This window comes from Populus trichocarpa, chromosome 6 (genome assembly GCF_000002775.5).
Source record: "Populus trichocarpa isolate Nisqually-1 chromosome 6, P.trichocarpa_v4.1, whole genome shotgun sequence".
Taxonomy (NCBI): Eukaryota; Viridiplantae; Streptophyta; class Magnoliopsida; order Malpighiales; family Salicaceae; genus Populus; species Populus trichocarpa.
In genome coordinates this window covers 20,089,679-20,151,059 of record NC_037290.2, presented here as the reverse complement: position 1 = coordinate 20,151,059, position 61,381 = coordinate 20,089,679, and the positions used below count along the sequence as shown (strand labels likewise).

At 32.5% G+C, this 61,381-nt stretch overlaps 5 protein-coding genes across 8 annotated transcripts; 3 read left to right on the top strand and 2 right to left on the bottom strand.

Annotated features, from left to right (window-relative positions):
* The first annotated feature begins 6,508 nt into the window (after positions 1-6,508).
* Positions 6,509-10,851, top strand: LOC7479519 (E3 ubiquitin-protein ligase SINAT2). 2 transcript variants are annotated; one of them, XM_002308321.4, is made up of 4 exons: positions 6,509-6,677; positions 8,012-8,310; positions 9,155-9,541; positions 10,119-10,851. In XM_002308321.4, the coding sequence occupies exons 2-4, from the start codon at positions 8,095-8,097 to the stop codon at positions 10,437-10,439; spliced, it is 924 nt and encodes a 307-aa protein (XP_002308357.1). In that variant the 5' UTR covers positions 6,509-6,677; positions 8,012-8,094; the 3' UTR covers positions 10,440-10,851. The 2 variants fall into 2 exon arrangements, with proteins under 2 accessions (XP_002308357.1, XP_024460200.1); XM_024604432.2 differs by lacking the exon at positions 6,509-6,677 and adding an exon at positions 7,392-7,855.
* Positions 10,852-11,725: 874 nt separating this feature from the next.
* Positions 11,726-14,928, top strand: LOC7455635 (probable protein kinase At2g41970). The gene is made up of 8 exons (XM_024602433.2): positions 11,726-12,028; positions 12,413-12,541; positions 12,772-13,028; positions 13,115-13,241; positions 13,319-13,592; positions 13,938-14,070; positions 14,156-14,242; positions 14,472-14,928. The coding sequence occupies exons 2-8, from the start codon at positions 12,448-12,450 to the stop codon at positions 14,595-14,597; spliced, it is 1,098 nt and encodes a 365-aa protein (XP_024458201.1). The 5' UTR covers positions 11,726-12,028; positions 12,413-12,447; the 3' UTR covers positions 14,598-14,928.
* A 10,026-nt stretch (positions 14,929-24,954) lies between these two features.
* Positions 24,955-28,327, top strand: LOC7455636 (protein trichome birefringence). 2 transcript variants are annotated; one of them, XM_052453967.1, is made up of 6 exons: positions 24,955-25,825; positions 25,862-26,168; positions 26,523-26,715; positions 26,819-27,012; positions 27,101-27,259; positions 27,570-28,327. In XM_052453967.1, the coding sequence occupies exons 1-6, from the start codon at positions 25,162-25,164 to the stop codon at positions 27,925-27,927; spliced, it is 1,875 nt and encodes a 624-aa protein (XP_052309927.1). In that variant the 5' UTR covers positions 24,955-25,161; the 3' UTR covers positions 27,928-28,327. The 2 variants fall into 2 exon arrangements, with proteins under 2 accessions (XP_052309927.1, XP_024460201.2); XM_024604433.2 differs by having other exon boundaries at positions 24,956-26,168.
* Positions 28,328-33,815: 5,488 nt separating this feature from the next.
* On the bottom strand, positions 33,816-35,987 carry LOC7455637 (F-box/kelch-repeat protein At1g30090). 2 transcript variants are annotated; one of them, XM_002309260.4, is made up of 2 exons: positions 35,821-35,987; positions 33,816-35,161 (listed from the first exon to the last, which is right to left on the bottom strand). In XM_002309260.4, the coding sequence occupies exon 2, from the start codon at positions 35,151-35,153 to the stop codon at positions 33,936-33,938; it is 1,218 nt and encodes a 405-aa protein (XP_002309296.3). In that variant the 5' UTR covers positions 35,154-35,161; positions 35,821-35,987; the 3' UTR covers positions 33,816-33,935. The 2 variants fall into 2 exon arrangements, with proteins under 2 accessions (XP_002309296.3, XP_024460017.1); XM_024604249.2 differs by having other exon boundaries at positions 33,816-35,191; positions 35,821-35,977.
* A 12,125-nt stretch (positions 35,988-48,112) lies between these two features.
* Positions 48,113-49,917, bottom strand: LOC7455638 (homeobox-leucine zipper protein HAT14). The gene is made up of 4 exons (XM_024603252.2): positions 49,406-49,917; positions 48,990-49,288; positions 48,759-48,838; positions 48,113-48,653 (listed from the first exon to the last, which is right to left on the bottom strand). Exons 1-4 carry the CDS (start codon positions 49,692-49,694, stop codon positions 48,341-48,343), a joined length of 981 nt encoding a protein of 326 aa, XP_024459020.1. The 5' UTR covers positions 49,695-49,917; the 3' UTR covers positions 48,113-48,340.
* Positions 49,918-61,381: the final 11,464 nt, after the last annotated feature.

The window sequence follows — 61,381 nt, the reverse complement described above, 5'->3', positions numbered from 1 at the left end:
CTTCCGGAAGAAACAAACTATCCATGAAATCAAATTTTTAGTTTAGTTATGTTTCAAATAAGGATTAGCTTGAAGATAGGAAATTATACTAAGTCATTTTAAGTCAAGAATAAAATGATGGTCTATTGAGTTAAAATGTGAAGTAGCTGAGGATTTGATATCGTTCATGTTGGTACAAGAGAGACTGCAAGACCCACCCAGTAGTAGAGGATCGTTTTACATACCTAGACATTAAGTAGGTGCTCGGCACCTTAAAACTAGAGCATTATTTAACTATGCTTGTAATTATTCTTTAAATGTATAACAATCTTATTTGATAAATGATAAATTATTGAAGAAAATAATTACTAAATAAGACTAGTGCTTTTAATTAATATGTGATTGAGAAACTAGCTATCTTGGTTAATGAGACTTGTGCCCCGATAAATAGGCAAATGAAGAAATTGGTTCCCTGGTTAGCGGAATTAATGCCCTAGTTAATGGACAGATAAAGATATTAATTTTCTAGTTAGTGAGAATAGTGCCCTAGTTAATGGGTAGAGGAAGATTTTGGTTCCCTAGTAAATGGGATAATTTCCTGATTAATGGAAAATTGGAGAATTAGTACTTGGGATTACTGGGACTAGTGTCCTGGTTAACGAACAATTTGAGAGATTTGTAATTTAGAAATGGAACAACTACCAGTTTGGCAAGAGAAGATATTGTGTTCTTAAATCATACAAATTGTATGAATTGGAAATAATTACATATAAAAGTAATAATAATAAATATTCTTTGTATCTAAACTAATTATGCTAAGTATTATATAAATTTTAGGTATTTCATAACGTCATGACGAGTAGTAGGTATCATATTTGTAATTTTGTGAAATCAATGCATATTTTGTTATGTAATATAATTTTGTAACTAAGTAGTGTATGAATCTAAATTAAGTATGAATGATGTATCTCAATTAAATTCTTTGAAACCATATGATTGTAATTATATAGACTAAGTTTTAGGTTCGATTAGCATTAATATGAATATGTGTTGTTTTTATTTTGTAACTAAGTTAATCATTCCGTTACTTAAAATATTTTGGAATAATATAATAATTGATTTGCTTGAGGAAATACAGAAGGAAAAGAAAACGTTGTCCTTGAGTTGATGGTAATATATGATGAGAATATGTTGAAGTTTTATTTGCACATTGTGAAAATTGATTGAGTCGATAACTTGGTATAAATAAAATATAAAGGAAACTTAGTCAGAATTTGATAGAAAAAAAAAATTATGTACTTTAAATGATAATATTATATGTTTCTATAAATATGATAAAATAAGATTTTGGGTTATTACATTGTTATTGTTGTTGTAGTTTTAAAAATCGACTTGGTGGTTGACCCGGGACCAGGCCCGGGTCACAAGTTAGGTTGACTATTGACCCCGGTCAACATAAGAATAAAAATAATTATTATTATAGCTTTAAAACTCGATTAGAGGGTCGACCTAGGACAATGCCTGATTCACAAGTCGAAAGGGTCAACTCGGGTTGACCCGAGTCAATATAATAATAAAAGTGGTTATTATCATAGTTTTTAAACCCAATTTGGAGTCAACCCAAGGCAAGACCTAGGTTATGGGTCGGGAGGATCAACCCTAGTTGACCCATGTCAATGTATGGATAAAAGTGGTATTATCATAGTTGCAAAACTCGAATCGGAGGTCAACACGAGATAAGGCCCTAGTCACGGATTGGGAGGGTCAACCTGCGTTGATTTGGATCAAAATAAAGATAAAAATGGTTATTATCATAGTTTTAAAACATTACTTAGAGGTCGACTCGTTGCAAGGCTTGGGTCACAGGTCGAGAAGGTTAAACCGAGTTGACTCAATTCAACATATGGATAAAAATGATTATTATTATAGTTTTAAAACCTGACTTGAGGATCGACCTAGGCAAGGCTAGGTCACGAGTCGAAAAGGTCAACCCGAGTTAACCTAGATTAAAAAAAAAATCAAAGTAACATCATTTTGACAAAAAATATTTAAAAAACTCAATGGATTTTTTATCCATGATTTATCTTGAGTCAACCGAGTCGCATGTCGACCCATGTTTTTTACTGTGCCAGGTGAAATCAATCATTCCTCTATTTTTTCTTAAACTTGGATTAATTCAGGCCCCGAATATGCCGGGTCCTGTTCAACGTCTACCAAATATAAAATAAGACAAATTATCCAATCCAGTCCAAAGTATACCAAACATAAGACAAGACAATTACTTATCTAGTCTTATTCAATCAAATTAATATTGTCTAGCATACCAAACACTACCTAAAAGAGTGTTATAATAGGGGCGCCATGTTTTCAACTAAAGAATATGGAATAACCTATTTACATTTTTATTTTTATTTTTTTAGGAGAGAGAAAGAGAGTAGGACATAAGAAGTTAACTTCGTAAAGAAAACTTAATCAGTAAGAGGTTTTATCTTTTAATTTCCCAATAAGTTTCTTAACTAGTTATTTGACTCGCGTTTCGTTGTAGGTGAAATACATTTGTTTTCAATGCATCAACATTTTGTACGTGTTTTTTAACATAAAAAATCTTAATTATAAGAGTTCATGTATGCATTTAACTAAATAAATTGATAACTATTTATATAATCGGGAAAAATTATGAAACTCAATTCATAACTATTCGAAGTTAAACAAGTCAAACCAATGATCTGGATCGTGGACTTAATTAGGCTAAACAATTTTTTTTTCAATAATTTTTTTTGTCTAAAATACACACTAATAAAATTGAGAACCAACCAAATATCGATGCAACTAAATAAAAATACCAAATCAAAACAAATTACATTGCTCAATAAAAAATCAATAAAATATTAAATGATAAAATTAAAAAAAAATAAGTAAGCAAAAAAATCCGATTATGATGGGTAAGATTTGAGGAATAAAAAAAAGAAAAAAAAGGAATGAAAAAGGCCTAGGCTCCCAGGCTTGGAGTAGCTCACGCGTTTGAACCTTTTTTTCTTAAAGGGTGGACGAGTTCGCCCCTTAAATTTTTGAAAAACAAATAGTAAGCAATGTGTCGCCTGTCTTGTCCAAATTTTAACAACCTCTGGCCACTATAAAATTGAGTTGTGATGTTTCAAATAAGAAAAATCATTTGCAACCATATTTCGACCCATGAAAAGACCTTAAACACCTTGTAAAACATATCTATAGTTGCAAACAATCCAAAAACGTACCCAAAAATCCATAATCAATCTAAAACTAAAATTGTTTGGGCTTAGATCTACCATATAAGACAAGTTTAAGGGGGGAAAAACACGTAGGATAAACTCTCACTATAGAAAGAAACCGTTAACACCAAAATAACCCTTTTTGGCCTTAATCAGTGTAAACAATGACTTTCTCTTTTCACTCCTGGAATCCAGCCACTTTTCCTCTCCTTTCCCAAAAACAAAACAAAAAATAAAATAAAGTTGGAGTAGAAGAAATTGATAAATAATCCATTTAGTAAGAAAAATAAATATATCATAAATACAAGTTCTTAATTAAACTCTATTGCCTCATCATAATTCTTGGACATGGTACATTAAATATAAACGTATATAAAAAAATGTTTTATTGATACGATGCTAATATGAATTTGTGACATATCTATGAAATCCTATACATGAATCATACACAAATGAATAGAAAATTACTTTGATAATTGTTATGCAAATATATCATTAAAATAGAGAAATAAAAAAAAGACTCAATTTTCATTGTGTTTTCGTATGAGCATGTCAAATCTTAATTTATTTAGGAACTAAATTCTAAACTTATATGGAAAGCTATTTATCTAAATTAAATTTGTTTTATATTACATCTATCTAGGTCAAATATATTTATTAAATCCAAGTAAAGACTCATACTGTTATTTATTAATTGAAACAAATTTATAAATATTTTTTCATCATTAAAAATAAAAAAACAACAAAAATATTAAGAAACAAAAAACCCCCCATAATATGCATAAATGTATGTAATCTAATTTAAATTTTCAATGCATGTTTAATTTAAATGCTTGATTGCTCTCAGATTTTAAGAGAAATACTACAAATTATATAACATATAATTTAATAACTTTATTAAGAAATGACCTCCTTGAAAATTAATAAGGACAATTTTATTTTTATTTATTTTTATATCAAACGTAAATAAAAATATTCAATATAAATCTCAAATTAAAACTTGTAATACGAGTTTTTGACTGGTTTAGGTAAAAATAAATAAGTTACTAAGAAACCTACATGGATTATTTCTATGATCTTGATTATCTATAATTAGTATGTGAAATATAATATAAGTCGGTCGTTAAATTGTAGCCAAGATTTCTTACGGTGCCAAACCAAGAGGTGGTCCAGCAATCTTGTCGAGAAAAGGCTGTAAGCATCCTCCGAATATAGCATTGGTTGGTCCATGTTTCGAATATTGTCCACTGCAAAAATTTATTCTGGTTTTAATGTTAAAGATATTCTCCAATAATTTTTTTGCTAATTATATTAACGTTTTTCTTAATAAAATCTTAATGGGATCATCCCCACTTAAATTGTTGCATTTATTTTTAATTTTTTTTAATCAAAGTTTAAGTAGATTTCTTACATCTAAAAATATTATTTTGATGTATTTTCAAGTAAAAAACATTTTGAAAAACAATTGCTACCATACTCCTAAACACCCCAGTGTTTTGGTTACGGTTTGATTTTGCGATAAAGGTTATTTGTTAAAGTGTTTCTTACTTGGAAATGTATCGAGATAATATTTTTTTTATTTTTAAAATTCATTCTTGATATTAGCACATTAAAACAATTCAAAAACACTAAAAATAATTCGAAAAAAAAAATATAAAAACAAATTCAATTTCTTATTAAATATTTTAAAAATACAAAAACAAATACACTCTTCCCGAATATATTATCAGAGCATCAACGCTTATATCTGTTGATGTTATGGTTATGATTATTTGCGATTTCTTCATTTTCACTTGCAAGTAGGACTCCATGTCCTGATGTATTAAAAGTCAAATGCCAAGGTCGAATGAAAAATCACAAGTCGAGACAGCAACATTACAATGAACATTCAATCTTTCTAACCAACTATTGTAAAAATGTCGACACTTCACTCCATCGAGGGAAGGAAAAATAAAATAAATCAAAAGGTAATTTTTATAGTATTTTTTTGATTTTTTCTTATATTAAAATCCTTTTCTTCATTTTAAATTCTAAAGAAAATAGACTAAGATGTAAAGTAAATTGATGATTAAGGTAGTGTTGTTTTTAAAGTACAATCATGTTTAATTTTTTATATTTTTTTGATCTACTAATAAAAAAATAAAATTTAAAAATAAAGAATTATTATTTTAATATATTTAAAAAAATATTATAAAAAGTAAACATAAATAGTTATAAAAGAAGAAAGTTGGAATACATTCGAGAGTACAGAATCAGGCTGTTCCTCCTGTCGAGAGTAAACGTCAACTCCAACTGATCATAAAAAAGGTAAAGGGATCATTAAAAATTTCAAACCTTGCGTGCGCGTATAGTCGTTGGTCCACCACCACTGACTTTTACCATAGGATTAATAATGATGAAAAAAAAACTTGACTTCAAATCAGTCCCCAAGCTTTTAGTTTCCAGCAAATCAGTCTCTACCTTTACTTTTAGTCACATTTATTATCATATCAATAGTCGATATCGTCGTCGTTATCTAGTGGCTTCAAGTTGGGTAGCGGCTTCGAGTTGGGATAGTTGCAAGTCCATAGCTATTAAGAGTTGGAATAGTCGATATCGTCGTCGTCGTCGTCGTCATCTAGTGGCTTCGAGTTGGGATAGTTACAAGTCCATAGTTATTAAGAGTTGGACTAGACTCGTGTTCAAGTTCATATAAATATATTTGAAGGTCAACTAAGTTATAAAATGCGTGAGATTGTTTGAAAATATTTAAAAATCAAGTAATTTGAGAACTTAAGAATTAATTTGATATATAAGTGAATTTATTATAAATGAAAATAATTTAATGATGCTATTATATTATTCAAACAAATTTAGAGCACAATGGTTAATTGAATAAATTTAAAGAACACAAGGACTAATTGATAAAATAAAAAACGTAAGGATAGATTTAGGGTTTCTCCTTGAAAATATAATCCTTTCCAAAGAGAACTTGAAATATAATATATAACTGTATTATTAAAAATGTGAATAAATAGATTATATTGTATTAATTTTTATTATTTTATAGAAACAAATTGACGGGGAATTCAAACATGTTAAACCGAGCAAAGGTTCCAGTGTTCGCAAGATTTTGAAGATTAGTGTCTGATCTGTTAGTAGCTGTATAATTTGGGGACTGATCTATAGTTACCCAAAAAACAAAACCAATATATATATATAGAGAGAGAGAGAGAGAGAGAGAGAGAGAGAGAGAGAGAGACTTGTATAATTATTATTTCTTAACTAGATCAATTATTTTTATTTTTATTTTTATCTAGAGAAAGAACAATAGCTCAATTATTTTCAAAACTCACTAAAAACAAGAAAATATGGTGAAGTCACCAATATAAATAGAGAAAACCGAGACCATTTATGCTTTACACCGATGCGAACAAGGCTCCTCCTTTTCTCCTCGTTTTCCAAATCCGGGTAATCCGGAGTCCTCGTGTGTCAATTTTTTTTGTTTAAATTTATTTACTTTTTTGCTTTCTGTCTCCAATTCATGGTCTCAATGTTTTGTCTGAATTTGATTACATATGTAAAGACACAACAAAAAGCTTAGAAATTCTCAACTGGGTATCTCTTGTTATATTTGATGTGTTTTTGCTTTTGCGATTTGTCTTTGGGTTATTTGTTGGAAACCTGAAATGGGGTTTGCTTGTTTGTTTTCATTGTTGCTTGTGTTTGATTGGGTTGCTTTGATGGTTTTTAAGCCAAATGGGAAGATTAGATTTTTTTGGGTTGATATTTGGATTGAATATGTATGTTTAATATGGAAAGCGGGTTTCTTTCCTTTTCATATTTTTATTTCATCTCATGGTTCCTTTGAGGATAATAATATTAAAGGTAATTCCTGGCAGAACCTGATTTGAGTTTTGTTAAAAGGGATTGATTAATTTTGAATTGGGTTTTATTTTTATTTGTTATTTCCGTCTCTTGTTTCGATTCCTTGCTCGCTGGTGTGTATAAAATGGGCATTTTTAGGCAGAATTCAGGTTTATACTTGATTGAGAATTAGAAATGAGGCTCATTTCTCACGCCCTTTTCTCTGGTCAATTTTTAATTGCTTTGATGGATACAAGTGTGGGTGGGTGGGTGTTGGGTGTTTGGGTGGGTGGGAGGGGGGGCGTCTTGCGAAACGATGATTATTATTATTTTCTCATTTTCACGTATATTACTTAAAATGGAGATTCATTCACATTGATGATTGTGGAGGAATTGGTGTAGATGCATTCTATTTTGGGCAATTTATTGAGTTTCGCCCTTCCCTTTTCTTCTGGCTGCCAAAGATGCCTTATGGTTGGCAAGCCACTTCCTAATAGCATAGCGGGGCAACAAGTTTGAAAGGTGTTCTATGTCTTATTTGTGCTTTTATATAATTTTTATTTTGCGACAAGAAAGGTCTCTTGCTTTCTCTAATCATGTGTGATTTTGAAGGGGCGGGGTGAAAATAAAATGATGTGTTAAGCTGAAATCTATCGTAACATACTTCAATAAGACAGTCATGAATTCACACACACTGAGTTTAGTTCATGGCCAGTGGCCTCTGCATACAAAAGGCAACTGCAGATTCCCTGAAAACCCCAAATCCACCAAAATTCCTTCCAGTATGTTTACAGTTTAAAACTTATAACACAACAACTTCTTTCTATTAAAGTGTTATGTTCAGTTGCTGCACTGGATGTCAGTCGAATCTAGACAATTTGCATTTGGTATATTGTGCATAAGATATAGCTTCCCTATTAATGAGTTTTTTTTTACAGGCCAATGGAGTGTGAATCCTTTTGAGAGGCGATAGTGGTGCTATTTTTAGTTATTGGAAAATATTATCAAGTTTGGAATAGCAATGGCTCCTGGAGGAAGTGCTTTTAAAGAAGTTCTTGAATTTCATTCCACAGTTGCGGATTGTGACGTTGCAAATTCAAAATCAGAAAATAACATTACACCAACAAAAGGTACTGTTGTTCTGGGTGGAAAGCATGGGGTTTATTCAAACAATGGTGTGCACGAGCTCCTTGAGTGTCCTGTCTGTACAAATTTAATGTACCCTCCAATTCACCAGGTTTGTTCTTAATTATCATGGATTGTTCTCCTTTAGTCTGGTTTCTTCCTTGAAGCAACATGCAAACTCCCCCTCTCTCTTTTAAGTAGAATTTTGTTTCTGACCAATCACATACCACTTGAGACTTCTTCCCAAAAATATAATTAAAGCAGAGCAACTCAGGATCTCAATAGTTGAAATTAATATCACCTTGTCAAGGTTATAATGAAGGAAACTGCCTATGATATCTCATACAGTTAAGAGAGATTAATTGTAGCTTGCCATACTAAGGTATTTATCACGTCAATGACTGGCAAGTACTCATTTTAGTGAACCTGGAGATGTGGAGTACTTCTAGGGGAATTGCTTAAATTGGAAGTTAATCAATTCTGCTATCCTGTTTATGGATTATTTAATGAAGTAAAGTGTATTCAATAAAGTTACTGATTGGTAGATATGGTCACGATTAGCTTAATAAAATATATTATTAGCACAGGTTGTAAAATACTATAATGCCTGTGGTAGGGGCATAGAAAAGGAATTGAGAACAGAGTTTGAATTCATTAGGGGGAAAGGGTGGCATTATTGATGCCAGATGTAGACTTATGTATGGAGCTTAACAAATTACTCTCTTGCATTTGGTTCATTGAATATTTAGGACAGAAATGCCTCATGAGTAGTTTACTATATAACTTGCTGCTGCTTTACATGGTCAATTAGGTTTGGAGATTCAGTTTATTGTTTCAAATCTGTAACTTAAAAGTCTTTTCCCTCTTTCATATTTTTTTTATCTTCTCAAATTGCTAAATATTGTAATTAATTTTCTTAACCCCCCCTCCTTGTGGGCTGGACTTGGTTGTTACAGTGCCCAAATGGACACACTTTATGTTCGAACTGCAAGCTTAGAGTACATAACTGTTGCCCTACTTGCCGCTATGATCTTGGAAATATACGCTGTTTGGCTTTGGAGAAAGTTGCAGAATCATTGGAGCTGCCCTGCAAATTCCAGAGCTTAGGATGCCTTGATATTTTCCCATACTACAGCAAGCTCAAGCATGAGCAACACTGTCGATTCCGTCCATATAGCTGTCCTTATGCTGGGTCTGAGTGCTCTGTAACCGGTGACATCCCTGCTCTTGTTTCCCATCTCAAGGATGATCACAAGGTTGACATGCATGATGGGTGTACCTTTAATCATCGTTATGTTAAGTCAAATCCACATGAAGTTGAAAATGCCACATGGATGCTTACAGTAAGTTCCTCGTATGATGTATGATAAAGTTGGATTGTTCAACTCATTCTTTTTGGGGTTTTTCTTGTGTATGTGTGTGCGTCCGTGCATGCATGGATGCAGTCTGCTAGACTTATTTTTATGTGTAAGATGTTGCCATACTTTTTAATTTTCCCTTCTTTTTTGAGTGTTTTCTTCTCGGGGTTGGGATTTGATGTTGACTCGATCTTTATTAGAAAAATGCCTTGCAGGAAAGTGAAAAGCAATATTTGAAACAGATTTTGACGTAATTCATGCATGCTTCCTGCTGGGCTGTTTTGGAATATTTGTCAACTCTTTCTTATGGTTCTTGTTTTTTTAGCTCCTGCTGTTAGAATTATGGTGCTGTGGATGCTATTAGAAATGTAAATGCACTGGTGTACATGCTGCTTTGATGTCCATTTGACATAGTTGCATCACAACCTTTTGTTACAATAAATTTTTCTTAGAAAGGTGTTTTTGGAATCTCATTAATCATGCTTTATTTACTAGTTAGTTGTTACTTGTGTTGCTGGGCAGTGTTGATCACTTTTCATCTGAATTGCGTGATCCTCTGCAGGTTTTTAACTGTTTTGGAAGACAGTTCTGCTTACATTTTGAGGCTTTCCAGCTGGGCATGGCACCTGTCTATATGGCCTTCTTAAGGTTTATGGGTGATGATAACGAAGCTAAGAAATTCAGTTACAGCTTAGAAGTTGGTGGGAATGGTCGAAAACTGGTATGGCAAGGAATTCCCAGGAGCATCCGTGACAGTCACAGGAAAGTCCGTGACAGCCAGGATGGGCTTATTATTCAAAGGAATTTGGCTCTCTACTTCTCTGGTGGGGATAGGCAAGAGCTGAAATTGAGGGTTACTGGTCGTGTATGGAAAGAAGAATGAGATGGAAAGTTGATGCTAAGGCTATTGTACAGTTAACTAAATTCACGAGGATGCTAGGGTTTCTCAATGTGCCAAAGATGTAGCTTTAGTTATTCTGATTGGGGTTTTTCAGTTGTCTTGGTGTTTATGATTGAGACTGGTCTTTGGCATCTATTTGATCAGCTCACTGTTCTATGGAACAGATTCCTGTTGACAGTGTAAGAACTGGATATTCGGTGTTAAACCGGTGGCTGAGGGATCTGGGCAGCACATGCATGTGCAGTTAACACATTCTGGATATCACCGAACCTACTGTAATCTGTTTTGTTATGTTATTGTACCACATGCCCACATTAAGACAAGAAGAGGGAAAGATCAACTCTGTCTCCTTGTATCTCTTACAGATATCAATTGATGATACTTTATTTGGAAACCTGCAAGGTTGACCACCACCTATCTTCTTTGTCCTTAGCATTCATATCCTTTCAGGTGTCCCTCCAGTAAAATGAAGAGTGGAGGTCAATTCGACATCACTGTCTGAAGGGAACAATAAAATCAGCTTATGACAGTATTTGGTTTCTAGAAAATTAGTAGTATGAATAAAAATATTAGCAAGTTATATAGCATGAAAAAAAAAATAACAATCCCCTCGCTTACCAAAGCAAATATCTGGGTCAAACCCAACTCAATTCTTATCCTTACCCGTTATTTATTTTGGCTAAACCCAAATTAATGATTTGACCAGTTAATTTCAGACAAATTATCAACCCAACTCAAGAAGTTGATTCAATAGCTTGTACAATCTAGCTCGAACTAGGTTTCATTTTAAACCGATTTAGAAATTAATCTAGTTAAATTCAAGTTAATTCGAGAAACTGTGAACCAGGTATAATAATTATGGTTCATCACCGAGCTGTTCAAGGGCTGAAAGAATTGATAAGATAATGGTTGAATGTATTGATAAACAAAATGTCAAATGCAAAAGAAAACGGGGTTGAAGAACAATTATCTCATGCAGCTAGAAAGAAAAAGAGAACACACATGCTATCTTTTCTGCTCCAATTCGTTTGAAGCAGGATTTGGTTGTGCAATCATGTTCCAAAAAAGAGAGAGAGAGAGAGAGGTCAAATGCAGTCAAATCATTGACCTTTGACCTTAACCAAGGGCATCCACCATGCAAACCATGAAGTCTAACCGTGGCCCACTAATGTGAGGTCACCCATGAAGACGGTGATCATCATATATATAATATATCGATGATCAGGTGAAGATGGACCGTAAGATTAGCATAAGATAAAACTAAGAAAGAAAGAGGACATGGGACATGCAGATGAATGCAAAACGTGAAGGCAAGTCCGTAGGATGGAGTAGGTTAGTTATAGCGGTTAAACTCTTTTCTAAACCGAATTTCCCGCGCCACAAAAAGGACCTGGGTGCCTCTCTGTCCCAAAAACAGAGAGCCATTGCAGAACAACATCAGCAACCATCTCCTTTCTCTCTTTAGTTTCCACAATTTTTCTCTATCCTCAGCTCTCTCTCTCTTTGTCTCTACCAGTCTGTCTATCAATTTCTACTCCTTTTTGACAGGGTCATTTATCACAGGATTTAGGGTATGTTCATTTTTATTGATGGTTGACCGATCAATGATGACCATTTAATGCTGTTCTTTTGAGTTTCTTTTCTTTCTTTTCCTTTTTCTTTTGTTTTGAGATTAATTAGATTCTGAGGTTTTAACATTGAGAAACATGTACATCAACAATTTAATCATGAATTAAACTTTGACAACATCATTGGTGTTCCCCAATGTGCATAAATTGATATGATTTGATGGAATCAAGAATTTCAACAGGTGTTATTTATTTGAAAGATATATCTAGTTTCAATCCCAGATAGTTTTTGGGTTTTTGATTCGATAAAAAGTACCTTCGTTCGTTTTTGTTGTGTTGATAACATATTTCTATATGGTTTGTTTTTTTTTTTTCCTGGGATTGCAGGATATTGTTTGTATTAGATTTATCCAAGAATTCATATGTTCTGTTGTGGAGATAAAGAGGAGGAACCCCATGGCCCGCCTGCTAATCAATACACAGCCCCGCCTAGAGGAGGGAATCCATATGGTGGTGGTAATTCATTCTATTCCTAGTTTCCAATCTTGGATTTTAATTTTCTCGTGTTCTTGGCCTCCATTGTTGACATAATTTCATGCCATTTTGGCAATTTCTCCTGTCCGATGAATGATGATAATTTTAAGGGAAATAGAATAGCAGCCAAGAAGAATAAACATTTAATGTTTTCTGGTGAATGACCTGGGTTTCTTAAGTTTCTGATGTGATAATTCCTACTGTGTTTATAGGCAGCGGGAGAGGAGAGCCGAGAAGCGCCAATCCGGCCAGAAATGGAGCTCCACAGAAGGTATTACCTATTGAAATTCCAGCAATACCATTGGATGAGTTAAATAGGATGACAGGAAACTTTGGTACAAAGGCTTTGATCGGAGAAGGTTCTTATGGCCGAGTTTTCTATGCCAAGTTAAGTGATGGCATGCGTGCTGCAATTAAGAAGCTAGACACCAGCAGCTCACAGGAACCAGATTCTGATTTTGCAGCACAGGTTAGTTATTGGGAGCGTTCCTTTTGGTAAATTCTATTTTTTGGTCACAAAGTTTTGATTCGATGTTTGAATATGGGGTCATACAGCTGTCTGTAGTTTCAAGACTCAAGCATGAACACTTTGTGGAGTTGACGGGGTATTGTTTGGACGCAAACAACCGAATCTTGGTTTATCAGTTTGCTGTAATGGGTTCTTTACATGATGTACTACATGGTAAATCCAGTTATGATGTTTCTTAGTTTCATTTGTGTCTTGGAATTTGTTCATATTTAGTTAATTTTATACTGCAGGGAGGAAAGGTGTACAAGGGGCTGAACCAGGTCCAGTTCTGAACTGGAACCAGAGAGTTAAAATTGCATATGGGGCAGCAAAAGGCCTCGAGTATCTGCACGAAAAGGTTCAGCCTCCTATAGTTCATCGCGATGTCAGATCAAGCAATGTCCTACTCTTTGACGACTTCATGTCCAGAATTGCCGATTTTAACTTGTCAAATGCCCATTCTGACACTGCTGCTCGACTGCATTCAACCAGGGTCTTGGGAACATTTGGCTACCATGCTCCAGAGTAAGCCTCATATCTTCTCTAATACTAGCCTGTTGTCTGAAATTGCAGTCTTGGCTTACTCTAATCGTCGACATTCATTCTCTCATCTATTAAGAAAGCATTGAGTATCTAAATGTAGTAAAGTGAAGTATATATTCTGTGTCCTAAACCAAAATGGAGCAGCTTTTCCTGCATACCTTTCGCCTTAGAGATGCTAAGAACATGCGTGAACTTTTTTAGCCTTCCTAGCAGCTAGTAGTAACTCTTAATTATGCAATAACATTTCTGCCATCTTCCTTATTGTCTTGCATTACAAATTCTAAGATTTTATTGCATTCTCTTTTCTAATCCATGGTTTGTTTTCAGGTACGCCATGACTGGACAGATAACTCAGAAAAGTGATGTTTACAGTTTTGGAGTTGTTCTTCTAGAGTTGTTGACAGGAAGAAAGCCAGTAGACCATACAATGCCTAAAGGGCAACAGAGTCTTGTTACTTGGGTATGTTTCAGTTTATACTTGGGCCTCCCTTTCCTCTGCAATTCTCCATTTGTGCGTTTACCCAGAAGAGATGTAATTGCTGCAGGCAACACCAAGATTGAGTGAGGATAAAGTGAAGCAATGTGTGGATCCGAAGCTAAACAATGATTACCCTCCAAAGGCAGTTGCCAAGGTGCTTTACTATTATCCCTTGTTTTTCCTCAACACAAATTATCAAGCATTCGGTTAGTCTCTGCTATTGATTCTGATGGAAAGGAAATAGCTTCAAGTACATGTTGGGATTAGGCAATTTGAAGTTTTGGTGAATGCTTGAAAGCACTTGTTTTTTTCCCCCTGTATCTTGTCCTCATTTTCCCCCTGTATCTTGTCCTCATTTCTGTGTTTTTCAATTGGTATATCAGTTAGCAGCAGTTGCAGCACTTTGTGTTCAATATGAAGCAGACTTTAGGCCAAACATGACTATTGTTGTGAAGGCTCTTCAGCCACTTCTCAACTCAAAACCAGCAGGGCCAGACGCTCATGCATGAGTCACAACTTGATCTAAAATCAGCATCAGCAGGACCAGACTTATGTAATATGTAAACTTTCCCTCAGTCCTTCCAAAATGGCTTTGATATAGACATTGTCAACGTGAAATAACATTGTTAGTACTTTTCAAGGGTTCTATTTTTCGTTTTACTTTGACAAACAAGGAAGGGAGATTTCCATCATGTATCAGTATGTTGCTGTAGTGTTCAACTATTTGTTATTGGTTCCCACATTGTGGAATATCTTGGGAATAACATCTTTTTATTGGAAGGATATAAAAGTGTCACATAAACCTTTTTTTTTATATTATGGATAAAATTTTTGATGTGACATTATTATTTCTAAGAGTTAAATTATGTTAAAGAGAGCCTATTCTATCAACTCGAGATCTCTGTCAATTGTATATTTACATGTGGATTGAGAGATGCAAGTGAAAGGATTCAAATCAAGAATATTCTTTCTTTTTAATTGATTCTTTACCACTTGATTATTATTAGATAAGCTAAAACTTTGAATAGATCATTTGGTCTAGAGGCAAAAGCCTATATTTTTCTTTTTTTTGTGCAGCTTGTTGTGTACTACTACTATATCAAGTCCCACCTTCTTAAGGAGGTAAAAATGAAAGAGAAAAAAAAAGATAAAACTTCGGGAATCCCTGTGAACTTACAGCCACTTGGCCAAAGCGATGCTAGTTTATCTTGAGTTGTGACTCCGTATAATATATTACAAGTAAATTTGATTAGCGTTACTTTTTTAAAATTAAAAAAATTATTAAGAACATATGTAACTCCCGAATAAAATTCTTGTATTTTGATTACATAAACAAAAAAAGGGACAAACAATTAAATAAATAATAACTTGGGAAATTTGTGTAAAAAAAAATTTTGTAAAAAAAAAATTTGTGAATTTTCAAATATATTGCTAGAAATTTTGGGACTGTTACAATATAAATATATTTTTTTGACAGTATCATTAAATCGAATGATCTTGAAATCTGTTAACCAGGTTTCTTGCCTAGCTCGAGTTTTGAATTAAACCGTGTGTAAGTTGATCCAAAATGAATCATTCAGTTTAATGGGTCCAGAGACAATTTGAATGACCGGTAAAAACATGACATAACTTTTTAAAAAAATTTAACACAACAATTTTTTTTTAATATTGAGAAGATGTGAGGGAAGATTGATCTTAGTCACCTTGCGACCTGAGTCAAAGACTCCAATGAGTTTAATAACTTTATTATTTTTATAAATTATTTTTATTTAATTTTATGATAAAATTAGATGCTTAAAAAATCGAGTACCAACCCTTAAAATATGTTTATTTGAGATCGTGATAACCTTATATAAAGTAGAAAAAAATAAACCATGGATTTCATTTCCCAACTAATCCAATATTGAAGAAGAGTGAAATAAAAAAAAACAATTAGAAAAATTAAAGGACAAAAAACTAAAAAAAAAACATATCAGGTTTGATGGGTAAACCCGTGAATCAAGTAATCCGGGTCAACACGTCAAACCCGCAAATCAGATAATAGACTCTATTGGGATTAATAACTTGTTTATATATATATAAACTATTGTTTATTTAAATATATGATCGCAAAATCGAGCGTCAAACCAATATTGAGATTTTTTTAAATTATGATAACCTCATAGAAAGCAAAACAAAAAAAAAAAGCTAAATGAAGGCCAATTACTTTTATTTTGTTAAGAAAAAGGCAGAATCAAGATAGATGGGACCAATATGAAAAACATGGAGAAACTAAATAACCATTTTGAATTTGACAAAGAAATTAACTTTGGTCCTCTTAGCTTGTAACAAACCCATTTTCCACCCCTTTATTTTTTTTAAAATTCACTTTTTATCCAAAACTTCATTTCTTTTATTTTTCGATCCTTTGTTTGAAGTAAAAGAGAGAAAGTCATTGAATTTTAGTGGTAGAGAAAGAAAATATTGGTTGAGAACGATTCCAATCACTAAAATAGTCGATCTTACAGGTTTCATTTGATAAGAAGAGTTACATTAAGATGTTCTTTCACTTTAAATTGCTTGAAAAAGCAAATTTGGCATCGGGTAGTTTTTGGGTTTTGGGTTATTTTTTTGTTTTTGAACCTTTTTATTTTGTTATTTGAAGGCATACATGGATTTATTTAGGTTTATAATGTGTTTTTTAGCTGTTTTTGGGTTAAAAAAATGACTTAAAATGGATTTTTTTTGGAGTAAAACACCTCCGCCTTAACTTTCTCGTGACCTTTAGTTACTAGAATCTAGGTGAAGCAAGCGACGCATTATCTGCTATTTGTATTATAAAAAAAAAATCATGACAGTGTTGCACCATAAAAGAGAAAAAAAATTTTAGCAGGCCTAGATGCATAAGTTACCCTAGGCATGTGTGTTGATCTATTTTTTTTTTTCATTTTCTATATTATTTTTTCTCTAGTTTGATCCTTCACAATTAGGTCATTATTGGTTTTTTTTACTGAATTTTTTTCAATTTCATCTTTTAATATTTTATTGATTTTTAATTGGTTAACATAATTTGTTTGTTTTATATTTATATATTTATCGCAATCTCAAACAAACGTCCTGATGTTTAGTTAGTTCTTGATTTTTGCAAGCATTTATAATTTTGTCATATAATTAGATAAACATTATAAAAAGCATGTTGAACTCGATTGAGTCCATGGTCTGGGTCACGGGTTTGGATAGTTAACTTTAATTGATTAGGAATCAGACTTCATAATTTTTTTCAATTTGTTTTCTGTGGAGTTATCAAAGTTTTAACCAAATGTCCCAACATTGAATCGGTGCTTAATTTTACGGGCACCTATTTCTTTTTTATAATATGATTACATAAAAAATTGTCTAACAAAAAATTAAAAACCCAATAAAATCCACGATTCGATTCGCGGGTTTGACGGGTTAAGACGTGAAACCTAGATCGATCCAATTGTTCATACTCTTAATATATATATTTTTAAAATATATGTCATCTTGAAATTTATATTTAAACCGAGACCACTTTACTTCTAGTCATCTGGCTTATTTTTGAACTCACCAACTTAACTGTGTCATGTCGGGATAACTCTAAAAAGATTTCATTTGAAACACGAGCTAAGTAAGGAGATAGGTAAAGAGATTTCAGTACTGATCCATTGGCCATCAAAAAACATTTCATGACCTGGATAGCTTTTTTTAGTGCAAAAAAAAAATTAAAAAATATATATTAAAAATTGTTATATAAATATAATGGAAAATTAATGATACACACCAAGTAATTAGTAATATTTTATTAGTTATTTTTATGAATTTACTTTGAAATATATATATATATACACAGAGAGGAAAGACTAAGAAGATGTGAGGACATATCCATTGAAATCATATCAAAAGAAAATTTAGTTAACCGTACAAAATAACTTTTAAAAAAAAAATATCCCATCCATTAAACAAAGAAATAAATAAAAAATAGTGAATATGAGTTTGGAACCAAACACTAAGCACGCACCGCCGAATATTTTACTGATTTGGATATTCCGATGTCGTTTCCTCGTTTTGAAAGCTGTAATCCGCAAATCGGGCTGTTAGATGACGTTGAGAGATGCTCCTAATACATTGTGTTGATGCCTTCTTATACAAATTATGAGATCAAGATGAAAAGAAAAGGCAGCTTCCTCACTAGGTATGTTTATTTTAATATTTGATTAAGTAATTCTCTGACGATCTGCAACTTTAATAATAAGGTCTAAATGATATTAGTATTTAATATTGGTCGTGTGATTAATATGCATAAGTTAGTACTTAATATTCTTTTGCATTAATGTCAATAATAATAATAATAATAAATGATCCTTAGCTTTCTAGTATTTTGAGTTGATCGCTTTCTATTATTATTATTATTTGAAAAAAAAAATCTTACTTAATACCCTCCCTGTTTTTAATGTATTGTTTACATTGCATTGATTTTTTTATTTAAATTTTAATTAATACCCTCTCTCTAATATTTTTTATTAACCTTTTTTAAATATTTGTTATTGATTTTAATTATTTATATTTTTATAATATTTCCAAGAGATTATTTTATTTTATCTTTTATATTTGATATAAATAGAATTTATTTGCATGATGTATTTATAAAAATAAAAATGATTTATTCTTGATAAGAAAAAAATAACCTTTAATATAAAAACACATAAATTTAAAACAGAATTTGGGGTGAGAATGATTTTTTTTATATATAGAAAAAAATTATTTTCCCTTTAAATACTTAATTAGCTTTAATAATTCTTTCACATTTAAGCGAGATATATATATAATTTATTTTCTTAAGTGTATATAATGTTTTTCAATTAAAAAATTATGATATAGTAAAATGTATATGTAATATTGACATATTTTTTACTATGTTAGAAATTAAATTTAATCGTACCCGCATCATATGTCAAATAATCATTTCAACTCAATAGCTTAAGCTGTTAGGTAAGGTCTCAAGATATAATTTATATTATTCTCTGATATATTCCCTCAAGTGAAAGTTATTTAGACTTAAAACTTGTATAGGTTCACACTATCTTGTGCTTAATTTTTATGAAATAAATAAGAAAGATGAGATTCAAACTCGTCACCGCTTGACATCAAACTGTTAGGTAACATCTCAAGATATGATTTATATTATTTTTTAATATCATAAACATGTTTACGGAAATAACATATTTGCATTTCTAAATTAAAATGTTGTGGATATTTTAATACTGGTTTGATTTAAACTTGAAAGGGCCATGTTCCTGAAAACGTTAAAAGAAAGAAAGAAAGAAAGAAAGGGAAATGTATGGGCACCTTAGCACCCGGCCCGATTATGCTGATGCATGCTCGTGACATTGTTCTCCACTACCAAGGAAGAACACAGGACTAAGAAACGTCGAACTCTTCAATAAAGAAAATTAAAGGAGATCAGCAACTATTTTAAGCACCGACAGCTTAGTAGGCCCCTCTTTATATATATATATATATATATATATATATATATATATAAAAAAAAAAAGAGGATGACGCGTTTAAATGAATGCTGATGCATACAAGTCCAGCCAAGTCCACGCTAATATGTACGGATCTTCTCTCCATCTTATAAATTAATACATTCATTAAGTTGTTAATATATTCAAATTTGGTAGACTCCCCTTGTTGATCTTATACTTGATAGATTAATATTATAGCCTAGTCCGGTAAGTATATATATATAAAGTAATGGTCACTATTCAGCCGTGTTGTTTTTATATTTTAAAAGTGTGTTTGAAAAAGTTTGAAATTTTTTATTTTTTTACTTTAAATTAATATTTATTTTGGTATTTCTAGATCATTTTCATGCACTGACGTAAAAAATAATTCTTAAAAAATAAAAATAAAAACATTATTTTAATACATTTCTGAGTGAAAAACACTTTGAAAAACAATCGCAACCATACTCTTAAACACACTTTCATCAATTGTGTTTCAAAATGAGTTTTTAAATTTTTTTAATTTTTTTGTTTAAAATTAATTTTGTATATTTTTATATCAATTTAATAGGTTGATGTTAAAAATAATTTTAAAAAATAAAAAAATATTATTTTAATATATTTTTCAATAAAAATACATTTTAAAAAACAATAAAAACATTCTCGAATACCTTTATTTTAAAGCAAAAACACCTAGAGGAAGGAAAAACTCGAAAATGAAATCGTTTTCAATTTTAATAGACTTCTCCTCTTCAACTACTCCATTCTTGTAAGCATTAAATTGAAGAGTAGCTGCATCATGTGATGTTTATTCAACCACTAGTTTCAATCTTCTTAATTATATGTTGGTTGATTTATGGATATTTGTATTCCAATCCCTTCCGTTCAAACTAATTGGGTTGAAGACCCATTCCGAGTAAAGAAAGATCTTTTGCGAAAAAAATAAGGACAATTCTATTAAATTAATTTAAATGGAAAGAAATATTAAATTAATTATATATTTTTTTAATAATCTTAATATAAAGATATCAAGACACGGTTTTTTTCTTTTTTAAAAAAAAAACTCATGCACTGTCGTACTGAAAACAGCTAAGCATGTCTATCCATATAAACTGTTGCCACGAGCATATCTAACTGGAGATCGCGTTAACAAGAATTCGCATCAGTTTTCAACAGAGATTCCTTTTCAATCATTCCAAGCTTTTTTTTCCTTCTTCTTTCTTTTGGCCTTGAGGGAACGTTTGGGAACGCGGCTACAACTGTATTTCCAAAAAAATTTAATTTTTTTTATTAAAATTTAATATGGTTTGTACGTTTTGAATTGTTTTGATGTGCTGATATCAAAAATAATTTTTTAAAAATAAAAAAACATCAATGACATACATTTTGACACGAAAAGTTATTTGAAAAGCACCTACAACCACACTGCTAAACACGCTCTTAGAATACTACTAGATGGCTAGAAGATAAAGAAATGGAAATGCCAGTATATCTACCTTATTTGTTTTTGTATTTTAAAAATATAATAATTTAATTATTTTTAATAATTTTTAGATTATTTTGATATGCTGATGTCAAATTTTTTTTTAAAAATAAAAAATATTATTTTAATATATTTCCGAATAAAAACACTTTAAAAAGCAATCACAACTACACTTTTAAACCCCTATAACAAATCTGATGAGCTTACAATGACCATGATGGTTAAAACCATCTATAATCCATGCTTTTTAAATGTTCTATCACCCTTCCTGTTATAAGGGATAAAAAATAAATATTTTCCGAGGCAATACCGTTAGGAAATTGTTTGAAATATATTGTAATGATATTTGAGATAAAATTAAAAATAGAGTAATTTAGGGTTAAGAGAGTGTTAAAGCAGAGTTCAAATTAAAGGTGGATTACACCCAATCCCTTCTTTACAACGTTTTCTTCTTCTCTTAGATGCTCCCTTCTCTCTCTCTCTCTCTCTCATCTATTAGTTTGGTGCTTTATTCTCTCCTTCTTTTTCTAGCAAATATGGTGATTTGAAGGGGAAAAAATGTGGCGAAGAAATAACCATGCAGAGAAAAAAAATATTTAGTGTTTTTTTCTTGGAAAATTACAAAAATGCCATTATCATCACCAATCCACCCAAATCCCCAGCATTATTTTCAAATCACCACGTGTACAAATCCAAAAGCCTACACGTAATTTTCGAATGGCCATTTCTACGATGTCAAATCACAATATGTACAAACCTAAAATCTCACTTATAATTTTTAAATTGCCGTTTTTATAGTGAAAGAGCATTTCCTTTTAGTTTTTTTTTTGTGTAATTTTATTGAATCTACTTAAAATAATTATACACAGTTTCACATAAAATATATATAAAAAAAGAAATGAATTTATTCATTCTTAGATAAAAAAAAAATATCCTTAGATGTTGGCCGATCAATGAATTTACTTCATAACCTACCAACTTGAGGAAATACAATAGTAAATATATTTTTTTGATATAAAAACAAAAAAGATGAAATTTCTATTCCTTCTTCTTCTTTTTTTCTTTTTTTTTCCTTTCTTAAATCTATTTTTTTTATTTATATGGGTGTCCGGAACAGCTTGTATGCAACTCGATTAATTCCACGGGCTCTGAAGTTAACGACCATGTAAGCTTTCAATGACCATCATATTAACAACCACAAGATTCGAACCTGAAATTACAGGAAAAACAAATCCTTTAATTCTAAAATCTTACCACTAGATGATTTAAATCACTCTTTATCATGTAACTTAATGTAAGAAATAGTTTCAGATTTCATAGCAACTATTCAAAACGACACATATGGCATGACTAGAAACAGGGTACGCTACATAGCAGCAGTACCAAAACGACAATGACATGAGATACATCTAGTGGCGGTGCGCGCTGGCTCCAGCACAATTATAGTTACAGTTGGATTCTCCGCTTGGTGGGTCCATCCAATCACATAACGCCACAGCCACACAGCCGCTCACCGACGACTCCCTAGTAAAATTATCGAGTTGGCACTGCTTAAATATTGACCGTTGATTTTGAATCTCACGTACGGACTTTTGGGTACTTCAGAAAAAGGACACAGGTCGCATACGGTCCCACACGGAAAAGTGTTTCTAATGTGAAGGGGTAAGAAAGGGAGATAAAACTGAATGATGTGAAGTGGAATTACAAGGGTATCCCTAATTCAGGAGGTGGGATTCATATCTGCCACTCCCCTGTTATTGATAAGCTGCTCCTAAATTCCTAGGAGATTTAAAATTTTTCTTGCTAGGTTATTTTTTTTTTATGTAAATCATGTTTTTAAAAATTTTATTTTTTTAAATAATTTTTTTATATTTTTAAATCATTTTAATGTGTTGATATCAAAAAATAATTTTTTAAAAATAAAAAAACTTCATTTTAATATAATTTTAAGCAAAAATTATTTTAAATTACCACCACTACCACAATTCCAAATAGACACTTAGAGTGTGTTTGGCAGTGTGGTAGCGATTGCTTTTCAAATAGCTTTTCGTGCCGAAATACATGCCAATAATATTTTTTTATTTTTAAAAATTATTTTTGACATCAGCACATCAAAACGATCCAAAAAGTACAAACCGCACTCAATTTTAGCAAAAAACAAATTTCAAAATTTGATGAAACGCAATTACAAACGCAATACCAAACGGTCTCTTACTAGTTCGGTGAAACTTAAAAAAAAACATTTGGTATAAATATTTTTTTTATAATATTTACAGATTAAATTATTTTTTAACAACTAAAAAAAGAAATTTTTTTCTAGAGGGTCAAATTTAAATTTTAATAGTTGTAAGTCTAAAATTCTAAATTGTTAAAGGAAGAATAAGGGATTTTTTATTATTTTTTCCGGAAGCCCGGCTCTGCCAATCTCCTTTAGCTGCGCCCCTAATTACGAATTTGGATTGATGGTATTTTAGATTGAAAAACCAAATTTAAAGATTATTTAGTTTTTATAAATCCAGGGAATTATGGAAGTATGAGATATTGTCGGCATGGAAATGCGATAAACAATAAATGCACCTAATTTAATATACAAAAACGGTTAAAATGATTTGGAAAGAAATATGCAGTATCCCCAGCCCATTAATAATTTTTTTTTTGGACATGTTTGTTTTTTGAAAAATAATTTTTGAAAAATAATTTTTAAATTTTTTTTATATTTATTTGTCATTAAAAAAATTGGTCAATGGAAAACACTTTCCAGTCAAAGAAAAATTTAGCTTGGTTTCCAGGAAAGTGTTTTTCTGGAAAATTTGACGGAACACTTTCCGGAAGTTGTGAAAAATTTAGAAATGTCATATTATTTACTGATTATATTAAATTTGGTCCTCAAACTTTTAATTGTTAAATATATTTTGTTTTAAATATTTATTTTTCAATTTCATCTCTTAAAATTTAATTTTTATATTAACTTTGATTCTCATTTTTATAATTTTTATTTTCTTTTCCCTTATTATTTTTTTATTAAAATTTTTTATCTATCAAATTTGATCCTTATTCTTTTGATTGTTACTTATTTTATTTAAAATAATTTATGAAATGTTAATTATTATTATTTTAATTTCTTCATATATTTTTTTTAATTTTTAGATTTGATCTTTATTATTTTGATTATTATTTATTTTATTTGAGATAATTTATGAAATGTTTTTTTCAATTTCATTCTCATTCAACTTTTTAATTTGTAAGATTTGTTACTTATTATTTTAATAAACTTGAGAAAAATAAAATATTAATAAGTTATTTTCCAACTCACTTTTCATGATATAACCAAACACTTGAAAATGTTTTCTAACTTATTTTTCATTACACTACCAAACATCAGAAAATAATTCACTTTTCCGGAATTCACTTTAAAAAAAAAACTACTTTTCCAGCAAACAAACCAGGCTTTAGATAATTGCGAAATGTTTTAATGAAGTATATATATATATATATATCATTACCATATTTTTCAAATACTATTTAATAAGCATGACATCTTTACCCTGTCATAAAAAAATAAAAATTAATAGTATAGATGTGTTTGTAATTATAATAAAGTAGTGGTAACGGTTCAAAATATTTTTAAATATTAAAATAAAATATTTTTAATTATTTAAAAATTATTTTTGATATTAACACATCAAAATAAACATATATATATATATATATATATATAAATTTATTTTATAAAAAAAAATAAAAATAAATTGTGAGTATTATTCCTCAAAACAATGTCTATCACAGTAAAAAATCTTTCCTTTCCTTTTCTTAACTACATAGTTTTTGACGAATGACAACTATCGTCTCTTCCTCGTCCACCCATAGTAAAACAAACTTCATCTCTCTAGACGCTGTCGTATAGAAGACTGTCTCTCCACTACTCTCTCCCTCTCTCTTTCTAAGACACCATCAACTTTCACTTTAGGCTTCTAACACCACACAACTCTCTCTTTCTCACTCTTAAACAACAGTACCATTTCCTCCTCCCTCCCTCTCTTTTTTCAGAGATAGAAACCAGAGAAGAAGGTAAAGTGTTCAGTTTCCATGGCTGACACAACAGCCAGCAAACACCTCTCTTCCATCAGTGGAGGTAACATCATTACAGATATGAAGAACCTATCTTCTCTCCTTAAAACAAGGAGAACTGTGACTTTCGCTTATGGCTTCATGTTTGCTTTTGTTGCTTTCACTATCTTCTTGGCATTCAGTCCTTCTCCAAACTCATCCTCTCCCTGGTTTACTAATATTTTTAGTACCAGCACTAGTACTGCTTCTTCTGATTCTCATAGATCTCAATTTTCTTCGATTTTCTCTTACTTCTTGCCCAACAACACATCAGCAGCCACCTCACAAGAGCAAGGCCGTGGTTTCTCTTCAATGCCATCACAAAACACTACTAGATCTAATGACACCTTATCACCGAATTCTAGAACAGAAGTTAAAGACCCAATAAGTGTAAAAAACCTCACTCAAAGCACAGTTTTGCAACCAAATCGGACCTCTAATTCTTCAGTTGTCATTAAAGAGCCAGCCTTTGCAAATAATCAAACTCAAACTGCAGTGAATTCTGATAAAGGTCAAGTTTTAAAGCCAAATCAAACCACAGTTGCTAACCCAACTACAATCCAGGTAGCAGCAAATCAAAGTGAAAACACACCCACGAAGTCAGGTTCTTTGGTAAAGGAAGGTTCTGGAAATCAAGATAAAGGTGATGCAGGTAAGACTGTGTCATCAAATTTTACAGGTGATGCCGGTAAGACCGTATCATCAAATTTTACTGCTTCACTTGTGAAGAAACAAAGTAATGCGACAAAACAGAGCAATGAAACTAATTCAGGGAAGGAAGTGAAGCAGGGATTTGATAATCGGGTGCAGAATTTGGCAAATTGCGATTTTTTTGATGGAGAATGGGTCAAAGATGATTCGTATCCGCTTTACAAACCCGGGTCTTGTTCATTGATTGATGAGCAGTTTAATTGTATAATTAATGGTAGGCCTGATAAAGACTACCAGAAATATAAATGGAAGCCTAAAGGATGCACTTTACCAAGGTATTTAGTTTCTTTTTTAAGTTTTTCTGCTATTTTTTATGGGGAAACTTTTCTGTTGGGGCGGGGCTTTGGTTCGTAGAAAATCACACCAATTTATCAATTTATATTTTGGATTTCATGCTTGTTTTGAGATTAGTGAGGATTTGGACCTACAATTATAAGCGATCCAATTATTTTTGGCCTGTCAGTTGTCTTCTGCTACCTGATTTAGAAAGTTTCTTCTCCTGTTCATTGGATGCATCAATCAACTTCGTGTTGTGGTGTATGATTCGTACAACACTTCAATTGAAAAGGGTCAATCAAATAAATTTATTTTTAATTCCAAGGTTTGTTAATCTGAATTGTTTTGCTCAGGTTGAATCCTCGTCATATGTTGGATATGTTGAGAGGAAAGCGACTTGTTTTCGTTGGCGATTCCCTGAACAGGAATATGTGGGAGTCTCTGGTTTGTATTCTAAAAGGATCAGTGAAAGATCAAAGCAAGGTTTTTGAAGTGAATGGAAGACATCATTTTCGAGGGGAAGCTTCATACTCATTTTTATTCAAAGTAGGTTATCAATTCCATCTGCTCTATCTTTGTAACTGAATTTCTTGTATTTTCGATTTGTTTTCTCCTAACTTTGTGAAATCTGTCGTTGCATGATTGGCAGGATTATAACTGCACAATTGATTTCTTTGTATCGCCTTTCTTAGTTCAAGAATGGGAAATGCACGAAAAAGATGGATCGATGAAGGAGACACTTAGGCTTGATTTAGTTGGGAGGTCTTCCAGTCAATATAAAAGTGCAGATATTATTGTCTTCAATACTGGACACTGGTGGACTCATGACAAAACTTCCAAAGGGTGAGTTCATAATTTACCTCTACGGTTCTATTGTTTTTCGGTTTCTCTGTTTTCTGGAGGAAACTAAACCACCTGCTGGTTTTTGCAGGAAAGATTATTACCAAGAAGGGAATCATGTGTATAATGAGTTGAATGTTCTAGAGGCCTTTCGAAAAGCTTTGACAACATGGGCCAGATGGGTTGATGCAAATGTAGATCCAATGAAATCTCTGGTCTTCTTCAGAGGATATTCTGCTTCCCATTTCAGGTGAAGTGCTATCAATTAATATTTTAATTGTTAATGATAGATTTCCTTGTATTCTTCTCCCATATCATTTGATTTGATTCCACTTTTGACTTTCGAGGGAGTAATGGTAAAGTAATATTTGTTTTCACGCTCAAGATCTTGTTAGTTTCATGGCCTCAAGACATTAAAATAAGAAACTATAGATTGATCTTGGAATTCTCAGATAGGAATGGTGCTGATTGCCGTTCTCTTGATATTTTTGTTTAAATTTCAGCACCATTGTAGCTCTGGAGCAGGTAATTTAATATTTGTTGCTTCTGTCTTTATGCAGCGGTGGACAGTGGAATTCTGGTGGGCAATGTGACAGTGAGGCTGAACCCATAAAAAACGTCACATACCTAAGGCAGTATCCACCGAAGATGCTGGTTCTTGAGAAAGTGTTGAGAAACATGAAAGCACATGTCACATACCTAAATGTTACACAAATGACTGATTATCGGAAGGATGGGCACCCTTCAGTCTATAGGAAGCAAAACCTGTCTCCGGAGGAAAGGAAATCACCGTTACATTTCCAAGACTGCAGCCATTGGTGTCTTCCCGGTGTGCCGGATGCGTGGAATGAGATTCTCTATGCTAATCTTCTAGTCAATGAAAAACAGAAGCAGCAAGCGCAGAAGAGGCATAGGTAAAGTAAGAAGAGGCCACACAAAGTTAGAGAGACTGCAGTTAAAATATGGAGTTGAAACTGCACGTACATGCATTATAGTTTTTCTTTTCTTTCAATTTTGGGTTATAGAAACAAAGAAACAACATGGGGAAAGATCCAAGAAACAGTGAGACATGTTTTCTCCAAAAACTATGAGAGAAACAAGGCAAGAGAGGAGTGAATGTGCTTATAGTAATATAAATCTATTTGTTTATATAAATGTGAGAGAAGAAAGAGGAGAGAAGAGATTGAAGGTGAAGTTTATAGGCGGGAATCTCTCCCCACTTGTTTCTTTAATTATTATTCTTCTGGCCTCAAATTAAGGCTCTGAGGATTGTAAATTTAAATTTATTTACCTTGAATAATACATTGTGTTGTAATTATTTTTCCTCACCCTTTCACTATTGCATTTTTCAGCTCAATCGGCAGCCATTTAATATGTTTTTGTTAAACATGTGATCATGTTGATTAAGCTTTTTTGTGTCATTTTCCCCTTGTAAATTAGCTGTGGTCAATGTTTTTGGTCTGTGAAGCTGAAAATTCCAACAACGAAGACGACCGGCTGTTTTCTACTTTAGATGACTTTTGCTCAACAAAATTGTTTAGGTTCGCACTTTTGTCTTTGCCTCACATGCAATGTTTAATGTTTGAATATTTAATTTTTTTACATAATTGACAAAGACAGCCTAGGTTTGATGAAACATGTGCCTTTGGTGTTGAAACGGCGAGGGATTGCCAAGTTTAATTGATTGAACAGTAGCGGTATTTCTAGAGAACTGTGAAGCAGGACACTACGCTGCCATTGTTCACCCAAATTCATTACCATCTTCATTCCACTTTTTATGGCCATTTTTTTTGGTCCGAGGAGTTTTTTATATTTTGTACTGTGGCCATTCAACCTTGGTTTTTTTTTTTTTTTTTTTTTTTATAATTTTCATCTTGCAAATTATGTTAGTTCTATTTAATGTTTTGTCGCTCTAGCGTATGCTTTATTACAAAGATTATTTCTAAAATTTAAATAGAGAGCTATTACGATGTACAATTATAGAGTTATGTTAAAAAAAATGAAAAAAACAGGGATTAAAATTAAAAAAAGAAAGGAATGGTTGTTTTTATGTTTATATTGTATAATAGAAGTATCTTTCTACACTATGGTTAATGTTTTTTTTTTCAAAGTTTGCATTTCAGCCCCTAACACTAGAAAGAAAAGAGAGAAAACTGTTGGGTAGGGATAAGAGAGATGACTTTTGACCTATCATATTCTGACATAAAAAAAATCAATGTTAATGTCAATGGATTCATCTTGATGAAAAAAAGTTCAATAAAGGTGGTTTTTATCTAATCATGTTGAAAAAATAGATAAAAGTTTGAAAATTATGATTCGGTTTTTAATTTTTAGACAACTTAAAGTGTGTTTTGTACTTGAAAATAAGGTTAGTGAGGTTTTAAGAATATTTCTTTTTTAAATTTAGTTTTTGGGTGTCTTTTAGGCAAAAAAATGTTGAAAACTGGGTTTTAGAAATCTAAAAACTCAGAACTTGATTTCTCGATAATCAGAGGGCAATAAAAAATCTTTGTAGCAGACACACATCATCTACATCGGTGGATGACGTGCCGTTTGCTTATTTAGAAAAAGGTGCACCTTTGCTTCTTTCTAATAGTCTAGGTTTGTGAGCTTGCCCTACAAGAGTTAGACACATCATTCCCTTTTCTTTTTAAGACCAGGCACACGAGCCTAAGGCTTGATGCTCGTGGCCTTCATCTTCATCTTCTGTGTGTGTGTGTGTGTGTGTGTGTATAATTTAAAATAAAATTTTGTTAAAATAAATAATTACAATGATAGTTAAAAAATTATTTAATTATCCCATAATGTTTTCATAAGATCAGAGCTTTTTCTAGTAATATTTACAATTATTTTTCAATAATTACATATGACAACTATATGAATATTTTTTTTATAAAAAAAATGGTTGCACTGGAAAGTATTCATCTATAATCACACTCCTTCTAATTCATTAAGACGAGATAGAACTATGCATTTGAAGTTGAGCTTTAATTTTGCCAACAGATTACAAAAAACAACTTTAGTCTTATTTAAATTAGTTGAGTTATTGTTTTATTTATCTTTTAGTTATTATTAGCCCTTTTGGATATATTAAAGCCTTTATTATCCATATTCATTAGGGATATCCTATTAGACTTAGGATTCTTTCTATTATAAATACTCTTTTGTAGAGACTTTTTAAGATTAGACAAAAAGATTATTTTTAATAAAGGAATCGGCATTCTTGCTATCTCTCTTGTGTAGTTGAGTTATTCTCATACTAAGTTCTTGATTGACCTTGCAACCTATTTGAAGAATTGATGAACTTTGTCGTGATTTTATACCACTAGTTCATGTGTCTTTACATGGGTAGGGTGGGGGTGATCATTGTGTATTATTTTAGTCAACCAAGGCAGGTTATTGCTGGTCAGGTTGCAAAACATTCAAATATGATTTTAGTATATATTGAAAGGTGTCCACGTCACAACATGGATTGAAAAAAGAAAAAAAATCATTACTAAATGGTTTAGTAAAAACATCCACTAATGGATCATTAGTGGCCATAAACCAAACTTGTAATTTTTTTTTTGCAACCATATCATAAACAAAATGAAAATCATTTTCAATATATTTCATATTAGCCATAAATAAAATGCTCCAATATTATCACACCATAAGATAGGAGAAGAAGATGATGAATAACTAAGTTTAGACATAAAGAAACTATATTAGTAATAGTCTTATATTTAGCTTTTGTAAAAGATTGAGAAATCATTTTCTTCTTACTAGACTTTCAAGAGATAAGGTTACGACTAAGATAGATAGCATAAGCACCTGTAGATTTTCAATCACCAATAATATCAGCCCAATTAGAGTCATTGAAGCCATGTAGTAAGAAATCAAAAGACATAGCATGATTATAATTACCATAGATTTTGTATTGGGATTGGGTGTCTTGTCATGGTTGATTCCATCCCGATTCATTTCCTCAACTAAAGTTTATTTTATTTTGAAAACCTCACTAATTTATTTCACCCTTTTTTCTTTAAAAAACAATTTCAACAAAAAAAGATCCTAAAGTTAAAATTGTCACCTCTATCAGTAAAAATTGATTGCCTAGCAATATTGGCTAAAAGGGCTATCATGTCATCAACAAACATGAATGCAAGGGAGAGCAAATGAAAGTCATTTGTGTGTAATGGTTCATGGCTCAATAATAGACTAGTAATTTCAAGAACATAATAAGTTTAGGTAGAGCGATTAAGGTGGTCACTACATCTTTAAACTCTGATAATCGTTCTTTAAAAATATACAAGTTAAAATCAATGAGAGTGAAAGGCTTATCAACTATTATAAATTCATCATTATATATTTTCTCATAATAAAAATAAGCCAAAACTGGTTCTTTAAAGAGCTGCCATATTTCAAAAAGACTTGAGTGAAGAGACAAAATTAAGGTTATCGACAGTGAAACCAAAGCTGATTCTAGAGTTCTCTAAATAGAATAAGAGGTCTAACAATCAATCACCTGAGAAAATACATTAGCAAATAAAGATGCAATTAAAGTGCTCATTACTACTTGATCTTGTTGAACGCAATATATTCATTCTGATTCTGATATAGGAGGAGATACGTTCTTTATGGTATAGAGAGTTGGTGGATATGGTTTTGATCCATCAATAAAGCTATACAAGCCTTGCTCAATAAGAAAATCTTTATTTTGAACCTTAAATCATGATGAAAAATAATATTGGAACCTAAAAAATATATTTTGATAGTTGGTTGAGTCTTTAGAATAACTGGAGTATGTTTTAGGGTTATAAATTGGGTTATCATGTTCTAGGATTTTTTTAAATGTTTTTTTAGATGAAAACAAATTGAATTTGAGTTTTGGAACCCAAAACACATTTTTCAATTAACTCATAGTAAAAAATTATTTTAAGGGATGACACATTATTTACCTAGGCATGTTATCTGCTATGCCTTTTAAAAAAAAAAAATTAAGCGGACCTAGGTGTTATTTTAAAGGTCATGAATATGAGCTTGACCTTCCAACCCAAACATGCCTAATCCATCCTTTCAAATCCATACACCTTTAGGCTTAACTCTCTTGTCCTTTCATCTTATTTTGTTTTATTTTTTGATATTTTAAAATAATAAGTATTTAAATAAAATTATTATAATAATATTTTAATAATCACATGGCATTCTTTTTAAATTAGATTAGAACTTTTTATGTTAGTATTATTAATTATTTTAAGAATAATTATATATGAGCTTAATTTTCAAAAAAAATAAATTAAACATTTCTCATGAATATTCAATGAGCATAAAATATTATTTTTATATAATTTTTTTAAATGAATTATTCCTTTTTTTCCACATATAATCACATAAAATTATGAAGATATATTTTTTTTAATTAAAACTTATTTTTCATATTACGATAAGTTTTTATTTAAAAAATATGTTATTAATAAAAAGACATGTTTTTATAAAAACAAAAATATAAATAAGATAAAAGAGTTTTAACGAAAAACATTTTGACAAAAATTCAAAAAACTAAAGCAAAAAACTGTTTGCTCAACAAAATGGTGTCTGGATTGCTTGCAAAAAAGAAGATATTTTACATGTTAAAAATTTGTTCCCTACTTTATCATGAAAATAATTTGATTTTCATATATTTTCGTGATGAATTTACTATGTAAATAAAGTAAAATGGACTGTGCACATATTTTTATTTTTTGATAAAAAAAAATCTCAATTAAAAAAAAAAAATACTATCTGCTCTTTCAACGAATTCATAGCATATAGTAGCAACCCGCATTAGCATAATTCATAGCACAGGCGATGACAGTAGCTTTCTCACTAAATCATTACCAACTCGTAAATCCACGCCTGCCCTGCCTCCTTCCATCGCTTTGCAGCTTCTCTGCTGAAACTAATTTTTCCTTCTTAACATTCCTCATCCCTCTTTAAGGTTTCATTCTCTCTAAAATCTCATTTCCCATCTCCAAAAGTTCCTTCTCTTTCTTGAAAATCTCAATCTCATCAACATTGCTGTCTGGTGTGAGCATATCATCCTCATACCATCTTGATGACATTGACTGTATCGAAACCAGACAGATTTTTGCATCATCTTGTGCTTAACCCAAAAATTTAGATGAACTCCCAAGTGTTCAGATTTTTCGGCAAATGTGATATATCATAACACTAGAATAAATAATTTCCGTGCGATTAATCATAGGCTATAAAGTTACATTCAGATCATCCAATTTTGCTTCTCTTCAGATAAAGCAGTGGAAATGCTGTAGTAGTACTATGATACTATCTCCTACGCTGCAGCTGAATACAGATGTCTTCTGCTTCTTCTATTTTGTCAAAAAGATGGCCCCAAGATCCCGGCCTTGCAGACTCGAGCCTTTTGTATCGCATCATTTTCTGATTGCTACAAGTATACATGTGACAGAACTCCACTTTGGAATCCTGTGCAGTAGCTGGAGAGATATGATCATTGCCGCATCTGGAATTCAAGAAGAATTCAATCGTTGTTTCCATTACAGCACTTGTTTGGAGAATTCAAGAAGAATCATTGAAGCACGCTCCAAAATGTAACATGGTAATAGCTATTTATACGTTTTGTTTACTGAAAATACCAAAATACTGGTATTAAAGAAGTTGAAAAAGAACTTGGAAAAAGACAAGAGCTTGTATCCAAGGTAATCACTAACGTTTATGGACTCTCATGGACCTTTTTTTCAGTAAGATAACAACAATTACACAAAATACAACGACATCCCAGTGCGAGAATTAGAAGAGAAAAAACATCAAACAACAGTATAGTTGATGGATTGGTTCAGCAGCAGCCAATTATTACCATTGTACATTTTAAATAATTACAGCTTATTCAGTACAACACAAGACAAGATACAAATAAAGCTGGAAAGCTATGCAAAAAGAACCTGAGAGCTTGAAGGTGTCAAGTCACAGAAACTATCTGGCGGATCCACCACATGCCATCTAACACTGAAGCCCCATTTCTTCTCACAAATGCCCTTTTGCTGCAGCCTAGAGATATGACCCACAACAACATGAAGATTCCTACCCACAACATAGATTTTGCAATCCCAAGCATTGACAGCAAATGGTTTAGAAATTTGTTCTGGTAAGGGAGACCCTTCTATTGTTTCCCAAGAATCACTTTCTGCATCATAAACCTTGAGCTTCATCCGTTCAAGGTCTGAAACCACAAACAAGCGCCCGTAGACCACCACACTGGAACCAGTCCAACCTTCTCTCAATCCAAAAGCCATATTCTCCCATTTATCAGTCCTTGGATCATAAATTTGACCCCTGGGAGAGAAAAAGAATGGCCACAACCACCCTTCTGTCACAAGAAGTTTCCCGTCAAGAACTGCTGCATCATAAGATGCCATGTTTGTTCCCATGTTTGCAATTCTACGCCAATTCCCTTTTACAGGATCCAAAACCTCCGCTGAGTCTAGCTCAAAAAGGTCAGAGCTGTTGCCTCCTGCTACATATATCATCCCTTCAATTACCCCGCTAGCAAAAAATGATCTAGCTGTTATCATCCGATTCATCACAGTCCAACGATTCTTTTGCATCTCATACTTCAAAACCAAGTCAAGGGGAAAATCAACATCAGAGACCATACCACCACAAACAAAGAGTGTACCATCATGAGCTACTGAAACACATCTAAATCCATGAGGGCAGACCTTGTGTTTACAAGGCATTGCTGGGATAGTGTGCCAAGAAAAGTTGATAAGGTCTAAAACCTGCCACTGGATCTTTCCAGTGCACTTGTGGAAAGAAAAGACAAAGAGCCAAGGATCCTTGAACCCCAATTCCTTTCTACGGGTGAAGAACCGCTCCTTATTACCAAGCAATAAATGCCATCTCTTACAAACAGCTTTGCAGGCTGCATGGCTCTGGACTGGAACCCGGAGAAGACAATTGAGTGCAATATCATCAGGAAGCCCAGGAATAAGGGGCTCACATTGCAGAGATGACTCAAACTCTGGTGAAGGGTTTAACAAGGAAGATTGGATCACACCCACTCTAAATTTGGGGGATAATGTAATCTGGGAGTCCCCTAGTTTATGTACCGGTGCCTGTTGAGACGATAATCGAACTCTTTGCATCTTTCTGTCTGAAGACAAAATAAAATAAAAAAAAAAACCTTCCAAATAACACCCGATCAGGCCCTTGTTGAACTACGAGATTCCCTATCTGTGCTATCTCACCAAATTGATAACCATATAGCAGAATAACGATAAACAGCGCAAGGATTTTTCTTTCTCCAATTCTTATTCCTTTACAATTGTATCACAATAGAAAGGAACTCCCCCATTTATGAAATTTTAAAAAGTAAACCAAAAATTCCTCCTTACAAATTCCTAGTTATAATAATGAAAGATGATACATACCACACCCTAAACCCTCCAAGAAAAAAGTCCAAATTCAAACTCATATACATCAAAGCTTATTACTTTAGAAAGTCTACCAAACCCACTGTTTTTTCCTATCACCACTTCCATCAATTAAGATTCCAAATAGCACTCTAAAAGTCATGTCTCTTGAAAGACAATTACCAAAATTCAATACCCCAGAACAAGGAAAGCTCAATTCACTAAGCTAACACCTAACACGACACAAAAACTAATAGCCAACAAAAAACCAGCTGAGAAATCAACTAGAATTGGGAGCTGCAACAATAATCAAACAATACAAACCAAAAGCAGCAGAAATCTCAACTTAAACAGAGAAAAAGAACAAACCAAAGATTAAAAAACTCAAAAATGAACTTACCAACAAGAAATAATTGCTTTGGGTAACTCTTTTGTTAAGAAGATAGTGACTTTTGACGGAACTTATTTAGCTTCAGCTCTTTGCAACGTAAGACTACTCTTCTTCTCAAAGAAAAGATTATATAAAGTTCTGTGGGCAAAGATCCTTGAGTCTTGAGGCAGACAAGTCCACGCGCAAATAGACTTTGTTTAACACTTCTAAAGTCGGGTAAATTACATTAGAGGTCCCCACATTTTAGATTTTAGCTAGTTGAACCTCGAATCATTCTATAACTTTGGCAGAGCCACTCTACTGCCAAAACCCTCCATTAAAAGTTTTTGCCTAGCCGAATACAAACCAAAGGTAGAGGCACTACCTCTACCTAGTTTAACCTTTTTGATTTATTTATGAATGGGATCAAATATATAAAATTTCACTATATGTTATAACCTATTTTGATTCTGTGTTATTTTTAATAAATAACCAAAAAATCTTTTAGAAGCATCTCAAGACAAGAAAATCTAAATAAAATATTTTGAGTTGACTGAACAATTTTCTTTTCAGGCTTTAATTGAATAAGATAATGGTTCAAAAGGTATAATTGAAGGATCAAGGACTAGATTTGACAAATTGATATAATTTAAGAGGTTCTATTAATTCAATGAAGACTTAATTGGTTAAATGTCTAACTTTTATAGTTGATTGTGATTTCAATTGAAAGTTTTGTAGAGCCAATTATCACTTTGAAAAAAACAAAGAAAATAAAAGAGTTCACTTAATTTCATTTAGGCCCAATTAAAAGATTTTATTTTGTTTAACTTAAATTTGGTTGTATATTGTGAAATAAGAATTATGGGAGGATGAAAATTGAAAAGGTGCTAGTCTTTAAAGACTGATTTGAACTTTCACCACGCCAAACATTGTCATTTCAAAGGCACAATATAAATACTTGGAGCAACCTCCTTTGTCCTTTTTCCTTAATAAAAAAGTTAGAATAAAACCCAAGTCATCGCTTTCCAAAGCCAAATACCCTGCCTTGTTCTGCCTCTAACTCGTACAAGACCCTAGCAGCTAGCTCCTTTCATATACTCCTAACCCCCCAACACTTTTATGGAGGCAACATATACAAGTATAGAAGGAATCTTAGCAAAATAGATGAGTTCTTGAAAAATATAAACCTATTTAATACTTATTTTTAACATAAGTATTGGAGGCAACATACTAAATCCTCAAATGGATTGATATCAATTTATGTGAAATCATAAAGCTTCTCACTAGCTAGATAAAGACCACTTATTATGGTGAAAATTATGTAAGGTAATGGTTTGCATTCCCTACCTAAATACAAAGATGTTGTTGGACTTCTACTAGAATAGAGAAAGGGCAGTCAAAAGCTCTTTATTGAGTTTTTAATTGACCTTGGATAATTAAATTATGTTAAAAATCTTTTGAAGCCTCCATTATTTTCCAAAGTGGTGTTGTAGTCTTTCCATCCATCTAATGTAATCAGCATAAGCAATACTCGGCTATAATGGAATGGATTTCTTCTAAGTATTTTGAGTGGCATAGTTGTCTTGAAGGGGAAGTATTTCTTGTTTAATATTCAAAGTAAAGGGATTGACTTCTTTTTTATTAGGTACCTTCTTAAAGAATGAACTAAAGTGTTCCCTTATATATTGTTTGTAACACTAATAATGGACAAGTTAAAATGAGACAAACAATCTATGAAATTTTATAACAAGTTATGGACATAGATTTTATCATAATAAAGTTTAAGGCTGCTGTTTTAGTAATTTTTAAAAAGAAGAAGTATTTAAATTTAAAAGAGGAAATGGAGATTTATTTTATACAAGAGATAAAGGATCAAGTACAATTTATAAAGCCCCACGTATCGTACCTAAAACTTGTTTTAATTTGAATTAATTGGCTAAAACGATTGACATGTCATGTATATTTTGTAACATCATAGATCATTTTGGATGAATAGTGTCACTTTCCACATAATATTTGGTTGACTAAATCAATTTTAGTACAATTATAATGAGAAAATATTCATTCTTTTTAAAAATAAATGAATATGAGAGCATTGTTTACACAAACAAAAATATACATCCACATATCAATCATAAAAAAACCATGATTGTTCAAGACAAAACAGGAGGATAAGGCTAAAATCCATCAATTACAGTGGAATTGACTGTGTTAAAAGAGTCATTATTAACCATGAGAATTAAAGAAATGACTACATGACCAGGAGTCATAATTGATCAAGAAAAAGTGATTAATCATAAGAGTTTGATCAGTAGTCATAAATTAGCTTGGGACTCATGTAAATATAAATAAAGGAGAAGTCTAGTTTGTATTAGGATTTAGTAAAGCCTTGATGCAAAATTTGGATTGCAAGTATACTAATCACTTCAAGTAATATAATGTAAGTAAGAGTTTTGTTAGCACGAGGACTATCTACCTATTAGCTATTAAAATTATTCTTTTCTTAAGTTGTTTGAAAGAATAAAATAGATTATTATGTGTAATAAAATTAACAAATTAGTAAATAGAAAAAAAAAAGCATAATAGTAAAACAAATTCACTAATGGATAAAATACTCATTGGTGTCCTTAGTCCTCTTAGAACTTTTATAGTTGGTTGCATTCTATTAGCCTTTGAAACTCGATAATATATTTATTAACATATCTATTTCTTTGTCAATAGTCCTGATATTGCTAAAACAAATATTGTTTGTAATTAGAAGAAACAACACTATCATATATTATCTATCACATACTTTACCAGGATGTAATATGTTGTTTGTCCTCCCTTAAACATAGATTTGTCTAACACTTCCACTAGGAAAAGCTTTGTTCTTATGATGCGATCCTAGCTTCAACACTAATAGATTCATTAGAGGTTCCAATAGGTCCAATCACAAGATTTAGAGTAAAGAGGTTCAAGTAGTCAATTGATGGACTTCTTTATGATATATGGGCTAAAATGGACTTCTAGAGGATATCAAAGAATGAAGAATAAGCCTTGATTAATTTTATTTATGTTCAAGAATGGCTTGTAGGAGAGCATCCAAACATTACAGAAAGATTGGAATAAGAAGATTCAAATTTTCCAGTTTTGACCTTTCTCGACTATTTTGGCCATAACTAGAGCTAAAAAATGAATTTTGATGCTATTCTAGTTGCATTGGAAATTAGACATCCATAGTTTTCCAGTGATATTATGGTACATCTTATAATTCATCAAGACAAGGAAGAACCATTCATTTAAAGTTGAGATGTGATTCTACTAGCAGATTACAAAATTTGACTTTGGTCTTGTTTTAATTAGTTAGGCTATTGTTTATTTATCTTTTAGTTTATTTTAGGGCCTGTGGTATATATGCATTTATTTGTGTTAGGTTTTATTTTATTATTTTAGTTATTTTGAGCTTTTAATATGATAAGGTTTATCTATCAAGTTTGAGTTTCACTAAGTTAAATTAAGGTTAACTTTCTATCATATGAACTAATTGTTAACATTATTTTTTAATTTATGAGATTTTCTTTAAAGTTGTAGCATATGATGTGTTTTGTTTATTTTTATATGGTTGAGTGATTTTTATATTAAATTCTTAATTGAACTTGCTCGAATAATTGATCAATTTCATTGTTATTTATACTTTTTATTCACATTTCGTAATAGGTATAAAATATTGGTGATCAATTACATATAAGTTCTTCTTAAGTTTCGCTATGGTAATCTTATTCATAAACGAATCTATAAGACGTTTCATATCATGATCAAAACAAACTAATTACAAGTTGTTTTCCAATCTATTGCTTTAACCTGCGGAAGTGGAAATTTAGTGCAAGGAAAAGCTATGATGTCAAAAGAAAGTGATAATGAATTGAACATAATGGAATCATACCCTTTCTTATGTCTATTATTTCGAGATGATCTGCCTTCGTTGCTCTTAGAACATCTTCTACATATTCCAATGTCTTGTCCAGATAGTCCTCGGCTATCTTCTTGCTCTCTTCATTTGCCACAGTTTTAGTAATGACATTTAAAGTTTTGTGCATAAGCAAACTCACTCTATCGTTTAGTCTTGTTAGCCATCTCCTGTTCATATTCATATGGCATGCTATATTTTGCAGATTTTATCCACCTTTTTAATATGTATTTAAGGGTATATGAAAGAGATTTCTTGCATTCAGTACCTTTAAGGCGTGGATACATAAAATGCCAAAAGACTCGTATTTCTTGCAACTGTAAGTAACACTATAATCTAAACAATTGAATTCCACAACGCTCTCCTTATGGCCTTCCTGTCAACTTGAATATTGTGGTGATTGTTTCATTCTTGGTAGTTTCTTCTATTGTCACTGATAAACATTTGAGAAACTCTTCCTGAAATTTTTTGAACAATGGGAAATGTATATATCGGCTGCGTGTCTTTCCATTGCACTACTATTTTGAATTTCACCTGGGCAGCTTCATTGCAACAAAAATCTTCATATAGCTCTTCTAAACGCCATCTCTCCGCCACTTCTAGATATTTTTGGATGAACTATGATAGACCCGTGTTCTCATTCTTTGAAATTTCAAAAATATTTTTGATGTCCTCACCATGTTGGAGTCCTGCATGGAAGTTTTTCTTGACGAGCACACAAGCCCATCTTTCTCTTGACTTGTGTAAACTACTAAACCATGGGTTTTCACAAAAGATACCCACCTTGACTCAAATTCCTCCTCTGTTCGGCAATAAAAAAATGCATTTGTAGAAGAGACTCTCAAAACCATGTTGCATATACAATGCAGATAGGTGTTTTAAGGCATTTTGGCGGATATACGAAATGCCAATATATATGATCCTCTGCATCTGGCAACACTGCCTTTATTGCATCAATTCTTGTCAGTGATAATTATTTTGGGTTGATGCCTGCCCATCACTTCCATAAAAGACTCAAACAGCCAAATAAATGAGTCGGTGTTTTCATCAAGCAAGAAAGCACATCCAGATAGGACTTGTTACCGATGATGAATCAGTCTCAAAAGAGAAGCACAAATGATGTCATATTCCTCAATCCTAAATAAGATCACCAAAGCAGTCATAGTCTACCTTGGACCTGCCATCCCTCTAGAAGAAATTTGTCATGCGACTATTAGAATCAAGTTGAACTTCATAGAAGAAGGATAGATCGGGGAACTGCGAATGCCTTCGATAATTTAATAAGCATTGAGCAGCTTGAGGTTGCAAACTATTTATTCTTTTATCATGTACACAAAGAGTGCAGCCCATATTGGATGATTGTACACCTTTTTCTCCCCATCTCAGCTTCATATCCAGTGTAAATCATCTCAACTTCGTACACAGAGGTTTTGGTGTATGATACTATCATATGCCTTCGATCTTCAAGGAGATGATTGTGCTCTAGAGAAACTTGAGAGATCACCTATTTCCTATTTTCCAGCATGCAATGGATCTTGGCATTGCATCCTGTTCTGGTTGCTTTCCTCCTATACTTCGTACTCTTGGAGAATTTCTTCTTTGATCAAACCCTTCTTTTGAACAGAAAAGGTACTGTTTTCTAATGGTTTTGGTAGTCAACTGTTATACCTTTCTTTTTCTTACGTTGAACCAATTTCATTAGCATAATTTTTGTAATATTCATAAGCCTATTCCTCAGAAGAGAAGATCATCCTGATTTCTGACACCTGAGAATTATTTTCCTGTGTTTCTTGTCTTGCTTTCAGAAGTCCATGAAGCCGGTATGTCTTTGTCATCTTCATTGTTGTCTGATGGCAACACATCATCCTCATATTGCTTTGTGATAACAATGATTGAATTTCAAAATTGATAAGTTTTTTTATTGAATTATCCATCATTTGAATAGAATAAAAAAGCATAACCTACATCATACGTTGAAAAACAACCTAAGAAATCTCTTGACACTAAAGTTTATAGCTAGTGGCACACATGAAAAAAGAATAAATGGTCTCCATTTGCATTACTCGGATATCTCTTTAATTAGAGTTAACATAAGAGGGATGCAACAACAATTTCAAATCAAATTTGACTACTATGAGGGAAACAAAATATACTTTTATATGAAGAACTTAGTACTCAGATGTGAGGTCACGTAGGATTGGTATTTAGTAGCTACAATAGACAATTCACACTATCAATGTACGGGGAGATGTTTGCTACCTCATCTTGAAGATTTTCAAAACCTATCCTAATCAATCCAGCCCCTTCCTTCTCCTTTTGATCTTTTTTGCCAGAAGATGGAGAAGAAGATAAACTTCATAGCACTGCAAAAACAGTAGACAACCTCTGTGAGTTCACCAGCACTATTCAATTCTAGTGTCGCTTTTGTGTCCATCCTCTACCTCTTTTTCTTAGAGGACTTGTGTTCTCTACCGGGCCTCGGAGTTGAAGGAAACAAAGTATCCTTCAGGTCGTCTTGTGAGGACGCATTTTTTTTTATTGCTCTTTGTATATTTGGTATTGGAAATTGATATCTGATTCAGAAGGTTGAGAGGGATCACTAGACCTAATTGAATTATGGTTGACGAAGCACAAAAATTAAAACAAAAAAGAAGAAGAAGAAGAAGAAGATGGCATGCGTCAGCATTCCAGCTGTTTAGGCGTGAAGATGGCCGAACAGCTAGAAATCAAGGTTCTTTGCCTCGAATAGCTAGAATTCAAGTATTTCAGGCCCCGAGTTGTTCAAACAAATATTATCTCGGTACACTTTTTTCAAGTCCCCGTGCACACACTTTCTATACCAATACTTTTTTTCTTTGTGCAAAAATTTTTTAATGAGGAGGCATTCTTTTCTGCACTAATTTCTATAAATATCACCAACATTTTCATAACATCAGCTAACAATTTGCTACCACCATGTTCTTCAATAGCAAACATGGTACAACACCTAATAACCTAATTTTCAATGAAAAAATATTTTTTTTTTTTGAAGTAGTTCAAAGATTAAGTATAAATACTCAATCACATGTAAAAATAAATAAGATCCTAAATCTTGTACTCCATATATAGAAGGCCTTATCATGCAATCTTGTACATAACCATCAAACACCCAACAATTACATGAATTACCAACAACCATTCAGTAACTCCTAAAACCACCAACAATCACACAGTAATTACATACCATTTGTCGCGGGGGGCGCGACGTCGTCTGGCGACGGTGGAGGCTTTCTGTCGTGCCTCCTGATGAGGGTTGTTGTGTGTTGGGAAGGTTTTTTGGATTTAATCATAAATTATGATTAATGTTTAGGAGTCGCTACCTAGTATTATGGTCACAAGGAACCTATGGTCTGCGAGAGTCTGGGTAAGAGACTGGTTGTGCAAGGGGAAGACGCATCACCCCCAGTGCACCCTACCTAAGGTAAGCTGCATTGTTGTTTGATTGTTTTTTTCTAAGTCGGGTTTCTATTTGTTGGTCTTTTCTAAGGCTCAAGGCAGATCTCTCTTCATGAGAGAGTCTCTACCTTATCGGGTTAAATCCTAACCATTCTAAAGTCTGAATTTTAGCATCGCATTTTTACACCTTGTATCTTTAATACTTAGGGTGTACTTTATCGTGTAATTTTACACCTCACAAATATTAAAGTTTACATTTGGATCCTAAAAAAAAAGATTGGAAAAAGTTTTTTGACATGTTGGCCAAATCCTAATGGATAATCATAAACTGATTATGATATCCATTCTTTCATTTTAAAAACATGAAAAAAAAAGATGCAATTTTTTTTTAATGAAAAATATGCTTGGGAAAATTTTAGAATTTGGCCGTATGCAACAAAATATTTTGTTTTTTTGAAAATGTTTTGAATTATTTTTTTATTTTTATTTTTTGAAATATTTTGGAGAAAACCGGGTATTTTAATACTGGATTTGTATTTTACAGTGTAAATATACAACCCAATATTATGCATAATTGGTAGAAAAATATACGAGAAAAATCACAAATTTTTTTTTAAAATGATTTTTGAAATTTTTTTAGATTTTTTTTAATGGGGGCCGGGCCAGACCCAGCCACTTGGGCTGGGCCATAACTGGCCTGACCCAAACTGTGGGTTAATTAATTAGCTGCTGCATGCAGAAATGCGGCCACGCCGAGGAAGCAAGAGGCAAAGCAGGGAGAAGGAAGTTGCCTGGTGTGGGGGTCTCGGACGTGATGAGGTGGTTCGGCCGGTGGTTTAGGAGGCGTCATCTGAGGTGATGGTGGCCGGAGTTGGCTGTGGGAGGAAGAGGAAAAAAGTTGCAGAGGAGAGAGAAAGGCTGGAAGGAGAAGAGAGAGAAGGTCACGGTCGCTGCTTTGCCACTGGTGAGGAGCTGGATTGATGGAAATGATGGTGGTAAAGCCGGTTGTGGCGGTAGAGGTCGGTGGCAGAGGAAGCAAAAGAAGAAGAAAACGGGAGGGGCTGCAGAGAGGAGAGAGAAACCGGCGGTGGCTCTTGGTGGTCGGTTGGTGGTTGTGTTGGCTTCCTGTGGTGGAGCTGATGGTGGGAAGACCGGTGATGAGAGTGGTGGTGGCTGAAGGCCACGGTGGAGAGAAAGGGAGAGGAAAGAGAGAAAAATTGCAGAAACAAGGAAAATCGCTGGTTTTTTGGCTTATTTTGGACCCGATATTCTCCTCCCTCATGCCATCAAATCCACCTCTATTTATAAGCGATGGAAGAGGGAAATCTTGTCTACAATGGAGAAAAAGTTCAGCCCTTGATTCAGATGGGAAAGATCCCAACCGTTGGCTCAAAGTAGGCATGATGCACTGTCAAATTGTCAAATCTGCAGTTGTAAGCTGCCTGAGTTGGCCTCTTTGGGGTGGTGCCACGTCCGTTTATTTGCCAGTAAGCTGGTGAAGACCATACCCCGACGTAGAAAGATGTCTGGTAATCAGTTTTGTGCAAGTTTTGGCAAATTTGGTGGACGTTAGGTGCATTAAATGCACCTGCAAAGGAGGTGACTGAACCAGTTTTCCCGGAAAAAGAAGAAGAAGATAATGAATAGTGTTCAGGATTCTGTTTTGGCCAAAGTTCATTTCCGTCCTTCCTCTTTAAATTTCTTTCAATTGAACCCCTAATTGACCCTAAATGTTTGCAATTAAGCCCCTGATAACCTTCAATTGGAACCCCAAAGTTACGCGCCTTTTGCAATATGGTCCTTGGTCTCGGATTTTGTCAATTTAACCCCTAATTGACCATCAAACTTTCAATTTCTTCAATTTCACCCCCGGTTTGTGTCAATTAAGCCCCTAAATTGTGGCGCCTTTTGCAGATTGGTCCTTGGGTGCAAATTTCTTCAATCCAACCCCTAATTGACCCCAAAACTTCAATTTTCTTGCAATTTGGCCCCTGATTTCAATCAATTAACTTGGTAAAAATTAAATTTGGTCTCTTAAAATTCCAATCTCCTCAATTAAGCCTAAATTAGGCTCCCAAACTTATTTTTTCACCAATTAAGCCTCAAATAAAATTAATTTGACCCATTTAAAGTATAATTAAGTTCTTGCACTTAATTAAATCCTTCAATTGGACCCAAATTAATTCTTAAACATAATTAAAATTTAATTTGGCCCATGATTAAATCAAATTGGCCTATTAAAAATTTAATTATGTCATTGGACTTAATTTTTATGCAAATTCGTCCAATAATCATTTAATTTAACCTTGAATTTGTATTTTGTCTCCATTTTTGGGCATAATGGGGTACAATTAGGCCTTGAATTTCCTCCAAAAATTGCAGCTTGATTTCCCGGCTTGCTTTCTCCACGTTGCTAGCCTTTTATTTTATTTTTTGATTTTTATTTTGAAAAAAAGTGAATTTTTGGGGAATAACCCAGAATTGGGTTATGACACCATTTATCTTACATTTTCCTATTATCTTTTAATTTTCTATACATTTTTTCTTCTTTTATATTTTACTAATTTAAACATTGTCACATGCATTCACAGAACTCACAAACTGGCCTTGCCCTCGAAAACCCATTTCTTGTCTAAATGTTTTGATTACTTTATCAATGTTTAGGTCAAGAATCAACACCAAATGTTTTAACCATTGATGAAGAAGGTGTTGCAAAGTTCTCTAGCCTAGGGTTTGACTAATCCCTCCATAAATTAGTTTTATTTTTATAGTACAAAAGAATGTGAAAGGAAAAGGTACGTACCCATAAGATAGCCAAAGAAAAACTTGGGGAAGTTGATAAAAGAAAGTTTGACGTGGGTTTTTTTAGGAAAATAAATATATTTTTATTTTTATTTGTATATTCTTTATTATGATGCTTTTCTAGTTTTTTTTCTATTTTAAGGGAATATTTTTCCTAATTTATCTCTTTCTATTCAGTATTATTAAGGTTTTTTTTGTTTTTTTTTCTATATAATGGTTGTGATATCCTTTTAACAAATGGAGACGTAATTGAATAAAAATCAAATATTTTGGTTGTCTCCCCATATTTATGGTGTTTATGGTCTTTGAGGGTTTTGACTTGTAACAAACTCTATTGTCCCTCGCTTTTTTATGCTTCAATCAGTATCAAAGCCCAACGATCCTTAGTGGTTATTTTGTTTAACTGTGTGTTGCGGAACAACCATGGCTAAAGAGTCAATGATCCTTGGTGGTTATTTTACTTTATTATGTGTTACTGAATAATCATGACTCCAAAAGGTTGTAGAATAAAACATGCTTACCTAGGAGGGGATAAGGAGATTTTCCTTCGGAAAAAAAAATGTTTGAGAACTAGTGTGTTGTTTTCATCTGCATCAATTGTTGTCATTCGAAACCTTGGTAGTGGGATCCACAATAAAAAGGCTCACACAAAGGTGTTGTGTTAGGGATCCACGATGAAGCAGGTCATACAAAGGTGTTGTGTTAGGAATTTACAATGAGGTTGGACCCATAAAGATGTTGGGGAACCATAATGTGATGTCTCGTGCACAAAAGAATATTCTTGATGAATGACGGTTTTTAACTAAAGATTGAACTCAATGACGAGTTTCTTCGAACCTTAAGAGACTAATGCAGGAGTTTTTTTTAGAAAAATAAATATTTTTTTATTATTCTTTGGTTTTTTGTTATGATTCTTTTCTAGTTCTTTTCCTATTTTAAGTGAATACATATATATATACACACACTCTAAAAGCATTTTCGTATTTTTATTATTCATAAAAAAATAAAAAGATTTTATTATCCCCATCAACCAAGCCAAATGTTATTTAATTAAGGGGCAAAATCATCATTTTACTCTTGCAATCCATAAAAAAAAAAATGAATATGTTAATACAGTCTGAATTACACTTTGAATTCATAATTTAAAAAATAATGTTTTGAGTCCTTTAGTTTGATACACGAATAACACTTCGTCTTCATTGTTTAAAAAATTATACTTCATCTCCTACAGTTTGATACCTGAATAACATTTTGACTTTATAGTTTAAGAAGTTATACTTCGTCTCGTGGAATTTGATGCCTAGATAACATTTTGCTTCTCTAATTTTAAAAATTACATTTCCCTGCTTGTAATTTGATACCAGAGCACCACTTTAGATGCTCTTAAAAAAAAAAAGTCAACAAAAGTCGATGGAAAAGAAGATCAAGACCGGTCATCAATTATAGCACATCTCAAATCTGCATTACTGCTTATACATGGCTAAAGCTGCTTGTTAGTCTTCGGTCACTGCAAAATGAACTCCCCAAGCAACTAGCTAGTATGTACCATGGTCAATGGGTCCATGCTTTGAACATTAAGTCAGACATTCTTCGGTTCAATTTCACGAGTTTGAAGACGATAAATAATTCCAGTAGGAGTAGTTTGTTGACTTAACTCGATAGGAGACCATGAACTTTCAAGAAATTGTAATGCTCATGGAGTTTTCTAACCTTAACACCTGGAAAATGACCGCTCCAATCAATTTTAGGAGCTAAAGGAGAGGATAATCATACAAATGATTAAGAGCACTTCTCCAATTTCCTTTCTTTGAACAAGGCAATGGCTTACCCCAACACGATCATTTGCAGTGAGCAAACTCATCATCAACGAATTAAAAAATGATTTGTAAGCACGACCTTCGAGCTTCCTTCATTCATCATATTGTTGCTTGTTATTAACATTCTTAATTTATATACAATTTATTTTGTTTCGCCAAGAATGGACATCGGAGAGCCCAAAATCCAGCCTCGTTTCTGACCTATCTGATCCCATGGCAGGCAAGAGGCAGGGAATTTAAGAGAGAGAGAGAGATGTAGCAATAAATCATAGGAATATTACCAAACAAGTAGAGATAAATGGTCCAAGAGAATGAGAAATAAATAAACCTCCAAACTGTATTCAATACAAAAATCAATTAAATACATCAGGTGGTAAAATTAACTTCTCACAAAATTGAGGTCTAGTTCCTAACCAAATCTCAGATGATCAGTCAACAAAATTTATCAGCCAAAACCACCAAAGAAAAGCTATTTACAAATGGGAAAGGGAGATCACTGTTCCTCCTGTCTTTCATTTTGTTTTTTTTTTTTACTAGTCATGGTGAGTCATGAAGCAGCTTGATGAGCTTGGACTTGGCCATGTGACGAAGGAAATAACCTAGGTTTAGCAGGCAGTGACAATGTTTTAGAGGTGGTGGTGCTAGTGGATGGATTGGTGGTGGTTGTGGTGGTGGCCACGCGTTCACAAGAAGGGCACATGGTGAGAGTGGTGGCAGGAAGCTGCATGTAGAAGGGTTGCGAAGTTTTCAAAGCTCTTAATTCTTGCAGTTCCTTTTGTAACCTCCTGTTCTCTTTTGTCAGTGTCTCGCAGCATCTCTTTAAATACTCACAATCTACCTCTGTCTGCTTCAATTTTGTCCTGTATATCATTCAATTCAAAACAAAAACAAAATCCCAAATTCATTCTAAATCTTTTAAAAAAGAAATCAATTCTCAAAAGATAGTACAAGTAAAGAAAAGGTACCTTGCCCTTCTGTTTTGAAACCACACTTCCACTTGGCGAGGACGAAGATTCAACTGCTTTGCTAAAGCTAGCTTTTGCTTCTGCATGATTTAAAAAAAAAGAGAAACCCCATTGAGTACTAAAAGCTTTAATCAAATAAGTTCCATAAAATTAATAAACACTTGGTAGTTTTGGGATTTGGTGAGAAATAAAATCAAGAAATCACTTAATTTTATTCAAGTTATAACTTACAGGATTAAGGGTACTGTGTTCTTTGAAACTCTCTTCAAGAAAAGCTGATTGATCTTTAGAGAGCCTTAGTTTCTTCCTTGTCAAACCGTTCTCTTCATCATCACTTGCTCTTGAAGCCTCTATAGCCTCTAAATCTCTCTTATTGCCTCTCCCACTTCTAATCCCAAAATCCATTTGAAAGGACGAGGCCGCGCTATTTGGCGACGAAAGCGCCGCTCCTTCATCAGCGTCATCCATGGACAAACGGTTCACATCAAACCCTCTCCCTGATCCTTCAGTTGAGCCCGGTTCAGACACCACTGAAAATTCAAAACCAAGCCACGAGACTCAACACATGAGAAAAATAAACAAAACCAAAATTCTAAAAACTGCTACAGAATTGAAAAAAAGAATTAGTTCAAAGAAAGTGGCGTTACAGTTATCTGTCAGCCATGGAAAGCGAGTCTTTGAAGGAGGCTGATGCCTGCGAGGAACAGGAGAGAAAGGTAAAAGAACAAGTTGAAGTGGCGGATCTGAAGAGACTCTTCGCTCATCTTCTTGATGATTATTTTCATGGCTACCTAGTTTGTCGTGCGATCTTGTTGATGCAGTAAAACCACTCCCTAAGCCCATGCAAAACCCGAGATCTTTGCTTGACAACTTTGGAGTTTTGTCAAGAAACTTGAAAGGCTTGGAAGTATCACCTAAACTCAAAGCTAGCTCCATATTTTGGAACACAGATGGGGTTGCAACGCTTTTCAAAGAAGAAGAAAAAAAACAATCAAATGCGCTTCTGAAAGGAAAACGAACACAGAATGACAGATCTCCCTCTCCAAACCTTGTGCCTTTATATTTCTTTTGCCTTGTGGGTATAAAGATTGACCGACAAATCCAGGTTGACAAACACACGTGAATCTATATAAATACACAACGGTTCACACGAGAGAGAGAGAGAGAGAGAGAGAGATTTTCTATATATATATATAAGGCAATCAAGCTTAAGCATATGCTTGATTATTTTAAGGAGAAACGAAATGGAAATATGTTGTATTATGACGTTATTGAGAAACAAAGATATGATTGGTAGTATTATATTTAATATCTAAATCATTGGCATTTTAAAAAATGTAGTGGGGTAGGTACAAGGCAACATAATTCTTTTTTTTTCTTTTTTCTTTTTTTAATTTTCCCTGTTTTCCTCTTTGGTGCACTTATAATTTTTTTGTAAGAACGTGAGGCAGAGATTATCTTGATGTTAGTAAATACTATTGAAGCTAAATCGATACAAGTTCTTATGTGTTAAAATTTTACGCTTAAATAATTCGATTATTACCTCCTAATCTTTCAAATAATTGGGTTTCCAGCAATAAAGAACCACCACACCTGCAATAATACGATCGAGGAAATAATTAAGAAGTAATCCAAGGGTTGTGATCATGCAGCCATGCTGTTTTTTCTTGACTAAATTACCATGCACAATTTTAGATAAGAAAGCACTATTGTGTTGTTTGTTTTCTAATGATAATAACCCACCAATGAGTTATTTCATGACCTTGCATCTTCCAAGTTATATGATTAGTTCTGGGATGGGATTGTAGTAATAATAGTTTTTTAAAATGTTTTTTTATTGAAAATATATTAAAATAATTTATTTTTATTTTTAAAATTTATTTTTAATATCAGCATATCAAAATAATCTAAAAATATAACAATAAAAAAATTTAAAAATCTTTAAAAATATAAATTGATCGCAAAACTAAATACACTGTTAGACGCCAATAACACGGCCCAAATAGCATTTCATAAAAATTTAAAAATTTTATTTTGTTTAAAATTATTTTTTTATATGCTAGTGTAAAAAAATAAATTTTAAAAATTAAAAAAAAAAACTTCAGAAAAAAAAAACTTATTTCCTTACTATACTACTGCCACTGGTCCTAGTAATCGTGAAATAAAATGACTTCCTGGTGGCTTTAGACCGCTGACTCACCAACCAAAACAGTGCATCTTTACCAGCTTTTTAAATATATAAAAAAAAATTGCTACACTTGTGAACAACTAATTGGGCAAGCTAGAAAACCTAAGAAATAAATAAGTAATAAGCGTGATGTGTGAACAGAGAGGGAAAGACATCGGGAAGATATTAGTCAGATTAGCACGAGATTTGACCAAGAACTTGCCCCTTCCTTTTTCTGTACTGAAGCAGACAAAGAGACCACTCTTTTACTTCTCCGAGAAAGGTTTGGTTGCATAATTTTAAAAGGGCCAATGTTCCTCTGTGTCTTTTTTTTAAGTTCCTAAAGCAGGCATTAGATTTAAGAAAGAGGGGGGGGGCCACATGAGACATAGGTATCCAATGAGAGTCCGTCACTCTGTTTTGACAAATAAATGTATAGGGAAAGAGCTAGGAGGAGTTAAGAGCTTAGGGGCGGTGGTCCCCTGCGCGTGGGGTGGCTTTTCCACAAGGTCGTAATTGAGATGTACAGCCAGAGGGTGTGAGCAGGTCAGACATGTCATGCTTTTCGGGTCATTGCAATAATTGAAGTCATGCAGGCTTTAATGATAAGTTAGAGGGAGATATGCGTGAATTATTGGATGATGGGCTCCCACCTCATCTATGTATTGGGGAGCACAGCCACCTACTCCTCCGGCGCCACCACCCCCTCCGCTTTGCCACCCACACTAATCTCAAGTCAAAGATCAACCATTCTGACTGTGTTTAGGAAGTCAAGGCTGGGGATAGCCATCAAACTAGATATGTATAAATCTTGTTATTTTAAATATTTTTACGACAACACCCGGCCATTAACTATTAAAAGCTTGTTTCACTGTGATAAAGTGAATCTTCAATGAATCTCTGAGTTCTCTCGTCTATGAAGTGGATTTGAGCTTGTATTTTTGTGGTTGGGATTGCCTACAAAAACAAAAACTTCAGTGTCTAAGTAAGTTTAAGTTTTGTGTTAAATTATTAAGTTGGTTAGAAAAATAAATAAGATAATTTGTGTCTTTTGGGTATGGATTTCAAATGCCTATCCGTCGCTCTGGTCTTTGAGCTTTTATATAAAAAAAGATCACATTTACCTTTCTCAATTAAAGAGGCTAGATGTCAAGCAGCACAACTATTCATAACCGGCCGTGTGGAAAGATTCTTCTAAAATAATAGTAGATAATATTGGTTGGTTTAGAGAACGGTACCTGATTGTTCATGTAAGGTTGCCCAATATAATATTGGCGTGAAGACATGTAGAATTTATGAAATTGTGTGTAAAAAAAAGCGAAAGAATCTATGAGATTGCATATAAGAAAATATAAATTTATTTGTATAATATAAGAAATAGTTCGAGAAAATATGTGTAAAAATAAACAAAATAAAATAAAGTATGCAAACAAAAATCTGGATTTTTCCCATAGTCGAGTTGTGCTCGAGGGCGTGCCCAAATGCTTAGGTTGTTCCTTTAGGGTAGCCCAGCTCACCTAGGCTGAGATCAGGTGAGCTGGATCAGGCTTTTTGACTTTTTTTTTTTTTTTTCTTGGAACATTATTTTCCTGCCAAGTCTTGTAAACTCATGTTTGTAAGACTTTAATCAAGTAAACAAGGGAGAGAGAAAAAAACAGTTACATCGTAAAAATTTACCTTTATGGTCATGTATTTGAATGTTTAATTTCATGAAAAAAAAATTATGAATAATTTATGGAGAAAGATATATGTTTTGGAGATAAGTGATCATAGAGACTTTGAAACACGTGATCACATGGACTTAGAGACAATAGAGACACTAGGTCGCATGAACCTGAAGACAATTGGTCGTATGAACCTAAAGATTAATGGAGACTTTGCCATGTAAATTTCATGGAGACTTAGTTTTGGAGATACATATTTATAGACACACACACTTTTTGAAAATTTAAAATACAATAAAGATACAACTATAAGATTCATTTTATCTTATCTCAAGTAGTAAATCACAAGTGTTATTTCTTGTTTGTTTATGTTGTTCCTCATCCTTCACAAATTCTTGAAGGTACACTTTGGAGATTAATCTTTCTATCTTTGTTATGAGTGTATGACACTCTTTTATGTCATGTACATGATCTTAATGAAAGAGACATAACTTATTTGGGTTCCTTGTGTGTTGCATTGCTTTTCATGGAAAGAGGATATTGAAAAAACTATTTTCTTATAACCGTAGTAAACACCTCTATCCTTGTGGCAGTGAGGGGTGTCGTCATGAGCTCAAGAAAGAGCTTCTGGATGTTTTTGTTGGAGACTGATGGTGTGGTGGAAAGCCTACCCGTATATGGTAGTGTGAGTGATCTTATCTGGTCACGCTAGCTTCTTCTACCCTAATATAATTTTCTATAACATGTTTGGCACCGAGAAGATTTTTTTTTCCAGTGAGTGTATCTAACATTTCCTATAACAAATGGTTGTAGATTCCATTTATCGGGGTTTTAGTGGCGATAAGTTCAATCAAATTCTCCACACTTAACATTTCCTCATTGAATCTCTAAAGATATGCGCTTATGCTTTCATCATCTCATTATGTAATGACAAAGAGCTTTGTGGTGCTCTTTTTAGCAGAGATTTTAGAGCTGAAAGGAGAGATGAGTTTAACGTAGAGATCATGAAGACCTAGAATGGATTCAGGTTTAAGGCTATGATACCACATCATAGCGAATCCATAAAAAATTGTAGGGAAAACTTTGCACATGGCGTGACTTTTTATTGTCACTAGCTCCAAGGTGCTCCTGACATTGTGTATGTGCTTCATAGGGTTTGTAAGACCATGATAGTTCTCAAGAGTAGCCTTTGCAGCGACATAATATTTGAAGAGGTGAGTGTGGAACACTTTGTTACAAAGTGAAGATTCTTTTACCTGATAGGAGTTGTGTGCAGGAGCTGGTGCACTCTCGTTGTGGTGTCTTTGTTTTTTTATGATAGGGATCATATGAACTAGAGGACTCAAAAGAAGTTTAATAAAAAAAGCCACGCTTGTGGCTTGGATTTATTGGGGAGTGCTGACTCATTTGGTGAGTTGGAATGTAGTGCCTATTTGGCAAGTTATTTTGTCCAATTTCTTCTTGAAATTGAAGTTGTCTTTAAGTACCTAGGGTTGTAGATTAATTGTTCTGTTGATTGTATTGGAGAGAATGAAGTTGTTTTTGTATGTCTAAAATAATGTTGTTGAGAACTTGAGCTTTGAAAGAGTTACTGGATTCCTATGGGGATTTGAGTTCCTGTGGTAGGGAGACCGATTACTCTTCCATGTATTAGAGTTCTGTAAGCCATGTAAGTTTTTTGGTAAAAATTGAAAGGGAATGAACAAGTTGTTTGTTTAGGTCCCAACAAACAACGTCATTGATGAAGTCAATAAAAACTTTAATCAATCTTTAAGTTTTTTTCTTCCTGGTAGCGGACCGGGCTTGTAATTTTGTGGTTGGGTACCTACAAAATAAGAATTTCAATGCTCAAGTCAGTTTAAGTTTTGTGTTAAGTTGTTACATAGTATATTAAAATATCTCCTAACAAATTTTGATCAGTAAAAGCATTTCAGGATTATTGTTTTTTTTATTCCTTATTTCATTAGGTTTCAACTTGAAAATATTATGTTCCAACCGGGCCTATTTCGATCGATATAATCATGTTGTGCCCAAATTAATCATGTTCGAATAATATTCTAGTTCCCCGAGTCTATTTTCTCTAATTTTTTGGTCACCAAAAAAATCTCAACACAGACGATGTTTTCTGGAATTGAGATAGTGTTTCCTTCTTCGGCACTTTCCATCTCCATTTTTTCCTTTATATATATATTTTGTTGGGTCAAAGTAAAACCGATCAAATTAATAAAAAGTCCACCAAATGGAGGATTGAGATTAACCGGAATGAAATGCTGGCATTGCTTGAGAAAAAAAAAACGTTTCAAATCTAATTTGATATTTTGAACTTAACCAATCATATCTGGCCACTCGATTAGAAAGGACTAGAAAAGTCAAATGGCATGGATTTTTAGGAGTAAAATGGGAGTTACATGATTACTAAGCTAGTGCGCACAGTGATAATACGGATCTTATTATTTGTTTAATCAATTTAATTTATATCAAAAACAAAAAAAAGTTTATACATATGAGTATTGCCAATGTGGTTGCTAGCGAGGATAATCACTTAAGGAGCTTTTATGCGTGAAACTAAAATATACATGGAAGAACATGCAACAGTATTGTTACTTGTAGATTCATGATGCGCATATTTTACGAACTCGCGGGGAGCTGATAGCGAAGGTTGAGTAGCCAGCACCACCATATTATTATACTATCATTACTAGTATATTGAATCAAATTTTTTTAAAATATAAAAAAATATTAAGAGTATGGATAATTTTTTTATTGTATTATTAAATATGAACAAGTGAATTAATTTTAAAATCTCTCGAGTTAGTTTTTTTGTTTAACTCCAATTAAACCGCATGAGAGCTAACTCGACTTAAATCGATTGATTTTATAGGTTTAAATGCAACATTTATGATCGGTAACACATAACTTAGATTTTAAAAGAACTTCAAGATGACAATTTATTTTTTTAAAATATTAAAATAATGATAGATTGGATCGATCTTAGGGGTAATGAATTCTATTGAGTTTAATAATTTTATTTAACTTTTTTTTATCAAACACCAATCCAAAATCAAGATTTTTTTAGAGACCACAATTACCTTATAAAAGAAGAAACAAAATAAATTATTAAACTGATTCTCAATTAACTAAATATCTAAGGATATAATAAAAAAAACTAATAAAAAAAAAAGCTAAACTTGCCAGACCCGCAAATCAGTAAATAGATCCAATAACTTTATAGAATTTAATAACATGCTTTTTTTCTAAAATTAATTTTTTTATATAATTATAAGAAAAACCCATCAATCAAGGGAATCTGATATAGTGTTGAAGATATACTCTAAAATCATGTTGATGACTATTCTTTATATCTATCGTAGATTCTTGACGGTCCTTTTTCCAGAAAGTGGCCATGATTTAGGGAGGCCGTTCTCTTGATCATTTCATTTTCATATCTGTCTTGTACAGGCACAATAACAGCTGTCATGGATCCGTGGTCAAGGAAAATCCTCTAACTTGTCGCCCCTCGTAACAAAAAACCTTGAGCGCAGGGTAAATTTATCCCGGTTATATATACATTTTACTATTTAGTGCTGTAGAGTAATTGCTGTTTTTCTATTCCAACAAAAAAATAATAATCAAATACCTGGGTGTTGGGGTTGTTTTCGTCCTTCCACACAACCCATTAATTATTAAAAGATTGTCTTTTCTAGTTTTTTAAGCACAGTAAAGTGATTTAATTACCCTCCAAGTCAATTTTAAAATTAGCACACAGGGGTATTTATGTTTTTTTATTTTTTAAATACAAATTCCTTTATGTTCGGGTTGTTTTGGTCCTTTCACACAACTCATTAATTATTAAAGTATTGATAGGGGTACAAGTATCTTTTTCAGTTTTTTAAGCACATTAAAGTGACCTAATTACCTTCAAGTCAATTTTAAAAATGACACATAAGGGTATTTATGTCATTTTATTTTTTTTAAATACAATAAAATGACAAGTTTGCCTTGTTTTAAAAAAAATTAAATTATGCGTATGTGGTCCTTTTGTTCTTTTCACTCCGGTTTTTTATTATTACCAAGTTCATCAAGGGCGACTTCGATATTTAATAAGAATTAATTACTATTTAAATGAGAAAAGTATTCATTACTATTTAAAAAAAAGAATTAATTACTATTTAAATGAGAAAAGTTGTTGGCGCACGTGCCAGCGCATGGGAGGCGTTCGCTCGCTTTGGGCAACATGTGAAATTCCTTTTAGTGGCCACATATACCCTTGTATAGTGTTGTTAAAAGTGTCACCACGCTCTCTTCTTGATGGTACGGTGATGGTTTATCGTCGATGGAGCTTTTGACTTTCATTTTTTTTCCTTTATTTTTTCTCCCCCTGAAAATTACAAGTTGGTCATATTTGTTATTGATACTTCAACTTCAATTCTTTTTTTTTCTTTTGATTTTTTTTCTTGGCTTTTTTTAAATGTTTTATTTGTTTTTAATTTTATCATTCAATCCAATTTGCAATATATTATTTTTCTAATTTGATTCTTTCTCTTTTTATTTCTAATTTTTTTATTGGTTCTTAATTTGTAAAAGTTTTATTGGTTTTCAATTTCATCATCCAATCCAAATTTATAGTATATTATTTGTTTTCTAATTTGTTCTTCATTCTTTTGATTTTTTTTCTTTTTGATTTTGTCATTTAATTTATTTTAAATTTTAATTTTTATCATCATTCTTGTAATTATTATTTATGTCTTGTATCTTTTTGTTTATTTTTTTTTTCTCAATTTCATCCTTCAACATAAATTTATTTAGGGATTGGACTTCACGTTTTTTTTTTATTTATGGTGGTTCTGGTCTAATAACCTGGGTCACAGGTTTGAACAGTTAAAACGAGTTGACATCCTTATTTTTTCTTACTTATTTTATCTTTTGATTTCATCTTTAAACATTGTTTTTTTTTAAATGAGCTTTATAGTTTTTTTATTTATTTATTTTCTATTGGGTTATCTCAATCTCATAACCTAGACTATGGGTTTAAAAGGTTAAACCGGGTTGACTCGCCTCTTATTACACATGTTTATGTTTGTCATATTAATTCAGGTTGACTCAAGCCTTTCTTTTACCTTTTATTACCCAATTTCATCCTATATTTAATTGGCTGAAAACTAAAGTGTATTTTTGTTTTTTGAAAAAAGGTTTTTTTCCCAAATTATCTCGATTATTTTTTTAATTTTGGCTTGTTTTCTATCGTTATCAATTTTTTTCATCTAATTAAAATAAAATCAATTTATTTAACATAATTATCTATAACTCAAATCATATATTTTATTCTTCTTCTTCTACAGCATGTTAACGGCATCTAAATATTATTCTTCAATCAGCTTTCTTTAACCTGGAGCGCAGCACGTCCACACATCCAGTTGAGCACCAAACTGTGAAATTTTATCGAACCTTAGCCAGAGCTAAAAGTACGTGATGCTTGTTTGGAGGAAGTGCGTCGCTCATGGGCGCACGGATGCCTTGACCTTTACAGCTCGTCGATGAGCCCTGATTACTGACCATAACCCCCATGCCATGGACTGCAAAGGCTCCCTTTGGTCGGTCAAATATCCGATTTCACGAAGATGTGAAACTTGATTGAACATCTGGCTAGCTACAATTGTGGTGGTCAAATAAACATATAATTACTTCAACAATGCTCCATGAAGTGGAGATATTAATTTGAATACTGTTTACGGAGTACTAAAGGACATATATATAAATAATATTGAATACTGTTTACTTCTTCTAGGCTCCATGGAAACAAATGTTTGTGTTGACTAATTGTGCACAAACAACACGATATGTACTCGTCTCGTCAAGTTATTACATTTATGATTCATTAGACCCAAAACACCTTATCTGAAAAAATTATGAAACTCAATTCCCAATTAATCAAATGTTTAATGATGGAATTGAAAAACGAATTTGAATTATATAAAAGAATTAAAAAAACAATTAAAAGAATGTGAATTAAGATTAGAATACAAAATAAATTTTATATTTGATTGAATGGTGAGATTGAAAAGAAAAATCAATTTAGAAAAAGATCCCAAAAAAACAATCAAAAGAAAGATGATCAAAATTGATATAAAAATAAAATTTTGATTGAATGGTGAAATTGAAAAGATAAATAACTAACAAAAGGCAAAAAAATAAAAATAATGAAGACCAAATTAGTAAAAATAATATACCACAAATTTGGACTAAAGAATGAAATTAAAAACAAATAAGAATTTTACAAAAGAGCTCATAAAAAATTAAAAATCAAAATAATAAGGACCAAATAAAAAAAAATAATATCATAAATCTGGATTGAAAGATGAAATTGAAAAATAATAAAACTTTTCCAAACAGGCCAAAAAAAATCAGAAATTAAAAAATAAGGACTGAAGTTTAAATACCAATAACAAAATGAACCAAATTGTAATTTTCAAGGGCGGAGAGAAAAAAAAAGAAGAAAAAAAAAGAAAAGACCCACCATCAACAAAATGCCTCACCACCACTAACATGTGTCTCACCTATAGGAAAAGGATGCGGTAGCTTCCAACAACATGGTGAAAATGTATTTTTGAAATGAAAATGTATTTTTGAAAACTAGAAGACGTTATTCAAAGTGCGTCGATGCTACCTACGTGCCAACGAGCTCTCCACATGTGCCCGTTACCTTTTATTAATATATTTAAAAATCAAATCACAATTAATAAAACTAGGCTATTATTCTTATTTTAAAAAAATCTCATTTTATGAAAACTTAATTTAATCATATTGAATATTCAAGTACAAGCATTAATGACACCATTATGTGTAACAGCTAACACATTCCATGCTTGCTGAATTGCGTAAGAATGTAAGAAGAGGCAGGAAAGTCACGTGAGTGGATGGGATAAATTAATAACGTGAGTGAGGAGAGAGAGAGATTATGTAATAACAGATAGCAAGAAAAATACTAAAATAGTGATGAGAGGAGGAGGAGGGAGGAGGGAGGAGGGAGGAGGGAGGAGTGGGGAGGAGGAGGGAGGGCCAATCATGGTGGATAAATTTGATGGGTCACAGTGCGTCGTCTTAAGGAGACAATCATCACAGCTGCAATCATTTGTACATCGGATCTTATGAGGTTTTTGTTTTTATTTTTTTATCATTATTGGCAGCCGACGACTGCCCATGTTGTGGGGTCTTTCAATTTGTATGGCAGCCCAGACTGAAATTATCATGCGGTGATTGTAATTGTGTGCGTGCGCTTCTCTCCCTCTCCACCTTTGGTTTTGTCCCTTCTCCAACAGCGTTGATTTTTCCGTGCTTCTTCAATTGTCCTCCAAAACTATTCCCTCGAAATCAAAGAAAAAAAAAAACCCTCCAAAACTATAATCCACCGGCTTGGGGTAGAAATTTCCTTCTTCGAGGCACATATAGTAAGTTGTACTTTCGAGGGGAATTATTAAACAAACATTATAACATACTTATTAAACTCGGCACGGGATTGACCAGATTAAAAGATTAAGTTTGATGTCACATGAATTTACTCGGGTTAATCTGAAATTAAAAAAAAAATTTGATATTTTAATATCTCACATAGAAAAATTAAGAAATAATTCATGAAAATGTAGACTATATGTGTTTTAAATAACAAAGTTTAAAATATTATTTCATTTTTTTTTGTTTTACCTTAGAAAGATATTTTTTCTTTTAAGTTGAAGTATTTAAACCAAAACGTTTCTTATCTCACATTGAAAAAATATAACTTTCTTCTTTTGAACATAAAGTATATATACTAATGAGCTTCTAATCCCTCATTAAAAAAATAAGAATTCATTCTAGTGTTTATATAATGAATTTTGATATGGGCTAATAACCAACAAGAAAAAAATGGTAGGCTCTCCTGCATAGGGTTGGGCCGAGCAAGAGAAAAACCTATAATCCCCCCCGCACGCACACGAGGCAATGCCTTCTTTTTGTCTTTTTTTTTACCTTTAAAATGAAACCACTATATTTTAGATGCTTTGTTTCGGGGAGCACCCGCAAAAATATGTGAGGCTAGGTGCTAGGTGTTTATACATTAATTTCTTGGCTTGGTATAACAATCAAATATGTATTTTAAAATTATTTTTTTTGTTAATTAAAAAAAATTTCAGGTCTCTGTCAGGTTGCGGTGGGTCACCCAGGTCTCTACGGGCCAATTGCAACCCTAACCTTCATTTATGGAGTGCTAACTATACCCTTCCTAAAACTACTATCGCCTATAACCCAGGGAAAAAAAAAGGAACTCAAGATTTTACAGACAACAAGAAGAAAGGTAAAATGGAGAAACTTAAAATTGTAATGCAAAGCCAATTCTCCTAATAAGTATTGCTGCTCTCACTGCTCACCACAACCTTTATTATTGCTCCTCATACTACTAGTGATACCTTTGCTGCTACTAATTTAATTAAATCAAGCCTCTTTCATCATTATCATCTAAAATATCTTAAGTTCAAACCCCAAAAGAGTTCCATATAGAGAGATCATTTATATCTATAGAAAGACTCATGTAATAATTATATAATTGATCCTTATACTTGAGATCACTAAGTTATCTTATATAAGAAGTGTTATGCTTTGATCCTGACCACACGTTTTAATCAATGGTAAAAAACGGGCAAATATTAAGTATAACATAAACTATATAAAGATAAATAAGTAATCAATAGAGGATTCATCATCCTAGGTGAATTAGTAAAAATATTCCATTTGTTCTCAAATAATATTGATTATGAAATCTT

What these genes read in the sequence shown, in the direction of transcription:
- LOC7479519 (XM_002308321.4), top strand. Translation starts at nt 8,095, where the DNA reads ATGGCTCCTGGAGGAAGTGCTTTTAAAGAAGTTCTTGAATTTCATTCC. An exon ending in TGTACCCTCCAATTCACCAG is followed by an intron (nt 8,311 to 9,154) that starts GTTTGTTCTTAA and finishes TGGTTGTTACAG; the next exon opens with TGCCCAAATGGACACACTTT. An exon ending in ATGCCACATGGATGCTTACA is followed by an intron (nt 9,542 to 10,118) that starts GTAAGTTCCTCG and finishes GATCCTCTGCAG; the next exon opens with GTTTTTAACTGTTTTGGAAG.
- LOC7455635 (XM_024602433.2), top strand. Translation starts at nt 12,448, where the DNA reads ATGTTCTGTTGTGGAGATAAAGAGGAGGAACCCCATGGCCCGCCTGCT. An exon ending in TTTACATGATGTACTACATG is followed by an intron (nt 13,242 to 13,318) that starts GTAAATCCAGTT and finishes TTTATACTGCAG; the next exon opens with GGAGGAAAGGTGTACAAGGG. An exon ending in TTTGGCTACCATGCTCCAGA is followed by an intron (nt 13,593 to 13,937) that starts GTAAGCCTCATA and finishes GTTTGTTTTCAG; the next exon opens with GTACGCCATGACTGGACAGA.
- LOC7455636 (XM_024604433.2), top strand. Translation starts at nt 25,162, where the DNA reads ATGGCTGACACAACAGCCAGCAAACACCTCTCTTCCATCAGTGGAGGT. An exon ending in AAAGGATGCACTTTACCAAG is followed by an intron (nt 26,169 to 26,522) that starts GTATTTAGTTTC and finishes TGTTTTGCTCAG; the next exon opens with GTTGAATCCTCGTCATATGT. An exon ending in CATGACAAAACTTCCAAAGG is followed by an intron (nt 27,013 to 27,100) that starts GTGAGTTCATAA and finishes TGGTTTTTGCAG; the next exon opens with GAAAGATTATTACCAAGAAG.
- LOC7455637 (XM_002309260.4), bottom strand. Translation starts at nt 35,153, where the DNA reads ATGCAAAGAGTTCGATTATCGTCTCAACAGGCACCGGTACATAAACTA.
- LOC7455638 (XM_024603252.2), bottom strand. Translation starts at nt 49,694, where the DNA reads ATGGAGCTAGCTTTGAGTTTAGGTGATACTTCCAAGCCTTTCAAGTTT. An exon ending in TCCATGGCTGACAGATAACT is followed by an intron (nt 49,289 to 49,405) that starts GTAACGCCACTT and finishes TTGAATTTTCAG; the next exon opens with TGGTGTCTGAACCGGGCTCA. An exon ending in TTTCAAAACAGAAGGGCAAG is followed by an intron (nt 48,654 to 48,758) that starts GTACCTTTTCTT and finishes AATGATATACAG; the next exon opens with GACAAAATTGAAGCAGACAG.